The sequence below is a fragment of the Cyprinodon tularosa genome, unplaced genomic scaffold (genome assembly GCF_016077235.1).
Source record: "Cyprinodon tularosa strain WSP-4 unplaced genomic scaffold, ASM1607723v1 ctg129, whole genome shotgun sequence".
NCBI lineage: Eukaryota > Metazoa > Chordata > Actinopteri > Cyprinodontiformes > Cyprinodontidae > Cyprinodon > Cyprinodon tularosa.
Window position 1 is genome coordinate 1096860 of NW_024038103.1, and position 70191 is coordinate 1167050.

Consider the following 70191-nt stretch of genomic DNA (forward strand, 5'->3'; position numbering starts at 1 on the left):
TTCATTGCTTCGATCCTCATGGTAGCTCTTGGTTTTGATTTCTTGTTTTTTGTTCCTGGATTTGTGTTTCTTTTGCCATCTGCATCCCAATTCAATCTGCAAGAACACATCTCTGCATTTGGGTCCTCAACCAACCCCCTCCACCCAAACTTGACACTCAGATCTTCTAGTTCAAGCCTACTCTGTACCCCCAGAACTAGAACCAAACATTGAGAAGCATGCTCCATTTGTGTGGAACAAACTCCCAGAAGACTGTAAAAGTACTGAAAGCCTGAGTTCTTTTAAGCCAAAGTTAAAAATCTATTTTTTAGAGCTGCCTTTGACTGTTGAGGTTAATCGGTATTTTTTGTTGAAGGTTGTGATCCAACTGTTTTATTTTATTTTATACGTGCTTTTACCATGTTTTTTTGTCACTTTTATTCTTATTTTGTGGTCAAATACTTGTATTTGTTTTACAAATATGTTCGCCTTTATTTGTCCTCTATTTTATTGTCTAATTCATTTAAAGCACTTTGAATTATCCATATACTGAACTGTGTTACACAAATAATATTGCCTTTTTTCTTTTTTAAGAATGTAGAGTATTTAGCTCTGTCCTTTTTACTGTCAACTCTCCTCGGCCTCCTAAATAATGATAGATGTTTGAAGCTCTCTGTAATTATAACGAGGCCCTTGGCTCTTCAATGCTCTTTGACTGAACTGTCAGTTTTTGTTGCTTTTTAATCTCACTCCATTTTTAGATAATGGATTTACAAAGGTCTTTAATGGCTGGGATATTGTTTCGCTTATGTTCTGTAAAACATCCTGAGGCCTTAACAGAACAAATGTATTTATGCCAAGACTGCATTCAATAAAAGTGGACTATTTTTAATGATAAAGTGATTTCTGACTGCAGCTGGTGTTTCTGTTTTTTTTTTTTTTTTTTTTTTTTTTTTTTTAGGGCTGTCAGAGTAAAGGTAGCTGAATATTTTATTTTTATGTAAAGTTTGGAAACTTTAAATTATATTCTTTAACATGGCCATTTTGTATAGCTTTATATTGTGCTATCAAGAATAATAAGAAAAAAACTTTAAATATGCAAGTAATATAAATACTCTTGGAGGAAATTTTCTCAATTAAATTCCACAGGAGAAACGTTTTTGAACAACCAGTTTGAAATTTCCCATGTCTTATTTTAGCTAAATTTACCTTTCCTCTTTATATTTCTTTATTATTCTGTCATAGTATTCATCTTATTATTAAATATTATTTGTCTGTAGTAAAGTAGGGTGAATACTTTTTATTTCTCTGAAGGCTTTATTATTTAATCAATCTGCTGATCTATAACACTCTTATCAGCTTATTTTATATCTATTTTCACTGTGAATTCAGTTAAATGCATTAATAAATATTAACATTCATCATCTGTTTTTAAACCTTAGTTTAAATAAATTTGGCTTCTGTTGTGGCCGGTATGCAGAGCTGTAAATGTTTATGTCGTTATGAATAAAAAGAAGCACTTTTTTTTTGGGCAAAAATTCTGATGAAACATCCGTGTTGTGGCATGTAAACTACACAGTAGCTGACCAACCTTTATAGAGTGCAGGGTTTTTAAAGAACAGCTTTAAGAATTGGACAAGCAAAAAACAAAACTCAGCAAGAGTCAAATATTTTTGGTATTTTCAGGTTATTACCCTTGATTTAATGAAGTTGGCAAACAGTAGCTTGACATAATGGTGGAAATCCTCTTTTATTATTGGTGATGCAGGGAAACTGAACATCAGCCTTTGGTCCATAGGTACTTTTTAGTGTTCATAGTTTTAATAGACATAGCTGGCAGTGTAAAGGGACTGCATGGCTGCCTGACTAGCTGGGGTAGCAGGCTTGTACTCTCCTTTGGACGCCAGGCCATTGATCTGATGAGAGCAGAGGAGAGGAGAGAAGGACAAAGTCAAACATGAGTGTTAATGATCAGCCAATGCATGCGTCAAACGAGTGCTAGACAGAACAGACAAAACGTTTTAAGGAATCAATCATTTACAAAACAGTGTAAAATTGAGTAATTCAAGATAAGAAATATTTAAAGTCCATAACACCTGATTGATAAGTGGGAAGTGTGATGACTTCCTTTCTTGTCTGTTTGTAATGCTCACCCTGGCCCTGGAGCAGAAAGCATCCTGCGCAGCTTTCCTGTTGGCATCCTTGCCCAACCAGGCTGCTAGTGCAGAGGCCTGGAGTGCTCGACCATAAGAGAAGGTCAGCTTCCAGGGGCGGTGGAGGGGCACTTGGTTCATGGCGTTTAGGTTCAGGGAGGCCTCCTCCTCGCTCTGTCCTCCAGAGAGGAAGCAGATGCCTGGAAAGGTCATGAAAAAGATGCTAAAAAAAGCTGCATGTATGCTGGCATCTTAAAGGCACATTTCAGTTTTTAAACAAAAGGCTACAGATTATCTTTCTTTTTGACAACACATGTTGACTGGATTGGTTTCTTTAAAATCCATCTGTTTCACTGTTTTTGTTTGTTTGTGGTGGATGGCTTTTTACAGAGAATTATTCACACAGGAAATGGACACGGGATGGTGTGCATCACCAATAATCTTTCTGGGTGTCCAAAAAGCAGAACATAACCTGGTGGAGAGGTTTTTATACTGCCCCAATTTTATATCAAAAACATACTTTTACGCTCCAATTGCTTGTTTTATAGGAAAAGCCACGGAGGTGCACTTCCCCCTACCTATACAGTATCTACTATATAAAGTCATTGTTTCTCTGTAAATCCAAGGCAAACATGATCAAAACAAGTCAGGGTTATTTGATGGTATTCTAGAAGATAAAGTCCATCTCAGACTGTTTAAGCTCATCTAATCCTGCTTTATATTAAACTAAGAGCACTATCTGTTGCTTCTGACCTTTTACCAGAACCTCATTTGACAAAACCTTAAATACTGATTGCCTGTGGAAGAAGGAGGCAATTGAATCGGGCTTACCCGGCACAGCAGCAGGTACAGTGCGCCTCAGGGTGGTTACTGTTGCGATAGCAACATCCTCAGGGGTGTATTTCTTGGTGCAGGAGTGTCCAGCTGTGACCATGTTGGGCTTCAGCAGAGTGCCTTCCAGGTATACGTGGTGGTCATTCAGGGCTTTGTAGACAGCAGCCAGGACCTACAGATGAAATACATGAGTGTCCGTTGTTTTTGTGTAATTAGTAAAGTGATCATCGCTTATATAGTGAACTAACCTTCTCAGTGGCATACTGGCATCGCTGCAGGTCATGGTCACCATCAGGCAGGATTTCAGGCTCCACGATGGGCACCAGGCCATTCTGGAGAAGACAGGGGTAAAGAAAATTAGAGAAAGCAGGCTTCTCAATCTGCTGGGCATTACAGAAACTAAAATTGTGACACAAACCTGTTGGCATATGCTGGCGTATCTGGCAAGGACATTGGCGTTCTCAGCAATGGCAAGAGGCGACGGGCAGCCATGCGAGATCTTGAGCACACACCTCCACTTAGCGAAGTCACAGCCGTCCTTCTTGTACTGGGCACAGCGCTCCGAGAGGCCATCAAGACCTAAACAAGAAATCAGCAGTCTGTATTGTTTTGATGTTTTTTGTTTGTTTGTTTGTTGTTGTTTTGTAAAAATATGCAAAGAAGAAGAAATGTTTTTGTGGTTACCTTGAGTGGTGGTCTCTCCATCTGTTCCATTCAGACCTGCTGTTCCTTTGTCAACCTGAATTGATTAAATAAAATTTAGATCAATCTAAAAATATCAGCACTCTTTTATTAATGTAGATAATGAAGATCTCCTTACTTTGATGCCAACAACTATCCCCTTCTCCTTAACAACTTGGGGGAAGAGTTTACCACTGTCTGACTTCTGATACAGTGTCTCGTGGAAAAAGATGACCCCACCGATGCTGTTAGAAATGGAGGGGTCGGACGAAAAAAGGATCTCCCGGAAGGTGCGGCGGTTCTCCTCTGTGTTCTCCACATTGATTTTCTGCAGCCTCTTTGCCATGGTACCTTGAAAGAGTAGCATGGATTTTTAGTCAAAGGCCCATGACCCATAATGACAGAATAACAACCAACACCCGTGCTAACCTGTGGATTCATCTGCAGCCAGGATTCCCTTCCCTGGAGCCACGATTCTCTGAGCAATGTCAGAGAGCTCTTTCTTCTGCTCAGGAGTCAGGCCTGGGAACTGATGAGTCATCCTTGCAGAACAAAATTAGATGATTAAATGCAACATAAAACATTAAAATACAGGAGGAAAATGCTGCATATCCTAAACCTTAAGCAAATGTCTGCCATTACATTCGGCTTCTCCTGCACCACCTCCTCAGTTAAATATTTGGTTTGCATGGTTGAACTTTGGCCTTGAAAACAGATAACTTCTCCCTTTCAGATGTGCATCAAGAGTTCATAGTTCAGATTGCAACAAGTTTACCAAAGTTTTTCTGCCAAGGAATGCAACAAGAACAAGGCACTTGGGATTTTGATGAATATACTTGCAGTGCATTAAGTTTGGGCAAACAGGAAGTATTTGCACAAATTCTGTACTTTTTATACTTGCCATTGCTTTTTATGCACCATAATTTTAGGGGGGGAATCGATACAATTCCTATGGAAGGGGAAAATTGAACACATCTGTTTATCACAAACTGAGAGTTATTAATTACCAAAAAGTTCTGCTGTTTAGAGTCAATTACAACTTGTAAACATGTACCAAGTCCCATGCAAAAACACTCATGTGTAGCAAGTCTGCAGAAACCTGTCAAATTCTGTGCAATCAACAAAGGGTTTTATAAAAAAAAAAAAAAATCGAAATGCTACTTACTTGAGAGATTATTGTCAAACTGCGACGACAGTTGAAGTGACAAACGTCCGGCTGATCAGGATGGTGCAGAGGACTGAAAGTGGGTAAAGAGTTGTATTTATTCTTGTTGGAGATGATGGGGGAGGTGCTCATGAAGGCGGGTCGAGGGAGGAGGGTGTCACACTGCAAAAACAATTGGCCCCCGCCAGCCTTACAGAGGCGGGCCCATGATTAGGATCAGTGGACCTCATGGTTCATGACTTGCTCTGAGAGAGAGTGTGGAGAAAACATGAAAGGGGCCTTTGTGTGTGTGTAAAATCACACAATGTCTGCAAAAGAAATTTTGCATTTAAAGAAATGTGGAAATGGGAGAACTCTGCCACAGATGCTGTAATTCAGGTTTTTCTTCTTTGTTTGGAGGAAGTATGGGCAGTCAAAAGCAAAGAACTAATATCAATTATGTTGATAAAAGAATCAGGATAATCAAGGCCTACAAGTTAAATGTAACCTTTATCAATGCACAGAAAGCAGTTCAGGCATGCAGAGGTCCCACTTACATTCTGTTTCCTTATAGTCATCATTTCTGCAACATTTTATGAACATTTTAATTTATTTTCCTGGATAATTTTTGAAAATTGTATGGTTATTTTGATAATGTTGTTCTAACAAATAACCATTATTACATGTGACTATTTCTGCACACATAAGAGAGATGCTTGTTCTTTCACAGTTTCTGAAGCAGCTTTTTACCTACTAATGTGTCTTTTTAATGCTGTTTAACAAACATTGCATGCATATTTTTTGCCATTTTTTTAAATTAAACACTAAGATCTATTAGCATCTAAGCCCAGTAAATAGGTACCACTGCACCCTTGATGAGACAGCCCTTTCCCAACCTGGACTCTGCACCATGTGCAATGTCCATTCTCTTAATGCAGATTAGAACTCAGCCTTGAGTCTGAGATTTTATTTTCACATACTTTTGGAAAGTTCTGAAAACCTATCCAAAGAATGTCGCTTGTCCCAACGAGGTAAGATGGTAATTAAAAAAGATTGCAGGAAGATGATTGTTGGTTGGAAGGTTTTGTCAATTCATTTCACCAAAACCCTAAATGTTATGAAACTTCTTTTGGCATACACACAAAGGAGTAAGATAATGTGTATTTATGGTGGGAACTCATTGCGCCACTCAAAACAGCTTATGCCAAAGGGATGATTCAGGATCAACAATCAAATAACCAGAATATTGTGCTTTTCATCAGGCCAGCATATGTTAAAATATTTCAAAACTGTCAATGTATCCACAGGCAGTTATTTTAGGAATCCATACTGAGGCTTAAAATGCCTGCATTGTTGTCATGTGCTCTGATGGCCTGATCTTGAAGAGATCTAGACTTTGGTTAAACTTAAATTAACAAACAAAGCTTTAGATAAACTACTTATTGAGATAAAGATTGTTGTTTAAGTGTCTGATGAAAACTTGTGATTTCATTATGTTGTGAGTCGTCTTCCAACATACAGGGACTTTTGGCTAAAAATTAGTTTCTGAAACATAATAATACAAAAATTGCTTTACAGATCTACTTTTAGAAGTCATTGATGACATCTTTTTTAAGAAAAGCAAAAAAAAATTAGTGTTTTTTTAATCCTAATAAATATAAAATTGAGTGATTCATAGAGGTTTCTGCAGTTAAAATATTGGGATAAGATAAATTTGAATTTGACAGCAATGTGAAGGTTTACAAGCATGTCATTATCTTAGTTTTGAAAACTTTCTAATGCTTTCCAATTAAAAATTATTGTATGAATGTGTAAACAATTTGGCCCCTGACATCATCAGACAGTTCATATCCCACTCATGGCAGTGGGTTTCATCACATTAGGAGCTTCAAATGAAAATGTAAAAGTTTCCATGAGAAAAAAATCCTATGGACAGTCGGCCTTCTTTGTCCAGAAAGCCAAACTGTGGAACCTTTTGTCTTTTGAGCTTAAATAATACTTTGATTTGGGGGCTTTTAACAATTAACTGGAACGTATTTTAAAGACTCGGCAGGCCAGAGTCTTTAAAATAGACTCGGCAGGCCCAAAACGTGTAGTGAGGGTCTGCTGGGAACGTCTGGTGGAACCCTCGGTCAGGGACGTGTTCAACTCCCACCTCCGGGAGAGCTTCTCTCAGGTTCCGAGGGAGGTTGGAGATATGGAGTCCGAATGGGCTCTGTTCTCGGCCTCTATTGTCGATGCAGCTGCCCGTAGCTGTGGCCGTAAGGTTTGCAGTGCCTGTCGTGGTGGCAATCCCCGAACCCGGTGGTGGACACCGATAGTAAGGGATGCTGTCAAGCTGAAGAAGGAGTCCTATCGAGCTTGGCTGGCTTGTGGGACTCCTGAAGCAGCAAGCAGGTACCGTGAGGCCAAGCGTGTCACGGCCCGGGCGGTTGCAGAGGCAAAATCTCTGGCCTGGGAGGAGGTTGGAGAGGCCATGGAAAAAGACTATCGGTTGGCCTCAAAGCGATTCTGTCAAACCGTCCGGCGCCTCCAGAGGGGAAAGCAGTGCTTCGCTAACACTGTTTTCAGTGGGAGTGGGGAGCTGCTGACCTTGAAGGAGGATATTGTCGGGCGGTGGAAGGAATACTTTGAGGATCTCCTCAACCCGACGGACACGCCTTCCGTGGGGGAAGAAGAGACGGGATGCTTGGGGCTGGAATCGTTCATCACCCAGGCCGAAGTCACCGAGGTGGTCAAAAAACTCCACGGTGGCAGAGCTTCGGGGGTGGACGAGATCCGTCCTGAGTATCTTAGAGCTCTGGATGTTGTTGGGCTGTCATGGTTGACACGTCTATTCAGCATCGCGTGGAGGTCGGGGACAGTACCCCTGGATTGGCAGACTGGGGTGGTGGTTCCCCTCCACAAGAAGGGAGACCGGAGGATGTGTTCCAATTATCGGGGAATCACACTTCTCAGCCTCCCCGGAAAGGCCTATGCCAGGGTGCTGGAGAGGAGAGTCCGGCTGATTGTCGAACCTCGGCTGCAGGAGGAGCAGTGTGGTTTTCGTCCTGGCCGTGGAACAGTGGACCAGCTCTACACCCTCTGCAGGGTGCTTGAGGGTTCATGGGAGTTTGCCCAACCAGTCCATAAGTGTTTTGTGGACTTGTAGAAGGCATTCGACCGTGTCCCTCGTACTGCCCTGTGGGGGCTGCTCCAGGAGTATGGAGTCGGGGGCCCTTTATTAGGGGCCATCCGTTCTCTGTACAAGTGGAGCAGGAGTCTGGTTCGCATTGCCGGCACTAAGTCGGACCTGTTCCAAGTGCATGTTGGACTCCGACAGGGCTGCCCTCTGTCACCGGTCCTGTTCATAACTTTTATGGACAGGATTTCTAGGCGCAGCCAAGGACCGGAGGGGGTCTGGTTTTGGGAACAGCGGATCTCGTCCCTGCTTTTTGCGGATGACGTAGTTCTGCTGGCTCCCTCCTGCCAAGACCTACAGCATGCGCTGGGGCGGTTCGCAGCCGAGTGTGAAGCGGCCGGGATGAGAATCAGCTCCTCCAAGTCCGAGGCCATGGTTCTCGACCGGAAAAAGGTGACTTGTCCCCTTCAGGTTGGAGGAGAGTCCCTGCCTCAAGTGGAGGAGTTCAAGTATCTTGGGGTCCTGTTCACGAGTGAGGGAGGAATGGAGCGGGAGATCGATAGACGGATCGGTGCGGCTGCTGCAATAATGCGGACGCTGCACCGGTCTGTAGTGGTGAAGAGGGAGCTGAGCGAAAAGGCAAAGCTCTCAATTTACCGGTCGGTCTACGTTCCTACCCTCACCTATGGTCATGAAATTTGGATCATGACCGAAAGAACGAGATCCCGGATACAAGCGGCTGAAATGAGCTTTCTCCGCAGGGTGGCTGGGCTCTCCCTTAGAGATAGGGTGAGGAGCTCGGTCATTCGGGAGAGGCTCAGAGTAGAGCAGGTTCTCCTCCACATCGAGAGGAGTCAGTTGAGGTGGCTCGGACATCTTCTTCGGATGCCCCCTGGACGCCTCCCTCGGGAGGTGTTCCAGGCATGTCCCACCGGGAGGAGGCCCAGGGGACGACCCAGGACACGCTGGAGAGACTATGTCTCTCGGCTGGCCTGGGAGCGCCTAGGGCTTCCCCCAACAGAGCTGGAGGAGGTGTCTGCGGAGAGGGAAGTCTGGGAGTCTCTGCTTAGTCTGCTGCCCCCGCGACCCGGTTCCGGATAAAGCAGGAGACGACGACGAGTATTTTAAAGCTGGATCATTATTGCCAGCATGGTTGTTCCTGTTTGTACTGTTTTTAAATTAGTGACATTTTGTAAACGTGTTTCTTTTTTTTTAAGGGATAGACATTTAAAATAAGCTGGGTATGTACATGTTGTAGTGTTTAGATGTTTGTTGTACACCCTTGCCCCTATGAACTAAGGAATAAATAAACCTGTTAAGATATATTTAAAAATCTAAGCTTTATCAGAAATAAATACTAAGTAGTGAGTCAATATTAGTTTGACTTTTTCATGTCAAGAAGGAACTTCGGATTTTAGAAGTGTAAGATATGGAATACATTGTCCTGTGCAAACATCCTGTTAACAGAAGAGATCAGATGTGTAGTTACTTAGTAGGGTTATATAAAAAACATATTTCAGTAACAATTAAAAGAAATTAAACAGAAAAAGTAAATTGCAGTGGCATAGTACAAAAAATTTAACTAGGTATTAAAGGTATTGATGAAAATGGTTAATTAAAGTGATGAAATAATTATAAAAAAAAAGAATAACTAAATAGGGGAACTAAAGGGGAAAAGAAATCAATAAACTAAAGGGGTAAAATCACCATGTGAATAGATGCAGGTAAGGAAATTTGGACATCAACCCTCACAAACCCTGCGAGAAAGTGGGGGCTGGGTGGTGAGGGTACGGGAGCGAGAAATGCAAAAGTAACTGTAAAGGAAGAAAATATTCTAACATAGTTAACTTTGGAAAAAGGTTGGCTTTTCATTTTCTTCCCTCTCCAGGTCCACCCGGCGAGCTGCGTTTGGTAATATGAAAATCAGCAAGGCGTGTTGACATCACAGAATTACAGAGTTTAATCCAATATAAGACAATGCATAAACTTAGAAATAAGACAATGCACAAACCTACACCAGAAACTGCAGAACAACAGAGACATACATTCCATTACCTGACATAGGAGGAAAGAAAGCAAAGACGTACAAGACATCTTTGGAGAGTTTGCAAGAGCAAAATCTGATCTTTTTCTTCTATTTAGAAAGCTTTATCCTCTTGTATCTAATCCATTCAAAAAGGGCTGGCCCTCGGTCCTCCAACCAAAAGCCATCTCTGACACTGCTAGGGCTTCCCCTTATTTACTGCAAACATCTGGGGTCATTTGCTTCTTTGTTTTAACAAGAAAAGGCGGAAAGCTTGTCCTGGCATCTAGAATTCCTAGGGTCATAAAACACAAGATAAGCTCCCACAGACAGCTTGTGGAATGCGGGGGGCCTCACCATCCCTGGTTGTTTATTCTGGAAGACTTTTGACCTTCTGTAAACCAAGCAGAAATCTCTCCTGCAGGCTTAACTGTTATTCACCCCCCAGGAGATACTCATTCTATGGCCTGGTGGTCTAAATACTTACCCATTAGTAGTTTTAAATCATTAACACAGCCTTGTTCAAAATTAAGAAATATGTTCAAGTGAGAGTGTTTACACATGCCATAAGATTAACTGTATTAAAGTCTAAAAAATAATCATTTTTCTTTAACAGTAACGCAATAGTTACTTTTACTAGTAACTAGTTACTTTTATTGTGGAGTAACTCAGTTAGTAACTCAGTTACTTTTTGGGAGAAGTAACTAGTAACTATAACTAATTACTTTTTCAAAGTAACGTGCCCAACACTGCTGGCAGACCACGAAAATGAAAAAGCAATGTCCACTGTGTTTTCTCTTTGATTATGGCATAAAATGTGCAGTCTTAAAGAAGAAAATGCAATTAGGATGATTGATTACTAATTTCATTTATGAGTCAAATAATGCAACCACATTCTTAAAATGAAAAAGCATTTCTGGAAATGCTTTTTCATTTTCAAATTTTACATTTCAAATTGAATTTTGGTATGTATTTGCTGGGTTACATTTTCAAAAATAAGTCTCAAATGTCTTTTTCATTTTAATTAAGTAAAAGCATGAGCACTGTTAAAGAAGAAAATGAAAATGCAAACAGCATTATTGATTACTAATTTAATTTATGAGTCAAACAATACATCCACATTCTTAAAATGAAAAAGCATTTCTGAAAATGCTTTTTCATTTGAAATATGGTAACGATTTGCTTCCATAGACCAAACCTGTAGCTCTCTCATTGGAAGAACTCCCCCTTCTACTTACTTATACACTCCTCACTCCTCTCTCCACCTTCAAGGACAGTGGGAAATTAGAAACTCCTAACATTATAACTTATTTGTTCACTACGACATTTTTAGCAAATAATTGGACTGATGGAATCGTATCTCCACTCTTGAAGCTAAAAGGTGCTTGATTTATCTCCACAAAAATATATTCAAGAAAGAATAAGTCTAGATATGAATGAAAAAGTAGCTCCATTTTCATCAATAAAGAGCTCGATAGATTAAGATATAAAAAGGCGTGCCACAAATGAAATCCTCGCAGATAAAAAGTTTGTAAAATATGATAGCTGTAGGCATAGATATCCATAATAAAGGCCTTTATTATGGATATCTATGGCGGTAGGATCGGTAAATTTTTAGAACGCCCTCCGTTACTGTAGGTGGCGATAGAGCGCAGTTGATGGGTGAAATTTTACCGTTCCCGTGAAACGTTAGCACTTCCGTTTCCGTGAGGTAAGGATACGCAACATCAACATTTCCCTACTGATTCAATCTTTATTTGTTAATATTGAAACCAGTAAGGGGTTTATTATGAATTTATATTACAGAACATACTGCCACATAGCCGGAGCAAATGGTCAGTTTAGATTAAAAACTCTTAAAAGAGTTTGTTTGCATTGATCGTTAGCAGCAAGCTAACAAGCAGAGAGCATTTCAGTTTCTTTAGGATCTAAATGTTGAACAGCGTCATAAACAGCTACGTTTAAGTTTTCACCGCTATGGGGTGTTTGGTTTGAGAATATAAAGTGAAACCATATTTAAACATGTTTTATTTTGCAAGGAGTTAGAAGATGTCGGGACAGAAGCGCCCTGCTGATCCCAGCGGCCTCTGTTCATCTGGTGCTCCCCCAGAGAAGCGGAGGGAGCGGGAGGGAGAAGATGGAGGTGCCGGTGTGAGCGCCGGAGCTGGAGGGAGCACCGCGGTGGAGACGGTCATCAAACTCGGAGGAGTGTCCAACTCTGTGAGCTTCTCCTTTATCATCATCTGCTAATAACATCCGCCAGAAATGAATGGATATTTTATTTGGTCTCACATTTGAATGAAATGTTTTTTCAGGAGGAACAAGACATCAAAGCTCTCCAAGCTAAGAACCGAAAGCTGGGAGAATCTCTTGATCAAAGACAGGTACCATCATTCTTCTCTGAATGATGACAGTTCTGGACCCAGATAAAGAAAGCTGCACTGTGCTTGACTTACTGGCTCATTTGTTTGCAGGTGATTGAGGATGAGCTGCGAGAGCGTATTGAGAGACTGGAGACCCGGCAGGCCACCGATGATGCCAGTTTGCTGATCCTCAACAGATATTGGAACCAGGTTAGCAATCAGACAAAGAGCGTTAAAGGAATAGTACACCCAAAACATGATTAGCCTTCATTTTCTACTCACCCCCATGCTGAACAAAACTCTGGAGTACTTTTTTGATATCTCAAATGCATCTGGAGATCTGGGAGGCTTCTTGCTGTCTGCTGACATTCAAATAATGGAGGTCTATGGCGCCCGAGACAGAAAGGTCCACAAAAGTCCACAAAAACTTGTCAATATTCCTCCATACTGCTCGTCCAATGTAATCCAAGTGTCCTGAGTGGGTAGCATCCAGAATTTACTCGAAACTAAGTCATTTAGAACGTTTTAGAGCCTAAACAGTAGTGTATAGGATTTCCTAATAGCGCCCCCATGCGCGCTCACGATTCTACGGAAGCCGGCAGACCAAACCAGCGCATTCAGCTCGGCAAAGAACTCATGCTCTTCCTCAACACTGAAGTCCTCAGACATTCTTCTTTCGTTGTTTCTTTCTTTGCACAGGTAAACAGCACATTTCTTCTTCTACGCTTGCATTATCGGCAGACCAGACGCTGAATGCGCACTTTCTTCCGGTTTGGTCTGCCGGCTTCCGTAGAATCGTGAGCGCGCATGGGGGCGCTATTAGGAAATCCTATACACTACTGTTTATGCTCTAAAAACATTCTAAATGACTTCGTTTCGAGTAAATTCTGGATGCTACCCACTCAGGACACTTGGAATACATTGGACGAGCAGTATGGAGGAATATTGACACGTTTTTGTGGACTTTTATGGACCTTTCTGTCTCGGGCGCCATGGACCTCCATTATTTGAATGTCAGCAGACAGCAAGAAGCCTCCCAGATCTCCAGATGCATTTGAGATATCAAAAAAGTACTCCAGAGTGTTGTTCAGCATGGGGGTGAGTAGAAAATGAAGGCTAATCATGTTTTGGGTGTACTATTCCTTTAAGGAGCGGTGGCTTTTAATCACATTTACCTTAAAGTGAAAACGTGACACATTTTATCTCCTTACAGTTTGATGAAAACATCAGACTCCTTATCAGGCGCTATGATCAATCAAGCAGCGAACCAGAGAAATCCCCAACAGGTGAGGGACGGAGCCTGAAGCCAGAAACTCCAGAACCTGATGGAGACTCAAACCAGGAGCGGGCCAAAGACAGGGGTAATGATGTCATGGCACAGTGAAATAATTGCATAAACAATGAGCTAACAATTAGTTTTCTCATTCAGGACATCAAGGCGAGACCTCTAACTCCTTTTTGGCCACGTTGGCAAGCAGCACCAGTGAGGAGATGGAGGCTGAGCTCCAGGAGAGGGTGGAATCTAGTCAGAAGCAGGCCAGTCGTGTGGTGGAGATCTACAAGAACCTGAAGAGCATGTTGGACCAACTGAAAGAAGAGCTTGACTCTGGTTCTGGTGAGTGGAAAAGCATAGGAGTTTAAAAAATAACAAAGGCATTAATGCAAATGCAGCTTATTATGTGTGTTATTACAGAGGGAGGGCTGAAACAGGTGGCAACAAAGCTGTACTCCCTCCTAAGCAGGGAGAATGAGGTGCTTCAACAGCTGACCGAGGACCTCAAACAAAAACACTGTCACATGACCAACGAGGTAACCCTCTAATCAAGATGCTTACATCACTCGTATTCGTCTGCTCAGTACCTATTTCTGGATTTTCTTAACTTGTCAGTTCTGGTTTGACCGATTTTTGTAAACACATCAGAACTAAATTTTCCTTCGGTCCTTTGACAGTGCATATTATTATTTTGTTTTTTTTTTAGAATGAAAATATTCTTCTTTTTGTGTTGTGTGTGCTCTTTATTTGGGTTTATTTAACTGCAATTAAAATCTTTTTAAATATTTGAGCTTATCAACAAGAAGAGAAATGTTGATTCTTGTAACAAATTTCAAGAGGAATATTTCTATTTAACTATTTTCTGGAAAAGTATGGTTGGCATGTTATTAGAAGATATTAGAACAGACCTCTGGCAGGTAGGACTGATCTACTGCGTAGGTCAGGGGTCTGCAACCTGTGGCTGCCCAGCCACATGTTGCTCTTTGCATGCTGAACAACAGGTCTTAAAATGAGCTAAAGATGAAACAAAGGAGTAACTTTATGCACTATAAGAAATACCAGTCTTAGAAGCTTTCATGTTTTTTTATTGAGAACATCTGAATTTAATATGCACAAAAGTAAACAACATTAAAAGAACCACAAATATGTTTTTAAAGCTATTTTTTTTAGTTAGCTTGGAAACAGTTTTCTCATCTTTTTACGTCAAATGATATCCTATAGAACATCCATGCTTTGTTTTTATGAATGGCTTAGTTTTTTCTTATTTTAAAAGATAAAAAAAATCAAATGAACTTTTGGTTGTTTAGGATGACAAAAATAAGAGGTTTTGTTTTATTAAAAAGTAATGTAATATTTTGCGGTTCCAAACAACTCTTACTTAGCTAGACGGAGGGTTAAATGGCTCTTTCGATATGAATTGAGGCAGACCCTCGGCCTAGATCATAAATTCTAGTTCTCCGAGCCTCTCTAATTCCTCAGCATGCATTCTGGCTCAAATGAGCCAAATGAATATGTTTTTTATTTAATTTGTCCTTTGCAGTCCCGGTCTTTGGGGCGGGCAGCCAACAAAGCGGACCAGCGGGTCAGCGAGCTGCAGGCTCGGATTGAGGAACTTCAGTGGGATATGGAGAAGATCCGCCGTCGAGAAAACAGGCTAAATGCCCACCTGAGCGAAATATTGGAAAGAGTGAGAATGCGTTTATCAGTTTATCAGTAAATGTATGAACCTAGGGTGTTTCGGTTTATTAATATTACCTGAACTGTTCAGGTTAACAGCAAAGGCTACAAAGTATGTGGAGAGGCCAGCAGCGTGTGTGGAACCATCACTATAAACAAGAGAAAGGTTGGATTTCTTTTCTGCTTTAATCCCTTTTGTGTGTTGTGTAGTTTTCCAGCTTTCTTCATGTTGTTTTTTTTCTTTTGTTGTTGTTTTTTATAGTTTGAGGAAATGAACAGCGAGTTGGAGGAGAACACAGAGCTAGCAGAAAATCGCCTCATCGAGCTGCAGAAGCTCCAGCAGGACTTGCAAAATGTTCAGCAGGAAAACAACAGCATGAAGGTATTTCTATTCTATGTTTTCTGCATGTCAACAACACAATATCTCAATTTGTTTCTTGCTAGGTGACATTTTTATTTATTTAGCAAACTTTAACACTGGAACCTTTTTTTCCAGATTTATTTTTTTATATTTCACACATTATCCACAAACGTATAGGAATCTTATCTGCATTAGATGATAACAGCCTAACAGCAAGAAAGAAAGAAAAGAAAAAAACCTGGGATATACAGCAGTATTATTATTACTTTTGAGTAATGTAGATGTCGGCCAAACTTTTACTAGACCATTCTAACACAGGAATATGCTCTGATCTAAATAGTGTTATTTTATGTTGAACATTTGACAGGTTTTCTTTTAGTATTGCCCTGCTTGTAGCACCTTCCATCTTCACATAAACACTGACTGGCCGGATGCTTCCGCCATGTTTCACTGTAGAATTAAAAACTGTTAAAACAGATGATCAAAGCTTCATATATTGTTTTAACACTAAGCTCTTCTTGTAGCCTCACATTTTTATCACCACCCCATCAGCTGACTTTCTTGGTCTTCTTTAGATGTTTGTTTACTAATGTTTCCCGATAGATCTCACTGAAAAGCTTGTTTTCTATGGAATCTTTAATACACAAAGGATGGCTATCTTTGAGCATGATGTGCTTTTTGAGGAAGTTAGTTTAACTGGATTTTATTTATGAGAATTTTAGTATAATACGGAAAATGCATACCTCTCTTTTTAGATTTTGGATAAAAGTGTTAACTCCATGAATCCCTTCCTTGCAACTTTAGTGTTTTCTTGTTTTGGTCTAACACATTAAATTCGTAGATTTATAGTGCAGCCTGTTAAAAAGTAGTAAAATACTAAGGGTTTACATTTTTTCCAGGCACTGCTCCTTATTTTAAAGTCATCGTCTTTCTTTTTTATTCATTTGTTTTAAGACAGAGCTGCTGAATCGAGCTGAGGGTCTGGTCAAAGAGTCCGCAGAGTATCGCTGTCTACAGTCCCAGTTCTCTGTCCTCTACAACGAGTCTCTGACCCTCAAGGCCCAGTTGGATGAAACACGGGCTCGCCTCAACACTACCAGGACGGCGCGCCTCAGACAGCTGGAGCACATGGAGGTGCGTTGGGTTTGTTGGGTTTGTTGTACGGGAACGTCTGGGTTCAACCTGCGTCTAAACTTTTGTACTTGTTGTTTCTGTGTGCAGAACGACGAGGTGGCTCTGCAGAGGAAGGTCCGTACTGAAGTGTTCCAGCTGGAGGACACCTTGGCTCAGGTGAAGAAGGAGTACGAGATGCTGCGCATTGAATTCGAACAGACTCTAGCAGCTAATGAGCAAGCAGGTAATGAACAGAAAAAAAATAATTCAAGCCTCTTAACTGTCAACACTTCAATAATATGTTACGCTGTTAGCTGATCAATTAGTTCACAGTCCTGATTCAATTTTGTAAAATAAATCTAAAAAAACATAAAATATCCCATCCTGTTGCTGGATGATTTTTTTTTTTTATTATTCCTTTATGATAAAAATGTGATGTTGGATTTGAGGGATCACAGTGTGTAAAAGATGCTGAGTTGAGTTTAGTGTGCAGTTAATATAGGAAATGATTAGATCTGGTATAATTCAACGATAATGCTGCATTTATAATATCTGGTTTAAAGAGCAGGAGAAAAGACAATAAACATTTCAGGTTTGTTGTGATTTTACATGATCTGGAGTTTTTTATATTTTAATTCAATGAGAAAAGCTGAGTAGGATTGAATAGTTTATCTATCTCCTTTTAAATTGCTTCTTTTTTTAGGTCCCATTAATAGAGAGATGCGTCACCTTATAAGCACGCTGCAAACACACAACCAACAGCTGAAAGGAGAAGTGGTGAAGTACAAGTTGAGGTTGAGGGAGACCCAAGCTGAGCTCCACCAGGTTGGTCAGGATGAGACGAAGTGTGTGTGACGAAGGTGAGAAGCAATGAGATGAACAGCCAAACTGAAAGGCGTCTGCTTGGTGTGTAGATTCGTGCGTCGAAGGGCAGCATCATTCTCCAGTCGCAATCGAGCACAGAGATGGACGTGAAGGATGAGATGGCCTCTCCTTCAACCCCGGTTGTTTCTGGAGAACCTGTGGTCAAAACAGACCCGGACAACGGCTCGTCCACACCCAGCAGCGCCGGTAAATAATCTGGAGTATATCTGTAATCAAAATAATTCAATTCTATCTAAGGGTAGTGCTATAAACAGGTGTATTTTTATTTTTATTGTCTGTTTGTATCAACTTTGTCTTCTGAAGGAGTTTCAGTTAAAACGGAGCCCAGCTTTGAACTGGACACAAACATAAAAGAAGAGGAAAAAGACGAGAAAAAGGAGAAGGAAGAAAAGAAAGAAAAAGACATTATAAAGAAAGAGGAAAAAGAGCGGGAGAGAGAAAAGGAGAGGGAAAAGGAGAGAGATAGGCCGACCAGGAGCAGCGGCGGGATTAAGGAGGAGAGGGAGAGGCCCGGGGTCAGCAGCCAGCAGGATGAACCGACCGGAGATCGGCTCACCATGATCGGAGGCTCAAAGAGGAAAGAGATGGAGCAGCTGAAAATCGTCCGAGCGGAACTAAAGTATGTTCGGAAAAAAAAGTTTACCTTGGATCATATTTGACCCATTAGTAGTCTGATTTTGTTACAATCTAATGAATCAACATGTAGGGATGCTTTTCTAAATGCTCCTAGTAAATCAGTATATTAAATATGGCTTTAGAAAGGTTCTTCCTTTTTTTTTTTTTTAAGAAGGGTATTGACAATATTTTTCTGTAACTTCCTAGAAAAGCCCAAGAGTCTCAGAGAGAGATGAAACTTCTGTTGGACATGTACCGATCAGCACCCAAGGAGCAGAGAGACAAAGTTCAGCTGATGGCTGCTGAGAAAAAGACCAAGTCAGAGGTGATCAACTCTTCCTGAGAGCTACTAGTGGTTTCAATTCCTGGAAAAATGTCCCCAGTTTGGTCTGAATATTCCAGTGAACGATGTATCTGGTGTTTGGTTCAGGCAGAGGAACTCCGACAGAGGCTGCGGGAGCTGGAGGAGAGAGAGCGAAGGGAGGGCAAGAAGATGGCTGACGAAGAAGCTCTGAGAAAGATCCGTTCAGTAGAAGAACAGATAGACATCCTCAACAAGAAGCTGTCCATTGCCAAACAGGTCTGAGCTCCAGCAGATTGCAGAGTTTGACAAACATTCTGCTTGGTTGCCTTTTTTTTTTTTTTACTTATTTACTTGCTACAGGAGGAAGACGCGCTGCTGAGCGAGATGGACGTGACGGGCCAAGCCTTCGAGGACATGCAGGAACAAAATATTCGCCTCATGCAGCAGCTCAGAGAAAAGGACGACGCGAACTTCAAGCTGATGAGCGAGCGGATCAAGTCCAACCAGATCCACAAGCTTCTAAAGGAGGAAAAGGAAGAACTTGCTGACCAACTCCTTACCTTAAAAACACAGGTGCGGCAACAACTCAGAAATATTCCACAGGGAATGTCTTTACCTATAATTTAAAAAGTTATTTATTTATATTAATCAAACCCTTTAGAATCAGATAGTCAAGTCCTCATTGGTGCTAAAAAATCTTTATTTTGATTGCTTATGACACATTTGATTCATTCATCTTTTTAATTTAGTTATATTAGTGTTTGTTAATGTGATGTTATGGACTTATTAGTTTGGTTCTGGTTGACAGGTGGACGCACAGCTGCAGGTAGTTAGGAAGCTAGAGGAGAAGGAGCGCCTCCTGCAGGGGACTATAAGCACTGCAGAGAGAGAGCTGGGACTTCGTACACAAGCTTTGGACATGAACAAACGAAAGGTAACACACATTACAGCTTCTACCCAGATGCAGATGCATTCTAGTTAAACTCCCTTTGAGGTTGAATGGCGTCTGTCGGTGCTGCAGGCTCAGGAGTCTGCGCTGCTGTCTGAGGAGCTGCGGGCTCAGCTGGAGCAGGTTCAGCAGAAGCTGAAACTGGTCCGAGAGGAGGTGGTTGAGAACAGCATCTCCAGGGAGAAAGAGTCCTTCAATGCTCGCAGAGCACAGGTAACACACACATACACAAGCCAATAAAATAGAATGCAGAACAATATAAATTAAATAGTTTTTTGTAACACACAGTCTCATAGAGGCTAAACTATGGTCAACATCTCCAATTAAATAGATGAAAAAACTTCCAATATACTGATTATTGAAACTAAGACAAACTAAAAGGAATCAAACTATTAATTTTCTCTATATTTACTGTTTAAGACAAAAAATTAACTAGATTTTTTTAAGTTAAAGGCCAAAATTTAATTATTGATGGTCGGTATTTCAATACCCCCTTATATTAGATATTACACTATAGGTCTGAACTGTCGCAGTTTGAAAGTTTGTCTTTGTATTTACCAACATTTGATTTTAAAATATGTGAATATGCTGAAAACACAAGAATATTTGGGGAGAAATATAATATACTCAAGCATCTTAAGTTTATTCTATTTGTAAGGCATCTAAAATGTTTGCATTTAAAATTGACACCATTAGTATTTATTAAAGTAATGATAAAGAGAATTTGTTTTTTTAATAATTCCTATATCTGCCTCTGGTTCAGCTTTAAAATTACATATAATGCTCTAAATGGTCAAATAAGCTGCTTTGCTGCATCGGTATGTGATGAAATCACAGTTGGAAATCTGAGATTTTACCAACATTCTGAGGGGAACCAACACTGAATACTTAATTTAGAGTAGAAATATCCTTCATTTTAAACACAGTGGTAAAATTCAGGCGCTTACATCAGCAACTCGGAAGTTTATAACAGAAGAAAAAACGCTTTAAAACTGCATACTTAGATAAATAAAATATTCAGCTGATAACAAAATAAGTATTTATAACTGTGCATGAAAATCAGCAATAGGCTATTTTACAAAAGCAAAATGAAAAATGTTCAATTAGGGATGTAAAGTGTTCGATAATAGTGTCTAACAGCAAAAACAACATTTTATTTTTAGCACACATCTTCACTGGATGACTTCTCTGAATCTTGAAACCTTAATGAAGGCATTAGTTCAGATCATTTTAGAATAGAAATAAAGTGTTTTAGACACAAGATCCTTAAGTGTTGTGAAATGTTCTTAATGGATTCTGTGTTTTCAGCTCTTAATAAAACTAAATTGTTCTCCATTCTTAATGATCACTTCAAGGTCAGACAGCTTCACTTAATGTTGCAAAATTAATCGCCTAAACAGCAATTTCCTTAAGGCAGTGATTTTATGTTTCAGGAGGACATTTCCAAGCTTAGGAGAAAAATTGAGAAGGCAAAGAAACCAGCTGAGAAGATCAGCAATGGAGATGAGATCCTGAACGAGGAAATTAACGAGTACAAGGTATGTTCACCTGACATAAAAATAGAACACTTTCATTTTCAACAAGCTTTCACTAGAATAAACATTTAGCTTTGAAGTCAGCGTGTCTTGGTCATGATTCAAATTTTTTCAGGGACTGAACACCAGCATTATTTAGAAGACTTTTGCTCTGATCCCAACAGCAGTTACACCCCAATTTTTCTGTTTTTCCATAAATTAGTAGTTTGAGTAGTTTTATATAATAATGACTAATCTGAATGTTTTGTAAGTCTTGCTTATTTATGAGTAAGCTGTAAAAACATCTCACTAACAATGAAGCCTGCTCCACATATTTGCTTGCATTCATGTTAAACCACTCTAAACCTAAATCTGTCTATTGCTGAAAACATTTCCTCCTTTTCTTTTCCTCCAGGCTCGACTCACGTGCCCATGCTGCAACTCCCGGGTGAAGGACGCTGTCTTGACGAAATGCTTCCACGTCTTCTGCTTCGAGTGTGTCAAAACGCGCTACGACACTCGGCAGAGGAAGTGCCCCAAGTGCAACGCCGCATTTGGAGCGAATGACTTCCATCGCATTTACATCGGCTAAGTCTCTGCCTGAAGCGCTGGAATCACATGGTCCACCCTTTCATAGGAGGATTTCCGCTGTGCTCTAAATAGAAGACTTTATTAAAAGGTTGTTTTTTTTTTTACACAATGAAACATTCCCATCTAGTATCCACTACTACACTGATGTTCTCTGGTGCAGAAGGAATGATTTTATACTGAGTGATTGTTGCGTGTTTGTGTTTGCATATAAAAACAAGCTATGAAAACAATAGACAAAGCCCTGCAGTGAAAAAAAAAACATTTCTGTTAGTATTTCAGGTGTTTATATTAAGTGTTAATTGAAAATGTGATCGTTTTTGCTTTTTAATTACAAATTATCTTTTTTTGCTTCCAAATCCTGTCATATCTCATTAGTTGTGCTGTATTTGATGTTCAGTTAGTTATTAAACTGATATCAAATATGTCCCTGATTCCAGATTTGATCATTTCTATACAGTCTCCGCAGCGGACAGCGGATCAAAAGCTGTATGTTTGTGTTGATGTAGCTTCATACAAGCCAATTATTGGACTGATCCTATTTTAAACGTTCTGAATTAAATTGGGGAGGCATTGATAAGTGGTTTTCCATTGAAGGTATAATGAAGGATTTTCGCTAATATTAAAAAAGACCCACCCTCTCCACTTTAAAAAAAAGCACATACACAACACTACCGGCTCGCAAGAGGAACTTTTATTAAATGCATGCAACAGCGTTGACAATTAGGAGGATCACTTATTTTGATGATCCACTCGGAAAAGACACATCCTCCACTATACCTTTAAAGTGGATGTTAAACATGACATATTTTAACTAAAATGAAGTAAAACAGCTTAAAAAAATGAAATTTTACTATGGCTACAGCTCCTAAAATTTCCTTATTTGTCTTGTTAGTTTGACTGCATGAATTAGGCTACTCTTAACGTTACAGCACATCACAAAATATTGGAGCAAATACGAGTCAAATAAGGACAAATCTGACAACCATTAATATTGTATATTAACTTGATATTTGTTCTATGGCTGCAAAACTATTTCTGGTCAATAATGTTATAACCATTGAGAAACAGGGGCGGAGCAACATGGGGGGCCAGGGGTGGCCATGGCCACCATTAGCCAATCATTGGCCACCCCTACCATTTTTTTTCCCTCTCATACAGATGGTGGCAGCAGTAATACTCTCAAGTGGAATATTCAAAAAAAAAAATTTTTGTGGTTAATTATTCACATCAATAAACTAACATCAAAGATAAGTACAGAATTCATGCTCTTTTTAGAACAAAATTTTGTCTCATATGGGGTAAAGCGAAAATTACGTGTCTCTGCAAGTCATTGATTGAGCAGTCTTCAGTGAAATCAAAGATAAATAAAATTTTAATAAAAACTTATCAAATAATGTATGTAGATATTAGTGCTTGTAAATATCAATTTTATGCTGAATGTTTAGTGATTCAAGTAGGTAAGTAATTACAATGAGGATTGATTGACGCCCCAGAACTCAAAACTGAGTTTCATCCACTATCCCTTTTATCTAGAAATTACGGATGTTTAAGTATATGCGTCTATTTGTTAGCAAAGGCTGTAGGAAAGTATAGTTTGACTTTATTTAGAAAATATGGACGTTTTGCTTGTTAATTTTTCTGTTGGAACAGCGTAGATTGACCGTGAAGTTCTGGTGGCTATCCGCTTTCGGCCACCCCTGAGTGTACATTGGTTATTGCCTTGCCACCAATGGCGTAACTATCGGTAAGCAGAGACTGCAGTTGCTTAGGGGCCCCCGACCTCTTAGGGGCCCTGTCACTTGGCCCCCTATGCAATTTTGGACTAGGATGTCTCTCCTGCGGATGTAATGGTGTGTAAAATTTTTCTTAAACCCACCTGATACTAGATTGACTTACCAGGCTATATTTATACCCCAACACATTGCAGATTTCAACATGATGGTGGGCCGTTTAAACACGACACCAAAAGCAAAGCAGACAGTCGTACTTTTAATTACTATGTGAATATCTGTAGAGTTGATTAGACAGTTGGTAAAAAATACACTCCTATAATATGTTTCAAACCACAATAAAAATCTTAAAAGAACAATGTATTTGAGTATTTAATTTTTTACAATACGACATGGAATTATGGGTAATCCAGAGCGTAGATTAAAACCATAACCGTTATGTACAATGTGTTAGCAATGATGGATACCAAAAAGCGGTACTTAAGTGGATTCCAGAAAAGAAAAAGCAAAGAAGTGGGGGTCTTTTACTTTATTTGGGGCCCACCTAGATAGTGTTGTTTATGGGCCTATTGTTTCGCTACACCATTGCTGGCCACCCTTATGAGAAATTTCTGGCTACGCTTCTGTTGAGGAAGGATTTAAAGCCTGAAACTGAGCGATCATGATTGTGCTTTAAACCACAAGTCCCAGTGTGCAAATCTGTATTTATCCCTGCGCTGCAGGCTCTCTCCTCCCCCTCTTCCTTCTCCTCCCTAAAGATCCAGACCTGTTTTTCCAGTGGAAATAGTCGTTAGAAACGCTGGAAGGAAGGGAGTGGAGATCAGGGAAAGGATTTTTTTATTTATCCGTAAAGGGTTGGGCAACATAATCCATCGCAGTTTGGAGTTTACAGCAGGAAACAAAAGGAACCCTGAAGCCTCTCTGGAGCAGGAATAAGAAGCCTTAGGTTCATCGCGTCACTCCCGTTTTTTCTCGCAAATCTCCAACTAAAGGAAGCCTTTTCACGTATTTCCGCTCGGGTTTTTATGTATGAGCTGCTTCGTCCTGCCTCCACATCGTGTCTTTGAATCGTTGGAAGCCTTTTAACTCCAATTATTACCGCTGTTGATGCAGGATCGCTGTGGATTGATTTTATTTTTGCAGCGCCGCCAAAGATAATTGGCCGGATAACTGCGATCTGCCTGGTTTTGTGGTTTGAATGATCAGGACTGTTTTTTTCTGTCACTCTCATATTTCGTGACGCTTGAGATGCAGGTTTGAACCACAGATTGTTTTTAACTGAAGCTGTTTTAATCAAGCTTTTGATTTCCGTGCCCGCCTAAAGCTCCTCGACCCGCTGCAGCTTTACCTGTGCGCGCACATCTTGGCACGTGTCCTCTCGCTTTTTTCCCCCACCCTTCCCTTTTGTTCAGTGACAGAACCCTCATACCATGGCTCGGCTCTGGTTTTCTGTGTCTTTGCTGGCTATCGCTGTGTCGCTGTGCCGCGCCGGGGGCGCGCAGGCCCAGGCGGAGAGCCCGCCGGTGGTCACCCTGCGCACCGTCATCACGGGGACCTGCCAGGAGATCCAGCGCTACGCCGAGTCTCTGGTTGGAGCAGGAGTGATACGCTCTGCTTCTGAGGTACAGGAGATGCACCATGATTACACCAATTTTTCCTCTTTGCAAATGCTTTTCCTTTATTTAGTTTTTTTTTTTTTATTAATCTTAACTCTCATGTTCTATTCTTGATGAGAAACCTGATTATTAACTTCCAGCTGTCACTTTTTTCTCCTCAACCTTCCTTTCGCCATCCTCCCTCAACTTGTTAATCCTTCTCCTGATCCCTTCACCTTATTTATGACCCATTAAAATCCCCTTCATCCACTCGCAAACATTAACCCACCCCACATCATGACCCCACCTCCCCCGTGCTGTGCCCATCCTTCTCCTCAGAGTGCTCTACTGTATCTAGAATCAATGCTGGGTCAGGAGAACGTCCAAACCTTGGCTATGGTAAGAAAACAATCCGCCTTGGTATGGTTCTTACTTCGCAAGTGGCGCCACCAAGGGGTTGGTGGGCAATGGGCATCCCTGTGAATTTGTTGCCATTCATCTGGCAGCTATTTAGGCTTCATATATTTGCAAGGAGTTAAAGGGGAACACTGTTTTTTTTGTTTGTTTGTTTTTACATTGGGGCCTTGTATGTTTTTACATCATGTTCTACTCACCCATATGAGTTTTGTGTCATTCGGAGCTGTTCTGAAGATATTCCGTTAGGTTATATCCAAGTAACGTCTCACTATGGGCAACGACTTGAAGGCACAAACTAAACACTTTGTTTTAAAAAAATATAAATTTAAAAAATATAACCACAGATGTCTGGGGGACAGTGATTCGCATACATGTTATGAATGCTGATATGAAATGATAAATTATGAACAGTTTAGTTTGTGCCTTCAACTCGTTGCCCATAGGAAGACGTTACTTGGATATAAGCTAACGGAATATCTTCGGAACGGCTCCAAATGACACAAAACTCATATGGGTGAGTAGAACATGATGTAATAACGTAAAATCAAGTCCCAATGTAAAAAAAAAAAAAAACTGTGTTCCCTTTTAAGATAGAAAGGGGCCAAGACTAATAACTTATATGTATTTTTTTTAATCATCCACTTATATCACTCTTATCAGTATAATTATCTTAAACACAATATTTGGGGATGGAAAAAAACATGTTCTATAATATCTAAAATATTTTTGGTATAAAGGAATATGAAACCTAGTCTATGGTGCTCTATAATAGTGGCATTGTTTATCCATGGGAGCCTGAAATGTCTGCTGGTTGTGTCTGGTATAAATAATCTGCCAGGTCTGTGTGAAAAGTGGTATGAAGGGTTCAATGGAGAGAAGACAGAAAAATGTTCACCTGTGTGTTTATATAGAGATGAACCGCCCCGATACCTGGAGCAGACATCTGTGATTTAACATTGAAGATCCAATTCAGTGCACTTTACAGAAAACTGTTATTTCTTTCTTTTTTGTTGCTTATTTGTAAACAATTAACATAAAGTACATTTATATCTCTGTTAATTTTTTTAAACCTTTTTTAACAATATATATTCCGAGGCTAAAGCCTTTTCTCACATAGGGAGATCTATGGTTCATCCATTAAACAGCTGAATCGGTTCAGATCTCAGTTGATGCACACGGTCCAGGTATTGGTATCAGATTAGATCAGTAAAAAAGCTGCATCTGTGTTTATTGAGACTTTTTCTATTTGACCTAATTTCAAGTGCTGTCAAAGCACTCTACTTCTGCCAGGTTTATGGTTATTAATATTTGAAATTATGTAACTTCTCCTTAAGAAATGTCTCTGGGTTCTCTTTGGAGCTCCGGAGTTTGCCTACAGCTCACCTTATCCAACACCTGTAGCTGGAGTAGAAAATGACCTCTGTTGGGTCGCTTTAACTCATTTTCTGTCTTCACATACAAACCTGTAATCTTTCTCCATGCTGTTAGGTTTATAAATTTTTTTTTTTAATACTGCGGCTAAATAATAAATAGCTCACTGTGACTCAGTTGGCAGATTTCTGAATGTTAAAATTCCAGGTGTGCTCACAATCCCCAGCATTGGAAATTGCCTCCTTATGCAACACAAAAAAACTAAGCCAAACATTCCTCCAACTGAACATGGAAAATAAGGTTATTTTGGAATAAAAGCAAACACAACAATCCTGCAGGCGGCTCCGACTCGGCTTCAGTAAACTGTGACCATCAAAGGTTTGAAAGAGTATTCAATGCCTTTTTGTGCTCACATCAGCTTCAGTGAATTTTTTTGTACATTTATTTTGTCTCTTTTTTGTTATGAAACCTTTTGAGTTTGAACAATCATGCCTCTGATACATCCAGCCCACTAAAGCAGCCTATGACATTAAGAGACAGATGTTCAAACTCTCGCGCTGACACTCAGGACAGACCATGTGTTGCTGTGTAATACAGCAGGTGCAGATAAGCCCCCCTCCCTGTCCTTGGGATACCCCTAATCTTACAGTATAAGACTGTTATGCATCTAACTTTCAAGTTGTAGAGGAGAATAGGGTGGGGGTCCTTCCAGCTGTCTCTTCTATCAAGGGCTGCAGCTCTGCAGATCCTCTTGTTTTATGGGCCCATGCCAAAAGCTGCTGTAAATGTCATCTCAGCGTGATTAACAACTCTGTAGCTGCTTGCACCTTCATCTTCATTTTGCCCCTGCTTGATCAGAATGTTGTCTTGCTTCATTGCTGTTGTGTGCAAAAAAAAAAAAAATAATGTATAAAGCACCCAAAGAATCAAAGTGAAACGGGTCTCTTTCGTCCCTTCCCCTCCTTCACACAGTTCCTGCAGATGGGTATCCGGTTCTTGGCTGAAGGAGCTGCCAGCGGCCTGAATGTCATCGCCGTTTACGTCAGCGAGATCCTCAGAGTCACAGGATTTGATGGTAGGTACCAGGAGTGTTTGCAACTGAGACACTGGGCCTGTGTTTATTGACTTTGCTGCAATGTAGAAATTTCCATGCCTATTGAGTGTAGGTGAAAATATGCAGTGAGGCAGCCACACCTTCGTAGGTGTGATTGTTAACTCCTTCTGCCTCCACTTGAGCCAATAACTTTTATTCCTCATGACAAATTGCTCTAATCTGGATTTTCTGCCTTCACAGTTGTGCAGACACTTCCACGCTTCACCCCAGAGGGTGTGACCGCCGTAGCCCAGTGGGGTCTGGTGGGCCTCATCGCTTACTGGATTCTGACCATGCTTCTCCGTCTGCTAATTGGTGTTTTCAAGCAGCTTTTCTGGGTGGTGAAAACTGTCCTGGCCCTCTGGCTTTTTGGACTGATTGTGACTGACAAGCACGCCTCTGCAGAGACCACAGCCATTCGAGTTGGAGTTCTGGTGCTGGTGGTCGCCCTGCTGACTTTGTTCACCTCCAGCTCAGAGAAGGCTTCTAATTTGGAGGGCCGGGTGAACAAACTGGAAAACAGGCTGAGGGCAGTGGAGAGGAGGAAAGAGGATTAGAGATGGATAAAGGCGCTGTTGATGCTGGCAAAGAAAGTGGCAACACTTGATGATTTCTACATTTGTGACAACTTTGGGAAATAAAGTTATCTCTTGAGATTTTTAATTGAAAATGGTATTTTTTAAACATTCAGGCTAGAAACTACAAAAGAAAGTGTGATCATTCATTTAAACAATACTGTAAAGATAGTAGTCCATGTATCTTAGGTTCAAAACTGGAAACAAACAACAAATTAAATTAGGATAATGTATAATAATATATATATATATATATATATATATATATATATATATATATATATATATATATATATATATTTGAAATATATTTGTGACATTAAATTGACATCCTTAACAATAAGTTGAAATAATAATAAAAGCAAAACAGTACAAGTAAAGGGGACAAATTTGTACACAGCTTTATGAATGGTACTAAAAAAATTCCATATCTCTAAAACTTGCAGATTTATAGTTTAAGTTCTAACCTGCATTCAACAAAATGTTTCTGACAAGAAATAAGACAAGCTTCTTTGAAAGATAAAAGAGAACGATGGGGATAGTGTTACCACTACTATTTAGTAAAATATCCTTCATAATTAATATAGCTACAACACTTCAAGGTTGAAAGGACTACTTGCTATTACCCTGACTTTTACCTACGTCCATAGATTCAAGTCAGGACCTTTGATCAGGACTCTGGCTGGGATACGTTTTTTTATCTTAACATGTTTTGTAGGACAAAGCAAGTTGGCAAATTTGAAGTATTAAAGGTATAGTGGAGGATTTTTGAAAAGACCCGCCCTCTCCACATTCTAGAAAAAGACTGCATGCTCCTTAAAGGGAACGCCTATTAATTTAATGCGAGAGCATGCATGAGCCCATTGCTCCTTGTGCACGCTCTTTTTAAAAGTTGCTGTTTGCATCGCTCAATACAAGCTTACTTTCCAAAAGAAGATTTACAATTTTTCTACTATGTCAGACTCACCTCCTGTAGGTGAAAATGGGGACAAGCACATAGGATGGCCTTACTTAAACATATCACTAGAATGACTGAAAATCAGGAGGACCGCTTATTTTGATGATCACCTGGAAAAAGAATATTTGCCACTATATCCTTACGTTTCAACAAGTATGAATACTTTTGGACCTAAAGTTAAATCATGGTTTCATACATATTGTGTCTTTAAGCCTTCTTAAGCCTAGTTTGAATACTTAACTCTGACTTTTTGCAACCAAAAATAAAGATCAGTTGTCTTTTATGCACTCAGTCTAAGGAAATTAATTCACACACACAATAAAAAAAAATTGTGATGTGGTCACAAAGAAATGTTTTTCATTAGCTATGTGATAGCAGGTGGTAGGGTAGGAGATTTTGCAATGAAGCCCGTGTGATTTCTGTTCCCTCAGTTTCTATCACAGTAGTCTTTGTCTGCAAATATTTTCCAAAATGGTTAAAAGGGTACCACAAGGCATCCTTAGAAGAACTACAATACAAGCAAAAGTTGTAAAGAATTAGTGAACAACAAACTATTACAAAACCCAAAATATATGAAGGTGTGTACATAGATGTGTCACCCAGAGTACATGTAAATAAATCATGTATTTCTTTTCAATTGTGTGAGGTGGGCTATGCCTACACTTCATATAACACAAATGATTGTGGGAAACTGTAGCTCCGTCCTGAATGAAGGATCCTGCCTCCTATCATATCTCCTTCCTTACTGCCAGCACTAATCTTATCGCACTTATCATGGTGACCCCAGAGACGCTAGCACTTTTTCTTAAGTGTCCTTACCGATTTGCTCAATTTGGATCAAGCCTGAATCGGTCAGTAGGAATAGGAGCTGTTAGCTGGAGGTAGGAGCTACAATTTGCAAAATTTGGACTCAACCTTTGATTGAGGCACCGTCTCCTGTCTCCTAGAGAAAATGCAGGCAAGCTGGAAGCTTGTTATAGGAAAACATGCTGCTAGACAAAGGAAGGACTCTCTGCACACCAAACCAATTATATATATAAAAAAGGAAGGAAAGACATGTTTAATTGTGTAACACATATCTGAATGCTAAGTGCTTATCATGCAAAGTAAAACTAGGGCGGGAAAAAAGTACACTAGAGTAACTCAATGAGGATTGTAAAGAACAGCTGGACACACAACAATTAATGAGATTTCAAGGCTTGGCAATGCAGGTTTATTTACTGTTAATAGCACATTTTAGTGGTGATTTATGTGAAATTGCTGTACATGAAAAAAACATAAGGGGAAAACACAGGGAAAAGTACATTGCAGTGGAAGAGGTAATTAATTGATCAATGAACTTTAATAATTCAAGAGCATATAAAATCTAAGTTAATTATAAAAAAAAATAAGATTATAATTATTGATAGTAAAAGAAAGTTGGACTAAAAACTTAAATATTCTTTTTTTTATAGCACAGTCAAAGGTTATGTTTTAATCTGGATATAAAGAAACTCATTGTTACAGATTTCTGGGTGTTCATTCCAGATTAGTGGAGCATTAGAAATAAAAGCTGCCTCTCCATGTTACGTTCTGATTTTGGTGAAATAGAAATGAGCCAGACGACCAGAAAGATCTGGGAGGTTGATCCACTAACAACAAGTATGTATTTAGGTGGCACGCCAGTGATTTATAGACTATTGGAAATATTTTAAAGTCTATTCTATAAGATACTGGGAGCCAATATAATGGTTTTAGAAATGGAATAATATGCTCTACTTCCTTTGTTTTTGGTGAGGAAGTGGGCAGCAGCATTCTGGATCAGCTTTTTTCAGCAGACAGATCTGTGAAGATACTGCTGCAGTAATTAGTTCTATTAAAGATAAACACACATTTTGAGCTCCTGCTGAGACATTAGTTCTTTAGTCATGGAGATGTTTTTAGGTGATAGAAATCAGACTTTTCTGCCACCTTTATGTGCCTCTAGAGCATCACTACACCCAGACTTCAATCAGTAATCAGTGGTTTCTACCTATAATAATGGAAGATATGTGCTAACTTTTAAACGCTCTTATTTTGATCCTTAAATTATTACTTTAATTTTGTTTGTAATCAGCTGAGAACATTTTGGCTATCCATACATTGATTTCATCTATGTTTTAGTCAACAGTTGAATACAGCAGCCAGTCACACCATAGCTTTAAAAAATGGGGGACTTAAATACATTCCAGTAATATTTAAAATATGAGACAAGGAAAAGCAAAGATAAAAGATGAGCTAAAGGTTGATATAATGAAGACAAATCCGTATTTTGTTTCAGTGCTCTACAAGCTCCCATGTACAGCAGAAAGCAGACCAGCTCTACGTGCTATTTTTAGACTAAACAGTCATTCTTGAAACCTCAGGCTGCCAAGGAAATCTCAACAAAGTAGCACAAGGGAAGAAATGTACAAACGTTTGCTTTTCTTGTTTAACTGTCAGAGTAACACAGAGAGGAAACATGAACAAGTGATTGATTGCTGTGTGAGTAATAATTTCTATGGAATTCTAGAAATAACATACAGTTCTGTTGGTATTATTCACCACTAGAGTTACAGGTAATAATTTGCAGATGTTCCCTATGCCTTTAGGTTCATTTCTGCTGTTTATCAAAGGGTACCATCTAGCTCTCTTTAGCTGGCTGTGCAGATTTAAGGAATTAGGGACAAATTAGCTTTAACAGGTTATAGCGCAGAGAGTTAAAGGAAAGTATCATTATCTGGATGCGTATTTGCAGTCTGTTGAAATTAGACTTTTTTTGAGCAGGATGGTGATTTTTTTCTAATACTACTATCTTTATAGGATTTTGTAAAGCACAAACTCTCCATAACTCAGATTAGATTGTATTTTTAGTTAAAAGTCTTAGAAATTCACAGATAAATCTAATATGGCTATAATCTTAGAACCAAAGGGAGCTAAAGTACCATCAGTAATACTTTTACCACAAAATAAGAAGCTTAACAGTCCCTTAAAACCTAAGCTTTTTCTACATTTGTTTTCGATAGAACCACAGACTTTAATATGATTTCCCAAATATGAAAAGTGTTGCATGCATTTGTTTTTATTTACCTGTAAAAAAAAGAACCAAACAATAAAGGCCATATTTTATTTTGATTTACTTTAAAACTATTAAAACGCAGTATAGTCTGTAGTTGCAACATGACTAAATGTTGATATATTTAAGCAGTATCATCAATTTTTCAACCCCAAATATCCCGAGTGCACTAAGCTGGAGGGTAATGTAACTTACAAAATGTTCAGCAGTAATGTTCATGCTTATCATTTATTCCTAGTAACAAGAGTTTTAGAAAAAGGATTAAAAAAAAATTGAAGTTTCCTTTTTTTCTTAGTTTCAAAAAGGCATTGAATACTCTTTCAGGATTAATCACAGCCCAGCTTCCCCTTTTGATAAGATTCTTTTATGAAGCAGCTGGTTTGTCAGAAAAAAATTCAAATATTGGGATGATGTTTTGTATTTGCAGTGACGTAGGAAGGGTTTTCGAACCAGGAGAGAACCACAAGCTTGTTGTGCACAGAAAAGGCACAATGGATCTAATGCAAACTTCAAAAGGCTTTATTTAACCGTACAAATAGTGCACATACATGGAGACGATTGTTTTAGAGGTAACATATTTTGTACCATTGTAGCCCTAAGCAATCTAAAATAATAAAATAATTACAAGCTCCAAAAGATAAAGAGACTGCGTGTTTTAGTTTAAGAAGACACTCTTAATTAGAAATCTTACAAATACAAAAAAAGCCTCAAGTTTCTTTTGGACCTTTGAGAAAATGGTTATAGGACAGCTTTAACAAGAAGTGGATCAAAGGGATGTTGAAGTGTTAAAACACAAAAACATTTAAAATATGTATAAGGGGAATAAAATCACAATAATTAATTAGAAAGGGGACCTTTCAGAAGATTAATACTTAGACGTTTAATCAAATTTAAAACCAGTTTTGATATGTTTGTTTTTTTAAATGGAACAGCTGTGTCCATGTTTAACTGTCCATCTGTTAAAATAGTCCCACAGCATGATGCTTCTACCTCCATGCTGGTGGTTTCTATAACGTGCTTAGGTTTAGAATATTTATCTAGACGCCTCACATATTTTTCCTGTCATTGTGATTGTATATTTTCATCTCAATTCCCTGTCAAACAGTTCTCCAAAATCTAGTCCAAACAAAACCTACTTCAATATAGAATGAATGGCTTTCAGTGGTAACAAGTAATTAAATCAAGTTTTTGCAAAGAGTATTAAAATTATGAGTGGACAGCATAAATAAATCAAGGTTGGTCAAACTTAATTCAATTACCCATTACCAACTGAAGCAATTCTTTAAAGTTGGAAAAACATTTTCTTTTTAGAGTGATATTTAGCATCAAAAGGGGAATATTTGTTTTTTGCTTCACGATCCAGCTCAAATAAAGAGGGGATCATAATTATCATCAAAACTAAAAAAAAAGTAGATTTTTGTCCTAGTTCAGTGTATTTAAACTTCCGACAAGTACAGATTGAAATGATGTCATCAAAACTCATAAGCAGGATACATTTCATGTGAAAGGTACATTTGTAAGCCTTTGGCTGAAATCAAATTTCCCTAAGCTATCAGATCAACACTTTTTAGGAAGCATGTGGGAAACAGATTTAGAAGAAAAATCATTATATACAATAAGGTAATCATAACAAATTGAACATATTAACATTAACATCTGTTTGTTACTATAGCTGGAAAAAAGACATAATCTCCATATAAAAAATGTATTTTATTGGAATTTTATGACAAAATTTTATGTGTGATATCATGTAGCAAAATCAGTTCCAATATGGCTTCCATGTAAATAAATAATATTAAAATGTGCGTAAACTACTTTAATGACTTACAGTTAAATAGCCTACCAGTCTTGTTATAAGAATATGCTCAATTTGTTTCTCAATAAAAATGCAGACATAATAATTTAACATGTCCCACAAATGTAATAAAGCAAAGTTAACTTAAATGATTAAGAGATACACTGATCCACAGCGCATCATGTCGACATGCTATTTTTTTATATAGTCAAAAGCAAATAATGAACATTTTTCTTTTCATCTTTTTTTTTTCTTCCAATTTCTATAATGATGCTTTGTGGGTCTGTTTATATTGAAATCCAAACGACACTCATTTTAATTACATTGCTGTCTGGGATTCTGGTGTGATTTTTGCCAAATTGATAAACGGGTTAATGCAGAAATCCAGTCAAGCTTTATAATTAAATATTGATTAGAGAAAAAAAAAAAAACCGCAATATACCTTTCATGGCTTTGACTGATACATGTGAGCACATTACCCATATTTTGAACCTGGCTGCTCAAAGATTTAAGGACCAATTTCTATATTTTGATATTGGCTTTTAAGTGAGTTAATGGTTTGACAAGTTTTTTATCTACCGGTAATCAAACTTTAAGAAGAACATCCTCCCAGAAGCTTGAGGTCATAAATGCTATTTCTAGATGTTAAGACTCATCTTGTGACTCAGGGATACAGAGCCTTTTGTTTTTACTCTAAAACTCAGCTTTTGTCTCACTGTGATGACCAACTTGAGTGATATATTTCCCTTTTTAAACTTCTTTTTAAAACTAGAATTTTACTTCCAAATGAATTAACAGGCTCTCTTAACAATTGGTATTCTCATTTCTTTTACAGAACTTTTTAAAAATTGTTTTGTAGCTGTTCTTTCAGGTGTTTTATTTTTTATTTTTTTGCTTTCGAGTCTGTCGATTTTACATTTTATTTTCCTTCAAAATTGTCATATAACATTTTCCCTTTGGGTGTTTGAAGATTTCTGTAAACAAAGGTTTATTAATGATTTACAATCACAATAAAGAGCAATTTGGGGAGACCTATTAACATAAAAGTCATGTTTTTTGATTTAGTATTTCTAGCTGACTTGAAAATAAAATAAGATGGATTCATTAATTAACTTACTAATTCTAAAAAGTTCCCAAAATATAATTCATTCACACATATAAAAGACTCTGTAAAACCCAATGTGAAACCATTACTTTAATAGAACAAAAAGAAAAAATTCCAGTGCTTTAAACAGAATAAGAACACAAAATTAGACAAACATGGAGGACATTAAAATTGGACTATAAAATTTAACTGTACAAATAATCAAAACAATTCAAGCTTTTGTGTTCCAGCATCTTTTTTACCTGGAAAATATGACTTTTAAGGCTGTGAAGATTGTTCAACACTGGTACAGACACATAGGAAAACATTTAAATACAAATTTAGTCATATAATAAAATGTAGTTAAATAACAAGTTAGTTCCTTTTATACGTAATTTACACATAAATTACATTTACATTTTGCATTATTTATTAGAAGTGGTGCAAATACAAAGAGGAAAATTTTCCTTCTTTGGACCTCTAAGTGCATGGCTTAAAGAGCAAAGAGATAAAGTATTTCATTAGCACATTAAAAATATGTATGACGGAAAACAATAAATCAGAATAATTAATACATATAGGGTCAGAAGTCCATTTGCTTGAGGCTGGACCTTTCAAAGGATTGATGCTTACTTTTTTATCAAATCTAAATCCAGTGTTTATAATGTTTAATATATATATATATTTTTATTTTTTTTTTCCGGCCAAATGGAACAGTTACTTGGGTCCAAGTTTAACTGTAACTGTTGAGATGAGTGGAAGCTGAAGAAAGTAGAGCTCAGTTTTGCGAAATGGACATTCCACCATCACTAAAGTAGGTACACAGCACGATGCTTCTGCCCCCATGTTGGTTAGAACCCTTCACATATTTTCCTAGTTTTCTTGCTTCTTGTAATAGCATCCAGCTCAAATTTATCATTAGATAATCCATGTGTAGATTCATGTACAAATTGAATGTATTTAAAAACATTTGAGGGGAACTAATTGAAAGTAAAAACTCATAAGCAGGGAATAAATTAGTCATATTTAAAACAGTTTTAACATCAAAACCAAGGTTTTAAAAATGTTTAAAATGGTCATTGGCCAATGCATAGGTTGCACGATTTGAAGATCTTTGACCAGAGGTTTGTCTATTGAAACTACATTTCCTTTAAGTATCAGATAAAGATTTTAGCAAGCAAAGGGGAGCTACCTTAAAATTAAATCAGATAGAATACAACAATTTAATCATTGATTGATTATAGAGGGGACTGATTGCTTTGAATACATGCAGGGTTTGCAGAAAGCAGATTATTAAATATGACGTTAAAAGGTCACTTTCTGATAAGCTGATATGATTATATAGAGAAAGACAAGCAGAAGAATAGGACACTCCACAGTGAAACATCTAACCTGGATTAGTAAGTGTTAGTGTGCTCGAAATCCATAAAGATAAAACAACTGAATACAAATCCACATTTAGACAACTACGAGGCAGATTTACTTATTTTTAAGGCATGCTGCTCACCATTGGTTTATATTTCTGTAGTTTGAGAGGTAGTCATACTGCAGTTGGTCTTTGAGTTCGAAAAACAATAAAAGGCACCAGAATGCCAAAATGTACATGGCATTTAAACAAGCACTTAAAGGATGAGAGGCTTAATGTTCCTGCTACAACAAACAGCTCATTAAGTTCAACCTCAGTAAAGGTTGAACTTAATGAGAGGTTTCATTATTGCTCGACAGGCAACTGAAAACAACCGTTACAACCCGGTCTGTGCGTGTCATTCTGATGCAAACAGGTTGGGCTCCAAGTAACATCTTTAACGTGATAACTAAAAATCTTCGGATCACGTTAGAGATAACCCTAATGGAGACCATTATAGTAGAGATGTGTTAAAATAGAGAGAAACCACAAAGACTGAACCCTGAGGTAGAAATTACAAGTATGTGTTTCTTATGTCACTGAACAACACATTTGATTAAAATAAATGGATTTGATTGAAACATAAATTGAATCTTTGGTTTAATCATAGCCCCAGTGGCATTGAAAGCCTCTAATATTTGCAGTTTAGATGTTATAAATAAGAGTTAAGAAGATTACTGTAGTTCCAACCTTTTGAAGTTTAGGACACTGATAACTGTATGAGGTTTAAAACTATACACAACCTTTTGGAATGACACTCTGATGCATTTAGTTAAATTACGATTTTTTTTGTTGAACAACTTGAAATGCAACATTGACCCCAGACTGCTCTATAAAGAACCACATTAGAAGTGGTCAGTTTTAACTCAAAGACTAACACAACATTCATCCATTGAAATTATCACAATTTGTAATCTGCCTAAAATACTTTCATCAACTAGTGCGTATTTCTAATTCACTAAAAGCACTGATTCAGCAGCCATTTTAGGAGTTTCTCAGCTGAAGAACAGCAGAAGCCACCTTTGACCCAATACACACAACTACATGTCAGACTAATGCTTTAAAGGTGTACATGCTGTTAAAAAAAATCACATCTTTCAGAAGAAGCTGAGCATCTTAGTGGTGTAACCATCAAAGCGGAGCACGTCAGAGTCGATTTCCTTCATGTCAAATTGAGGCTTCTGATGTCCATCTGAACTGCCAGCTGGATGGGGAAAAAGGCAGATACATGTCTGAGTTTATTTAGACTCATATTTAAACACAAAATATCAAATAGTGACCATAACTTTCCAATAAGTCATTCACAACAGTTTAATTTATAGGCTCTGTGGTGCTGAGTTTTATTTTCTTTTAACTTCATCTGCTTCCCATATTTAGCTCTCTTCATCTCTGCAATAATGCAGCTTACATAAGCTTGCAATTTTGATTTCTGAATTGTAAAACACATTTTCTATAGTTTAAAGCATAGCCATAACCTTACAGCTTACATCAGAGACAATTATCATTTTACCAAGGCAGTCATTTGCAGCCTTTGTTGTTTAGAGGTAAAAATGTTCTAAGTTTCCCTCACTGAAAATTAAAATTTAACTATAATCATTACTTTACAACTTTCCTCTGTAGATGGGAGGAATAAATAAAGTACAAACCAGTGAGACTGCGTATCAATTAGAGGGCACAGAGACTTGGTTTGACTGCAGTGCAACAGATTCAGGGTCCATCTACATTTTAGATAAAACAGATTCCTATTAATCATATTTGACACTTCTAAATAGACATGCATTACCAATTAGCTCCAGCTGAGTATCTCACCTTGTCGTTTGCGGCAGGTTCTTCTTCATCGTCAACTTGTTCCCTTTTCTTCTTCATTTTACAGCAGCAGACACTTACCAAACAAGACATAATTGTGCAGCCAAGAGCAGCTAAACTCCAGATGGCGGATTTGGGAAGCAGGGCTAAGAAAAGGTAAAAACTCTGTTATACCACACGAATGTCTAAAACTTAGAGAATACTCTTGATTTAAACATTTTTTTCATCATGTTAAAATCATTTATTTATGCTCATTCTGCCCCTTTGCTGTTTAGTAGCCTTTTACTTTTGGTTGTTTAATACCAGAACTTAAAGACAGAAACGATTTCGTATACTGAAGGTCTTAAACACCTTTTTTGTTACACCTTTTAAAAAAAGATGGTTTACATGTTTGTTTTTTGTAGTTGTAGTCTACAGTAATATGTTAATAGTTAATGACTTTATTAAAATCTAAAACAGAAATTCACTTATTTTGTCATGATTTAAAGGCGTTAACTGATTAAAACAAAGACTGAAAACAAAATAGAACGGATGAACAAGTCGTTTACAGGTCATATTTAATGACGTTAAATTTGATTGGAGATAGAATTCCTAAAAATAACAATATACGATGATAAAAACACATAATAATAGAGTATAACTGGGGTTTGTTTTGGAAACAGGAAGCAATTACATGACAATGCAATATTAGGAAATGAGTGTACAAACTAGCGAAGGGGCAAAATGATCTGAAGTCTACTCAGGGTAACCAGATCACTACCGTTTGTCCAGGATTGTGTCACTTTTCAGACGTTTTTCAGTTTCACTCACTTTGATTGGTTTTTAACAGTTAAACCCACAGGGGAGAAGCCCTTTTTGATTTGTGGGACATGTTCAATAACTATGCAGATAAATAGCACTAAGGGCCCACAGATTACTGACTTTTTTTTAATCATCAGCCATGTCTCCTGTGGGGAAGCAGAAGTTCACCAGATTTATTGCATCACACTCTAACTAACCAAGAAATCCTGAGAGACAGCGTATTAGAATACGAGCTGCCTTTCTAATATGTTTGTTTCATGGAAACCAGAAAAAAAAATTCACCAAAAAAAAAACAGTAAAAATGTAAACACTAACCAGCTAAACTGTTTCTTCAAAGTCAAACTTAGGAGAAACTTTGGGTGGTAGCTTTTATTGGTAGCCGAAAACTCAAACCGTAAAAGAAGAGTAAGATAGGAAGATATTTATGAAGTTTTCAATAAGTTTTATCTCAGTGGCGAGCTGGCAGGGTCTTCAAGGCTTTTAGTAGACTAAGTAATAAATAATCTTAACTATTTTTAGCAAAAGAACTGAACTAATAGTCTTATAAATGTGTACAATGCAGTATGAGACTTATTGAGGCATTACTACTGCAAGCCAATCAGCAATTCTAATGTAACTCTAATGTAAGTCATTAGGCGAGTTTGTCGACTTCTGTATTATCTTCTCATTTTTTAAGCCTTAAACAAACTGTAACTTTAGGATCAATCATTATTTTTCTTTGTGGGCAGTGGTAGCTTAATTTATTAACCCTAAAGTGGGATTAGGATGTAGCACCCTCTTGTGGTTGATAGATGAAGCAAGTTGAAAAACTAAAAACTTAACTAGTGCTGCTGTATGTGTTTCCATCACAACTAAAACTGGACATGAGATTCAGCACCAACAGTATGTGTTTAATATTAGGGTTGCCTGTAAAATGCAGTTGTATGTTTGCACTGGCAGTTTTACCACAAACAGCATGCAAACCAAAGGTGAGGGTGTTTTTTTTTTTTCCTTGGGCACAAGAGGCCTACACCCACAACTATGCCATAGTTTGCATTGGTTGCATGACTTGAGGCACAGTGCTGCTGGGGGATGGGTAGGAAGTTGGGTTGAAGAGACCCATGTGTGAGAGCCACAGTATGCCTCCTTTACATTAGAGTTTAGTTAGAGTTTCAAATCGATTGAGTGTGACCTAGTTTCTTAGTGGTGCAAACATTTAGTGTCACAGCAGTGCTACGGGCTGTTCAAAGAAGAATTCTTTCCAGGACCGAGTGTCTTCAGTGATTAATGCTTATCTGACCTCGCCAATAAACCAAATTAATGCAGTAAATAATTTGGATTCCAGAAGTGAAAAGGGAGGAGGAGGTTGATAGTTGCTATAGATTTAGTAAATCTTATTTTAATAGATGCCATGTCATTCACTTTCTTTACTATAGTTACAAACATAATCTTATCTATTTTCTCCCAATACTTTTGGATCTTGCATGTGCAGATTTTTTCAATCTGTTTAGCTCTGATGACAATTCAGCTTCCCCCATGGGGTTGAATAACGTATAATCATGTTGATAATAGTTCAGTGGAATATACATTTTATGAAGGTTTTTGGCATAAAAGAGGATCGAGATCATCTCTTCATTCAGACACAGTGGAACATCTAATAAAAACAGAACAGATGGATCAAATCTAGAAGGTGTGAATGTTTGAAAGAGTAAAACAAGTTGGTTTAACTAAGGCCAAAGGTAAGAAGAAGCAAACAACGGACTTATCCATATGAGGGGGGTGTGACTCCAATGAAGGAAATCCCACAAAGCACTGAGGCAGTTTAAAGTCCCTAGGAGGCCCTCATTTATTGTTTAGACTTGTTAAGATTTTGTAGAATTCGGCTTTAAATAACAATTTATATGTTGGCCAAATTGTTAATTAATCATTTACAAGTCAATATGTTAAATGTGATTTAGATGCACTAACAGGAACATTGGTGCACATAAGAAAAGTAAGTTATAGACACAGTGCATAAAGCAAAAAGAGCAAAAACCAGTTTCAAAGAGCAGTTTGGATTCTCTATGCTGCTCCCTAACAGGTTTTGACTTGCTTAATCTTCTTCTTTTTTATACAGATTCTTCATTGTATAGCACAGTTAGTTTTGTTAGAAATGTTTGAATGTTATGATTGGAGGATCGTGTTACGGAGTACCTAAAATACAAAAGCATGAAAACATGCATTTGAAATTAATGTTCTTTGAAAATGAACAAATACAAATAGGCCTCAATGCACAGGTGATCGCTTCTCCTTAAACGTAAAACCACTTTTGAGTGAAACAAAAAAAATATATAAATCTGGTCACCCTAAGCACACTGTACGTCTATGTCGGGTACTCTCTGTATAAATCATGTGAGAGATGCAGGTTACTTACGCTTCTGTTCCACAAACATCACCAGGGCGGTGTCGTTATTATTATCTCTCACCTGAAACTGTCCAACGCATGACCCATAGAAGGTCTTTTCGAGCCCACATGGCTCCAAAAGTTTAAATCCTTTACATTTTGATTCATTGGAGTACTGCAGCTGTCCATGACGAACTATCTCTACCTGCGGTCCGCTCTCTGGCAAGAAGTAAATGTTGCAAATGCCAGGATCCAGGTCAGAGGTGAGAGAAATACCGTCAAAATACTGCAGGTTCAAATTCTTTCTCTTTGCTGGGGGGGCAATAAAAGGAGAAAAAATATTAATTCACATTTTTATTGACTTTAAGTTTTTCTATCTAACTATTTGCAACAGATTTTTTAACAACTTACATGTCACTCTTTTTAACAAATTTTCAGTTGACAGAATTAAGGAGGCTGAATATAAATGTCCATCATATGTTTTGATTTTTTTGGCTCTGAAAACCTGCCATTTTTCTCCTGCCAAAATTGCATTTCTGACTTTACGCTTTACAATCAAATCAAATCATTTCAAACTAAATTCAGATTTAAGGTTTTCATGTGCACGGGGGAGGGGCAGAGTAACCAAAACCTTTGCTCAATTTAGAGTAGCAGTTATGTACATGCCCTCCTCAGGTCGATCAACTTAAGAGTTTGTTCACAAGTGATGATGGAGCGAAGGATCGACAGAATGAAGGTTGTGGTCACTGCTGTAATGCAGATGTTGCACCAGTATGTTGTGGTGAATAGAGAGCTGAGCCAAAATGAAAAGTCCTCAATTTGCCTGTCTGTCAATGTTTCTTCCCTCATCTACTTTCATGAAATCTAGTAAATTACCAAACGAATTAGATCCTGGATACACGTAAGCTTTCTCCACAGGATGGCAGGGCACTACCTAGAGATAGGGGGGAAAGCTCAGCCATCTAGGAGAGGCTCAGAGTAAAACTGCTCTTCCACATCAAGTAGTCAGCTACGGTGGCTCAGATAACCCCTGGGTGCCTCCCTCGGGAGTTGTTCCAGGCATGGCTAAAAAACCAGGCCTAGGGTCTGGCCCAAGGCGTACTGGAAGTACCATGTAGCTCTGCTGGCCTAGGAAGACCCCTGACTTCCTTCAGAGGAAAGAAGAAGAGGGAAGTCTTGGGGTAGACAAGAGCATAAAGAGGAAACATTTAGAAGAAGTCACTGATGGTGCTGAATGTCTCAAGTTTATATCTGAGCTATTAAAAGCAGCTCTAAAACTTTTATCTGTAAAGTTATTTCAGGATTATCCCATAGCCATTTAAAAGAGCTCAAAGACAGAGTCTTTATCCACAACTTTCCTGTTATTACTTTCAAAGCGATCATCACAGCAAGACTTAGTACTTTAACATCCTCACCTACTACCTCAACTCTTCTGTTTGACTTTGGTTGATTCCTTTCGTCCTTCATAACGTACAGGCCACTATCTCTCTGGGTCAAGTCGTAAATAATGAAGTTATTGCCCTCTGTTCTCCGTCTGTCATCAAAATTGGCCTGAGGAGCATCCCGACTCCACAGGATCATCTGATTGGAGCCGGAATTAGGAGTGAACTCGATGTAGTAGATCCACCCATCTAGCTTTGTGCTGAATATGTTTCCATAGTCCTTCTTCCAATAAAATTCAAAAGAGAAGCCTGCAGAAAAGGGCAAACGTTTACATTTTTAGTTATTGTTACAGTCAATTCAGAGTTTTCTAAGTAGTTGTCTGCAATTTCTTTTATTATTTTTCCTGTAGGTATTGCATAATCTTGTACATGTTTTCTATTTAGAGATGATGTTGATAATGCTATTATTATAAATACGTTACATGTATACATGTGTATATATATGTTTTATATAATAATATAATAATACTTATCAGAAAATAGAAAAGAGTAACTTAATTTGAAAGGGGTAGATACTTTATTTGTTGCTGTATAAAATGGTTTCAATTGAAATACTTTATTTTTTTTTAACCTCGTTTTAAGCTTTGATTCTGTGTTTTTTATTTCACATTTATGTCGGCTTCAGAAGTTACTGAATGTAAATAAATTATAAAATTAATTAAATATTTTAATTTTTCTCCTCATTCGGTTTTGTAATTTATACATTTTAAGACATTCATTTTGCCTGAAACCATCACTGTGAATGTTGAGTTTTTGAATCTGTCCAAATGATGACAAACATCAAATGCATTAAAAGCATTACACCATAAATTCAAGGTAAAAGTTGCGACTCTTTTGGTTACTGTTTGCGTCGTTTTAGCTTCTCAATCTTCTTGAAAATGAATTAAACTGAACTGAATGCTACTCATTTTACATTGCTAAGTTTTGAGAACAATTTTATGGAGGACCAATCCTGCCATAATTAAAAATAAATACATAAATAAATAAATGATACCTGTTCAATTGTATAGAGTTACACAGTACATGCTCCTCTCCTTTCGGAGAGTAGGGTCTTCTATAAATTACAGCTTCAAGAGTTTGGAGTCTGGAGTTTGTCAATATTTATGATACAAAGGGAAACAACCAATATTATTAAGAATGTGTGTGTGTGTGTGTGTGTGTGTGTGTGTGTGTGTATATATATATATATATATATATATATATATATATATATATATATATATATATATATATATATATATATATATATACATATACATATATACACCTTTTCCATATTTGTAATAACAGGAAAGGCTTCTATCAGTGCTTTAGCCTTCTAAAGAAACATCACTTTAAAGACACTGATTTTTTTGGCATAATAAAAAGCATGGAGGAAATAAATAGGGTAAAACAATGCAAAGAAAGAGTAAACCAGACAGAAATATTATAAACTGCACAAAAATAAATACTTAAAGAAATTAATAATTAATAAATAAAGTTGAAGATTATACCGGACAATAAATAACTAAGCTAATAATTACAAAGGCGAAAAAAACAAAGAAGCTAAATAAAAGAGATATATACATTTATGTCTCACTGTATAATATTATTTCTATCTACAATTATTGTATTTTAAGGAGAGAATTAATTGTATCCCTTTTTTTTTTTTTTTGGAGCATTTATTTATGTCTTTATTTATTTCTAATTATGGCATGATTAGTCCTCCCTACATTTTTGTTTCTATGCATAACCCGAAAATGATCATGTAATTTCAGGAGTCACAAGACGGGGGCGCTATCTTACCGTTTAGATTTCATGTCCATTTAAAAAATGTGCCATAATAACCATAAATTATATAATTGTTTAAGTTTCCAGTGTGATGAGACTTCTTAGAAACTCAAAAACAGATTGCTATTAAAGAAAGCACAAATATAAATATTGTTTTTATTTTCACAAAGCGGGGTAAAAAGATTGAAATACTGTATTTAACGAAGTTAAAATTATTTATGCACCATATTAAGTTTTGAATCGTGATAGAAGCCTCACAAAATCGGGTCAGTTATTTGAAATCAATCAAGATAAAAACTTGATAACTCACCGACACAGAAACAGGCGCTTAACCACAGCAGCAAATGCATCATGTACCGTGACTTTCAGTTGGTGTTTAACGCTGTAAAATCACTGTAACAGGCTAATAATATAAGCATTTAGTCAAGGTAGCGCAGACATCACATCGTACTAAACCACCAGAAGGTGGGGATCAGTCTCAAAGGGGCGTCTGCTCCTTTGATTCTGCTGTTGCGTTTAGTTGCGTGCATGGAATTTACAGACTCAAAAAAGACAAACAGATGGAAAACATAAACAGATCCTTTCAAGGCCATTTCAGACTAAGAACACTAAAAATAGCATTTGAAAGTCTATTAGATCATTCTTCTTTTAGTAAAAAAAAAATTCATAAAAAAGTAACATAAGGAAATGGTCGGAAAATATATTCAGTAATCTCAGTAGTCTTGAAAAGAGTTATTTTCAAAAGAATGCACATGTTTTTTGTGTTGCCTGCAAAGCTTTTAGAATCACAAAATGATCACAATAGACTCATAACTGTCCTCTTTATACTTAATAGCCTGATCAATTTCCTTCTTGTCTACTATTGACTTGTATTGTACTGTTATGTCTCTTCGACCCCCCCAAAAAATATTTTGATATCCTAAGCAGAAAATAAAACTGGGAAACTTATTATTTTCATCCGATGTTGCCTAGAGGATTCAAACATCATTAAGGTTTTACTCTGCAAAAACGATCTGGAAATAAGTAAAAGATTCTTTAATTAAGTATATTTACCTTAATCTGAGAAGGTCAACAATATGATTTGCCAATGGAATGAGTATTTTTACACTCAATTAGGTAGATAATTAGGAAATATGTACTTGAAACAAATGAATGCAACTTATTTTTCTTATTTTAAATGTAAATTGTCTTGGTCCATCAAATGTCTCTCCTACCTCCTCAATTCAAGAACAAATGCAATTGTTTTAAAAAAAATTAGATTTACATTTTTTGCAGTGCACAATTAGGTAACAAAAAATATAAAAATAGTTATTAAGGAATTGTAATGGAGTATATTGGGGAGTGGGTGGCTTAGTGGTTAGAGCAGTTTCCTTGTGCTTTCCTGCTTCTATCCCCACAGCCTCACTCTGGGTCCCTGAGCAAGACCCTTAAACCCCAGATGCTCCTGAGGTGTCGCACAGTGGCAGCCCACTGCTCCCTAAGGGGATGGGTTTAGATGCAGAAGGGAATTTCTCCATTGTGAGATCAATACAGTTCAAAAAGTTAAGTTATTTTATTTATTATTTTACGTATTATAAGACCATATCAATCTCTTTACACTTTTTTTTAACAAGTTTGTTTGTCTTGTGTAGCTCGATACTTTACCACTACATAAACTGTAACATTTTACATTAAGATTCAAACGGACATTTTTATGATTTCTAAATGTTTGTTGATGCAAGCCAAAGTTCTTCAGCAGGGTGTGTTACTGAAATCATTTATATTTTTTAAAACAATTATTTAGTCCAATACATTGGTCATTATAGGATTATAATTGTTGTTACAGGGTGAATGAACAGGTCTACTATTTAATAAAATAAATCGGAACATTTAATCCAGTTTTTCTTAAAGTTTTCTGCAATTCATTCAAACTAGTTGTTAGAATCAAAAACAAATCTGTCTCTTGCCAACAGCACTTAAATGGAAATGTAATCCTCCTGCAAGTTACTTGTTTTGCTCACTAATTAATCACAGAGCATGTTGATTTGTCTCATTTAAAGATCAGAAAATCTAGATCAATGGATGAGATGCAAATCCTTAAACTCACTATATTGAATACATTTCTAGAAATATAACCCTTATTTTTGACATATAAAAACCTGTAACTGTACAAGACCACAATAACCAAACAGCTTAACACTTCAAATAGAAATACAAGCAATCTTTGTATTCTTGCCTTTACTAAATATGTCACATTTGTATCCTTTTGGTTCTCTTTAAATTCACATAACATCATTCAATGTTACATATGATATGTTACATAAAGCTTTAAAGGTGACATGTTTTGGATATTATTTAGTAAAGCATTTTGTTTCTCTATAAACCAAATAAGGAACAAACAAAAACACAACAGAGCTATATACTATCTCAAAAAAGAAGCTTGCAGTACTCAAACACATGGGTATATAAATCAATAGAGTACTGCAACAAATGGTAAAAAATGTAAGGTAAAAAAATACAATCTATAGGTACAATTGTATAAATATACTTAAACAAATTAATATCTAATGCACTTATTAAAATAGTGATTTGTAATCATTGCAACTCGTTGAAGCTCACACCATACTTTTATCTGCAACAGTTTTGAACATCCAGAGCTTTTGGACTTAAGATCCACCTTTAAGATCCATGGTAAAACCTCTCCAAGTCTGTTCCTTCGGTTTCCACATAAGGCTTTAGGTAAATCTAGTGGTGATGTATTGTGTTTGTGACAATGCTATTACTATCAGGGAAAAATAGCCTGCTTCTAAACAAAGCCATGAATAAATTGGGTTATACAGAACTTTGAATCACTTGGCTCAGCTTCAAGATGTTAGAAATTACATCTTGTGTTGCATTAGAATCAGACTCAGATTCATAGATTGTAGTAGAAGTACGATAATCTGGAATTGGAACCTGGAGCAAGTGGTGAGAGAGAAACAAATAAAAAGAGAAATTCATAAGAGTTAAAGAAAAAAACTACCTTTTAAGGTTTTTAAAAACCTGTGAATGTTTACCTGATGAACCAGAGGATACATGTTGGTATTAGGCTGTGAAGCATGCACAGTATCAGGCTGCAGGGAAAAAGATATCTAATTTAGAAAAATCGGGCAAAAAGTAGGGTGATGATAAAAGAAATAAAAAAAAAATGAAAAACAAAACAGAACAGTTGTGTCAAACAGATAAAATAACAGTTGAATGCATATTTCTCCATACAAAAATGTACTTATACGTCTTTTTCCTGAGATTTCCACTTGATATTGACATTCTTGATGTTTCATATAAGGAAAATACCTAAACATATTACAGCAAAATCTGTATCTATAGCAACAAGGGACCAAAGGGAATAAATTAATAAAATAAAACAGGTTCTCAAATGCTACAGATAGGAAATAAAGGAAATAACCAAGGAAACTGTTACAATTTATCGTTATTCAGGAAACAGTCCTGTTTACTTATGGCACAAGGAAATATTTCTAATCAAGGTATGCAGAAAGAACTGCATCACTATGGGTTTAAAAAAATCTCTTTAAAGACTCTCACGGTCTTGTGAAACATGATGCCAACATGATGCCTTGATTTACGTATTTCTAAACATTTGGATGTTCCATTGAGCTCCAGTGGTGTCAAAACCCAGCAGTGAAGAAATAAACTAACCACCAAAAATTGAGCACACAAGTTTTATTACAGGAGTCAGCTGAATCATCAGAAAAGGGCCCATCATAAAGAGCTTTAGAAAACAGGGGTTTAGCTGTTTTTCTATAAAAACAATATGCAAAGCACTCAGACACCACATGCTCTATAAATATTTCCTTTACAATGCTTCACTGCTGGAAAAATAAAAATATAAAAATATAAAGTGATCTTAATTAAGCATCCACCTTATACTTACATTGGGAGAAACAGAAGCCTGCTCGCTAGGTTTTGATTTATCTTTTTTGCTGCAGAAACTCCAACAAAGGCCACAAACCGCCAGAAGGACCAACGGAACAACAATATAAGCAACTAGGGGATTAGGTCCTATTAGAAAATATATAGGAAGGAAAGTTATGGTTAAATCATCTGTAAACTTTTAAATGTAAATCAGAAATGCTGTTTTACTCACCAGAGTCAACATCCAGCTTAACAGACATTGCCAGGTTGCCTTGTTGATCATGGAAGTTAAAAGTTCCAAAGTCTTCTGCTTCCACTGATTTAATTTCAATGCTTTTACTCTGAATAGTAATTCTCCCCTTGAATCATGTGCCTTCCAAAACTAGTTGACTTTTGATCATCACCCTCTGTTGTTTATTTTTTGAGCTGAACACCACATCCCAAGGTCCTCCGCGCTCAGGAAATTTAATGAAGAGGCTCTCATTTACTTTCACTTTATAATCCTGGGTTTCTTCTATGTTTGGTAGATTAGACATAGATATATATTTAATTTCTACAAGAAAATAGATGGAAAATTCCACATGCAGCTTAAAACAGATTTAAAAATGTACCTTTTATAGATAGCTTTATCTTTAGCTCAACAGTCATGTCTTTACGAGTAAAGAAGTAGACTCCTCCAGCTGCCTGAGTGACATCGACCATTGTCCAGACATTGTTCTTTATATTTCCTCGTCTTTTATTAATGGTCTGACCTTGTGCACGATCCCACAGAAATTCATCGTTTCCATTCCAATCCTTGAAATACAGATACTGAGCTCTTTCAGGAACATTATGCTGAAAATTGTCCATATACTTTATTGTAAAACATTCTGAAATTAAACAATAAAATAAAAAGAAATCAACAAAACAACATTTTTAAATCAAATAGTTTTAACTTTGATTCAAAGATAGTTATTTAAGTGTTATATTAGGTAGGATAGTTTAACAAATAGTAAAGTTTCTGAACTCCACCCTTCAACTCAACATAAATAAATACAAAAGCAGGGAAAAAACATATTAGAAATTCCAGCTTGTTTTATGGTAAATAAAAATGTCCAAATTCTGAGGCCAATGATTAAAATAAATTCTCTTAAGCATTTGAATCCTTTTTAGTGGGAAATATAACAAAATTTATGAGCCATATACCAAATCAGAAAAAATGAAATACAAATATTAAAATCATATGGTGATAAAGGTGCAAGTAGATGTATCACAAAATCAAATCTCCTCAAAGTAGTTTTTGTTAGGAATCCAGTCTGTGTGGGTTGTGTTTTGGTGTTTCTCTCTCCCTCCACCACCAGGTGGTGCCCTGTCCTCGTTGGTCCTCCTGCACACCTGCGGCTGGTTGGCTCATCACTGGGGAGTATTTTAGCGGCAGACTGTCAATACCTCTCCGCCAGAGTGTTTGCCAGTTTTGGGTACTCTAGCCGAGCTGAGTTTAGCTGAGTCTAACTGAGTCTTTGTTTCTCTGAGTTCTAACGTTGTTTTTGTCCTTTGCCTTTCGGCAGGAAGTCATCCTGCATACTGGATTATTGGCGTTCTCCCCCCTGGAAGGGTTTGTTTGAGCTTCACACTGAGCAGAGGATTTATCTCCATGCGCCCCGTTCAAGTACTCCTGGAAATCTAAGTGGCAGTCCACTCCATTGCTCCTCAGGAACCAACCAAAGCAAAACCTGTCCGCCCCCCAACGAGCCACTCTATCTCTGGATAAACCCACACCAACTGGATACTGGGCAGAACCCTTTCTCCGCAAATGTGAGTCCAGTTTACCTCTGTTTTTGCAAGACGTCGTTCAAAGTTCCCACGGACCCTGAACTAACCTCTGCGAACTTCCTCTCTTACTTCCAGTCCCGGTTCACCAGCCCTCTGAGTTCACCTGAATCCAACCCATTTGGACTCCTAATAAACCTGTTAAACTTTTACTCTGGTTTCTCTGAGTGGTTTCCTGCATGTGGGTCAGATCTCTTTAAAACATCATGACAGTTTTGTTTGCATGTTAAAAGCTGGTTGATAGTAATTGAAATTTTAGTAAAGAGACATTTATTTTGTTGCATAGTTTGTAAGAGAATATTAATCAAATCATAAACAAAACATTAAATTCTACTTGTTTTCTAACAGCTTTTCTGGTTTTGGGGTAATTATAAGAAAGATGAAACATAAAGTCAATCACATTGCATATTCAGTTATTTATCATGAGAGTAGTTCTTACCTATTACTTTTACCTCATACTGGTTTACAAGCCCTCTGAGAGATATAAATTGATATTTTCCTTCATCTTCTTTTTGGAGTCCTATAAGATGTACTTTGTTGGACAAAACTGTGATACGTGGGTTTGTAGCCTGAAACACAAGTGAGATATTATACAGACATGCTAGATTCTATCAGAACATTTTGTTCATAATATGAATTAAAGCAGGAATATATAGAGCTACACATTAAATAACAGATTTCTATACATATGTCATAAAATACAGAAAATACTTCACATCATGATAAAGATGTGTTTTTTTTCTTTTATTCAAAGACAAAGCAGTAAGTACTCTGACTGCACTACTTGTACTATCAAAATGGAGGTGAAGATGAACAATCTAAGCAGCATGCCATAGAGGTGTCACCATCCCATTGCACTTTGGTAAAATGTGGAATAAAATCTGATATTTAGAGACAGGGCAGTTTAAGAAATGGTGACAAAACCCCCAGATTTAGATCCTAACAAACACAGCTAAATATCTGCAAAAATAGGTTCTAGATAGAACATGTACTATGAAATATCACAATCAATTCTCACAAGCTCTTGTTTTTTTTTAAAGCAGTTTTTCTCTTACTATATGTTGAAAATCAGCTTATCTATAGTAGAACAGAGAAGATAAAATGACAAAATTAAAAGTTGATTAACACAACAATTTGAATTCATTTTATTGCATTTTCAGAAGTTAGAAATGTAATAACATGCATTTCTAAAACTGAAGTTAATATTACTGAAAAAAAAAAAAAGTTATTACCTTGCCTTTTATCATTAAAATCCTTGATTGTCCATAACTCGGCAAGAAAACCAGTTGCCCTGTTTTTAACACATTTCTTCCAGTTTGTAATTCAGTATTTGCGCCTTTGCAAAGTTCTATATATAAAGCATCTATATGAAACAGAAAACAGTTTGAATTAGAAGCACTAAAAAGTGACAGCAGAGAAAAAATATGGAGCCTACAATATGAAACAGTGATCAATATGCAGATTCATCAACATCCTGGAGATAAGTGCTAAAGGCCATAGGGACATGTAATAGGAAGCTGAAATTAATCTACTAACATTTGTAGGATGGCCGTTCTTCCTACTGAGCCCCAGTCATTCAGGATTAGTGCAAACAATGACTTTTTAGACCAAACGACCAAATTGAGTTCAATCAATTTAATAATTTCATCATTAATTCAATTATGTTCAACACTTATTATCCAGATTTGAAAAGGAGCAGAAAGAAGGCAAATCGTGTAGAAATCTCCCCCTTTCTCCGTAGTTCCGAAATAAGTTGTCGTGGCCATATAAGTTAAATTAACAATAAAGTTGTTATGGTTCTCCTTTTTTGTATTTCTGTTTGAGTGTTTTTAAGTGTTTTCTTGTTCATTGGTTTCTTTTCCATTTTTTTTTTTAATGCAGTCTGTATTTCTAGAGTTACTCCCTGTTGCCCCCTTGTACCTGTTTCCTTTCCCCTTGGCTTCTTTCTAGTTAGTTAAATTCAAACCTGCTCCATATCAGCTCATTAGTCTATTCTTTGTTCTGTTCCCCAATACATACACCATCTCTGCAGTTCCATATTCTGCTTTCTTGTTGTTTTGTTGCTCTTTTGTTACTTGCCCCCCCATGTGTGTTTTACCCTGATGTCTCCTGTTTTTTGGGGGAATTTTGTTCTTGAACTTTTGTTTCTGTACCCCTTTTTTCATCAAGTCAGCTCAGCTCCTCAATTCTGCATTTGTGTCCTCAACCAACCTCCACCAAACGTTGACAGAAATTAAAAACTATTCATTTATTATTCACTCAGCTGTGTATAAGATACTATAATATTTTCTTTGTAAAATCGTTTGAACACATTTTTTGGTTGGGCATTTTTTACCACCTCGTCTAAGTTGTTGCATAATTTTACTTCATGCACTGAAACACATATTTGCATTAAGATAGTGCACACACGTTTACTTTTGAAATCCTGCTTCCTCCAGTCATTTCTATGACTTGTAAATTATTTGGCAGTAATCTCTCAATAGCTCTAAACATAACATAAACATAACAAGTCTATTAGAAGATATGAGTAACAAAGAGTCTTAGTATGCTTTCTAATATACATGTTGTACAAAATTCTCATAAAATCCTTATTCTCACATTTGGTCCCACACTAAGTCAGAGTGGGCATAAATAAATAGCATTGAAGAAATAAATAGGGTAAAAAAATACAAAGGAAGAATAAAACAGACAAAAATATTTTAACATGCACATAAATAAATACTTAAAAAATAAGTAATTAATAAATAAAGCTGAAGAATATAACGAGCAATAAATAAATAAGGTAATTACAAGAGATATATACATTTATGTCTCACTGTATAATTTAATTTCTACCTATATTTAATTGTTCTTTGTCTTTTGGGGGGCAATTAATTGCATGCTTATTTTTTTATTGAGCATTTATTTATTTCTGTATTCATTTTTAAATATGGTAGACCAGGTCCTCCATACACAAAGCCTCAAAACTACAAAATTTATGTACCTATACAAGAAATAATGTTTTGTTTTTATAAAGCATTTTTCAATTTGAATTTATAGCCCCCCACCCCCCCCACCCACCCCCCTGGAGAAAACTTCACCAGCCGCCACTGTGCAGTTCTGAAGACCATCCCCCAAAGATTAAGCCCTCCTGACTGACTCCTTGAATACTTTCAGAGATCCTATTCTGTTTTGTTTTTTCTAGCCTCGTACCTCTCAGGATTTTTTTGAAGCTCTACTGGATTCTGCTCTAGAACAGACCTTCTTCCAACTGCAACTATCCTCAAACGCCACGTGTAAACTGGTGCATTAACTGGCTGGCAGCTGATGAGTCCTTTACTGACATCTCTGTAAGACTCCACTCTCCTCTGTGCTCCTCAGACTATCATCATCAACCTCAGTCTCAACCACCTCGGATTTAATTACTGTTATGGAAAGCTATGTGTTTACATCTTGAAGGATGAAAAGAGAGTGCTCAGGACAAACTCTTTAATACTTATAACTTTTATAACACTTCATAATATAAATGTATTAAATAACCATGAGACAAGACAATAGATTTTGATAGAAATTGAAATCTTACTCAGATCAGAGAAGTTGCTTTGAGTTAAAGAAGGCAACTGCTTACCAACCGGGCTCACATCTCTTTAAGTGGCCACGATTAACAGTTAGAGAAGCCTTTTATACAACTCCAGTTTGCCACATCATCACATCATACATATTTGCAGACGAGGAAACATCCATGGCTCCAGCCATATCAAAATATTACACTTTGTTATTAGATCAAGGACAAGGCTCTCATTCCATTCCCAAATCTTTGCCACAAACTTAATAAAGATGATAACCATATAGCCGGACGGATGAACTTTCCAAACTACTTGGGGAAGCTTTAGACACACAACAGGCAGGTGATATTAGGGTCTAAAAGACTCACACATTATTGATAATAATAATCCTAACATTAGTCACTCAGTGAGCTCCTGGATCCCATCAGAAACCTCCCTGTTGGATTCACCTCAGACTCCTAGTAAAACCTCTCAACTCTCTCCCTCAAATAAGCAGAATCTCAATCTTTCCATGTTTAGCCAGATTCTAACTACCTTTCCTTTGCAGAGTTCCTGCCGCTTCTGTTCCCTTGGCCGTATCAACAACTCTGTCATTTCATAGTTGTCATTTGTAGATGAATCTCAAATTGCTCTGCTCCTCAGTGTTCAGAATAGGGGTCAGAGAACTACCTAAAACCCTGATAAGTCATCTATGTTGCAGTAAGATTTCAATTTATTATTTAGGTTTTACATACACCTTTAAATACTACATTTTGTACAGATAACTGTTTTACTCACCACAGGAATGAACAAAAAGCACCAAAACCAACAGCAACATGGCCTGTGAAATAAGAACAAAAGGAGAGACATTGAGAAGGAATCATTTCAGGTAAAAGGAAGCCATTGGATTTTTAAGCAAAGTCTTACGTTATAAGCAGTGGCTCAACACAGCACAAGAAGGTTTTGTTCTTTTCTGCAGTGGTTGCAAACGGAGAAATAAGATCAACTCCTGAGATCATTACCCCCAGAAAGGGCCTCATTTCCAGCAAATGTGCAGATCTCTAAAAAAAATGTTTCTGTGGAACTAGTGGGTGGGACTGTATGTTATAGCTTTGAACTATGGAAGAAGGACATGCAAGAAAAGCATACATACAAAATCAACATCTAGAATGCATTTATAAGCCCAATACAATTGAAAATAGTTTTTGTGTCACATTTGTGTTACCGTAATTATAGGGTTAGTATCATGTAACAACCTTTGTAGATAAGGTGAGTATGAACATGTGATTTACATTCTGTAGTGATAGCCCTGATTGCTTCCAGCCTCCAATAGCCAAAATAGACAAAGGCATAGAAAAAATATCATCCATTTATTCTTTCATTGTACTAACAAACAAGACTCAAAATTCAGAAAAAAATTGGCCCAAAAGAAGATATCAACTAAGACAAATCTAACCAAGGATAACAAACCAGAACTGATATCTCACAATGAACACAGGGGTATCTAAACATGTAGACTAGCCTACAAACAACACGGAAGGGAGGGACAAATTACAGACAAACAAAAAAACTATGCAACAAAGTCAAACCTACAAATAATAACTACAGCATAAATATGAAACAAAGACATTCAAGTACAAAAATGCATTTTAGAACAGTGTAGCTTTGAGTGTTTGACAGATTCTCCTGAGTCAAGTCCCCCAGTGTCAGCTGCTTGTTGGGTTGACACGCGCTTATATACTGTATATAATACAGTGTTTCTCTGGTACAATCTCCCTTACATACAACAGTGTATATAAGGGAGATTGTACCAGAGAAACTCTGTATCTTAAGAACTAAGTACACAAGTACTCAGGAATTGCAGATAACATGATGGAGACAGTTTGGTGAACTATGATTTTTATTTTGTTATTGGTAAACTGAACCCAGAGGGGATCAGAAGGAACACCAGGCATGGAGAGCATCCAACAGGAAAGCCAGGGAACACACAGAATTGATCTGCATTTGCATATTGTCCATCATTTCTTTGAGAAATCCCTTATAATTATCATGTAAGGTGAAAGGGATCACCAATGGTTCCCTCAGCTAATCATTCTTATCTGGATCCAGGTGATCAGATGAAGGATTTCCACTGCTCTTATGCAACCTTCTATTGGATATGGAAGCCTGGAGATGACTTGAGGAAGGGAAAGTCTCTTTTAATTTTTTGATGTCATACCCACTTGCTGCCTCCATCGTCTTGTAGTAGGGTTTCCTAATAAAAAAAAAAAAAATAATAAAAATAAGCATTGAAGATGGTAGGAAACAGTGTAATAAGACAAGCCCATAGCAGGTATGGTCTCAGCTGCCAAACAAAAAAGATTATGGTTGTTATCGGCATGATAGCAATTAAAGGTTTGAAAAATATATTAGTGGTGGGCATAGATACATTTTTTGAATCTAGATTATCTCACTGTAATCTTGGAATTAATCTAGATTAATCTAGATTAAAATGGCTAATTTGAAATGGCTTCTTGAATCAGAATCATAATTTTTTTTTCTTGCAGTGCAACCATTTACAGAACAGAGAAAAATAAGATTGTAAGTAGAAAATAGATATAAGAAGAAGAATATGAAATATATTCTTTTATAGTTTTATAGAATATAAAATAAGACAAGGATAAAAATAAAATAAAGTTAAGATGTATTATTGTGGTTGATAAGTGTTCATTCAGATAAACATGGATTCTGAACTGTAGGCCGACATAATAGGTCTGTTGGGATCCAGAGGCTTGCCCTCCAGAGGGCGCCGATGATCCCTTCCTGTTTATTTCTTTTTCTGTTGGGGTCTGGGGTGCTGTCTACTTTCCTCCACCAGAGAGCTCCTGGATCTCCTGAACCTGGAGCTGCCTTCACCAGCTGATTCTCATCTGCTCATCAGGGGACCAGTACTTATGTGGGTTGTGGACAACACCTCGACGCCAGAGTGTTAGTTAGCCACGGTACAGCAAACCCTGAGCCTACCAGCCTGTCTGATTCTCTTACTCCCCTGAAACCAGAACCTTGAACTTAACCAGTTTTGTCTTCTCCGCTTCTTAGGAAGAAATCTGACTGAACCCAACCCTGGAGAACCAAGCCTCTGCCCCTCAGCCTGACGTCTGCCTCTGAACCCTCCTGGTTCCCTCCTGCTGCCAGCTCAGCTCAAGTCTCAGCCTTCAGCCTGCCGTCTGTCTCTAACCTTCCTGGTTCCCCCCTTCGGCCTGCTCAGTTCAAGCCTCAGACCTCAGCCTGCCGTCTGCTACTGAACTCACATCTGGAGATCATCAAGCCTCAGCCAAGCCCAACCGCCTTCGAGCACTCAGTCTGTCACCAACCTCTGGATCCTCCTTGGATTATTCCCCTCGGCTGCTCTGCTCAGCTTCAGGTCAGCAATCCAGCCGAGACCAGCCCTGGACCTGAATACATCCTGACCTGCTTTGTTCTAACCATAAATAAATCAATTGAACTTTTTCCCTGCCTCCTGAGTGTGTTCTGCATATGGGCTAGAATCTTCACCCATCATGACAAGGTCATAATGTGTTTCATTCAGTCCAAGCTTGATTTTCTTTTTACCCCGCTCACTGAATGACTGCATGACTCAGGCAGTTGTAATTTTCTGTGAGGCTGGATTAGAGGCAACGGCTCCTGGGTAATGTCTAGATAGGGAAAACATCAATGTTCAATTCCTAGTTTTGTGTTAAGGGGGTTGTTTATGTTGGCAGTCTGTTCATGCGAAGCTAACATTATGCTCTGGAGGTTGCAGTTGTAATGGCACCATTGGAAGAATGTTTCACCAGGTGGATATAAAGGAACAAGCATATCATGGTTGTTTGTATTGCAAATATAATGAGCTTCGCAGCAATATTATGGTGAAGTCATCATTATAGACCCAGCTCCTAACAAAACTTTAAGAATAGTAATACGGCAATTTTTGTTTATCGCCAGATGGGAGTCTACTTCTAATTAAGAAGTCTAAGTATACTTCATTTAATCAGGAATAATATTTTATCGAGGGAAACAGCTGCCCTGGGTATGAATGGAGAAGGGGGGGGGGGGGGTGCTGCTGTTAGTTGTTCATTTCAAATTGTACAGTTTTAGCGCAATAAAATTATATCAAATCACATTTTGTAAGGTGCATGGTATGTTACTGAAATCATTTATATTGTTTAAAACAATTATTTAGTCCAATACCTTGGTCATTAGAAGATTATAATTGTTTCAGAGTGAATGAACATGTCTCCAGATTTTCTTAAAGTTTTCTGCAATTCATTCCAACTAATTGTTAAGATCAAAAACAACTCTGTCTCTTTCCAAAACCAGTTACCTCAGTGTAACCGACAATAAAACGGAAATGTAATCATCCTGCAAGTTATTTATTTTTGCTCACTAATTAATCACTGAGCATCTTAATTGGTCTTGTGCAAAGATCAGCAAACTAGATCGCTGGATGAGATGCGAATCAATCAGTTCTTCAACTTGAACCTAATTGTTGTTTCCCACTAAGTACTAAATTAATTTCTTGTTTGAAATATATCCCTTATTATTGGCATATGAGAATCTATAGCTGTTAAATCAAAGAAATCCCAAAATATGCAGTCAAAAGGGCAACATCTTAATTACCTGCTTAGGTTTAAATGCCTTCTTTGTGTTACTTGTAGTCTAAAAGATTAAGGTTTCATTCTTCAGGAGAGTCCACAAATAGGTAGAGTTGGTCAAAAATAACAAGTCATTTAAGAAAGTTTTATATTGAGAACTGTTAAGAAGTACAAAACCACAATAATCAAACAGCTTAGCACTTCAAATAAAATACAAGCAATCTTTCTAATCTTGCCTTTACTAAATATGTCACATTTTTATCTTTCAATTCATGTTACATCAGTCAATGTTACATTTAAATGTTACAAAAAGATGTAAAGGTAAAATGTTTTGAAAATTATTAAGTAAAGCAGATGTTTTTGTCTATAAACCAAATAAGAAACAAACCAAAACACAGTAGAGCTATATAACATCACAAAGAAAAGTGGCTTGCATTGCTTGAACACATGGGTATATAAATGGGTATATGAATAAGAAAAGATAAAAAGGTAAGGTAAAACAACCGTCAAACAAAATAATAGCAACAATCCCTCTTAAAAAGCTAAAGATCCATGAGAAATTAATAATACATTCTGTATTCATCTATATACATGTCTGAGAAAAGTTCATAATAATCTTCAGAAGTGTCTACAGGTACAATTGCATAAATATACTTAAACAAATTAATATCTAATGCACTTATTACAGTAGGCATTTCTAATCATTTTGACTCCTTGGAGCTCATCACCATACTCTTATCTGCAACAATTTTGAATGCCTAGAGCTTCTGGACTTCAGGTCCACCTTTAAGATCCATGTTAAAACCTCTCCAAGCCTGTTCCTTGGGTTTCCACATAAGGCTTTAGGTAGATCTAGTGATGAGGTATTGTGTTTGTAACCCTGCACTTTTTCAAACGTCCATTTGGGTCCTCTATGTTTTACTGTCTAAAAACAATTTTACATTACAGTACACAGACATTCGTTGAGCAATATGGCCAAGCGAAAAACCACAGCTCTAGCGGAAGCATGCTTTCCTGAGTTTAGACCGCACACAAGCCCACTGTCTACTGTTGTGTGATTGGCTGTCATTGCTTTCCCTCCTAAAAGAAGCTCAGTTTACAAACATCTGATGCGCCACTGAATCGGGTCTGTGACTGGATGGTCACACACGCTGAAGTTAGTTATATTTAAAAAAAAACTGCGGCCCCCCCACCCCCGCCCACACACACACTTCTGAAAACAACATTCAACTAATCTCTTGATAAAGCTTGCAACAAAATTGGGTTATTCAGAACTTTAAATCCCTTTTTTCTATGTTTTTGCATGATCAGTCAGTGGCTCAGCATCCAGAGGTGAAAACTACATCTTGTAGTGCATAGACGTAGAAGTTTCTGGAGGCGGAACCTGCAGCAAGTGGTGGGAAAGAAAAATTAGTAAGAGTTAAAGCAAAAAAAGCCAATACTACCTCTAAAGTGTTTTAAAAACCTGTAAATGTTTACCTGATGGAGCAGGGGATACATGTTGGTATCAGGCGGTGAAGCATGCACAGTGTTAGGCTGCAGGGAAAAAGATATCTAATGTAAAAAAAATCAGACCAAAAGTAGGGTGGCGATAAAAAAAAAAAAGAAAAAAAAAAAAAAAAAAAAAAAGAAAAGTTATTTTAAACAGGTAAAATAACAATTGAATGCATTTTTTTGTACGAAAATGTACTTTTACATCTTCTTCCTGAGAATTCCACTTTTTATTGGCAATTTCTAAACAAGGAAAAGACCTAAACAAATTAGAACAAAAACTGTATGTATAGCAACAAGGGACCAAAGGGAATAAATGAATAAAATAAAATAGGTTCCTAAAAGGCACAGATAGGAAATAAAGGAAACAACCAAGGAAATGGTTCAGATCTGTTGGTATTAAGGATTTACTCATGGCACAAGGAAATATTTCTAATCAATTTATGCAGAAAGAACTGCATCACAATGGTTTTTAAAAAATCTCTTTAAAGACTCATGGTCTTGTGAAATGTGATGCCTTTGATTTAAGACATGTTTCTAAAAATGTGGACGTTCCATTGAGCTCCAGTGGGGTCAAAACCCAGCAGTGAAGAAATAAACTAACCACCAAAAATTAAGCACACAGGTTTTCTAACAGGACTCAGTTGGAATCATCAGAAAAGGACCCATCATAAAGAGCGTTTTGTGAATAGACTTGCCTTGCTTTTCCATTATTATACAACTGATCTTGCCCATAAGCATTTTAGTTATCCTCAAGGACATATTACCAAAAAAAATTGCTGTCAAATTATATTATATTTTAGATATAACCTAGGTTTGTGTAAAGCAAGTGTCAACTCCTGAAATTATAGTGGGAAAGGGTGTTGGTTAATATTTGTTGGGATTTTTGTTTCTTGCACAGATATAAAGTGATCTTAATTAAGCATCCACCTTATACTTACATCGGGAGAGACAGAAGCTTCCTCGCTAGGTTTTGATTTACCTTTTTTTGCAGCAGAACCACCACCCACACAAACCACCAGAAGGACCAACGGAACAACAATATAAGCAGCTAGGTGATTAGATCCTATTAAAAATATATAGGAAGGAAAGTTATGGTTAAATCCTCTGTAAACTTTTAAATATAAATCAGAAATGCTGTTTTACTCACCAGAGTCAACATCCAGCTTAACAGACATTGCCAGGTTGCCTTGTTGGTCATAGAAGTTAAACGTTCCAGAATCTTCTGCTGTCACTGATTTAATTTCAATGCTATTATTCTGAATAGTAATTCTCCCCTCGAATCCAGTGCCTTCCAAAACTAGTTGATTTTTGATCATCACCCTCTGTTGTTTATTTTTTGACTTGAACACCACATCCCAAGGTCCTCCACGCTCAGGAAATTTAATGAAGAGGCTCTCATTCACTTTCAGTTTATAATCCTGGGTTTCTTCTGTGTTTGGTAGATTAGACATAGATGTATATTTAATTTCTACAAGATAATAGATAGAAAATTCCACATGCAGCTTAAAACAGATTTAAAAATGTACCTTTTATAGATAGCTTTATCGTTAGCTCAACTTTTTTGTCTTCACGAACAAACAAGTAGAATCCTTCGTCTGCCTTAGTGAGATTGACCATTTTCCAGACATTGTTCTTCACAATCACTCTTTTATCAGTGTTTTGACTTTTTGTACGATCCCAGAGTTTTTCCAGTTTTTCAGTCGAACCCTTAAAATACAGGTACTGAGCTCTTTCAGGAACCCCAAGGGAAACACTCTCCATATACTTCTTTGTAATACATTCTGAAATAACACAATAAAACAAAAAGTGAATTTATGTGTAAATCCTGTTGATTGAGAGAATATGATTTTTTTAACATTTTAAATGAAATAATTTTAACTTTCATTTAAAGAGGATTATTTAAGTGTTAAATTAGCTAGAATATCTTAACACATAGTAAAGCGTCTGAACTCCACCCATCAACCCAACATAAATAAATACAAAAGCAGGGAAAAAGTGAAATTGTATGAGCTGTACAATGAATCGTTTCCTTAAGATATTAGAAATACCAGCTTGTTTTGTGACAAATAAAAATGTCCAAATTCTGAGGCCAATGATTAAATTCAATTCTCTTAAGCATTCAATCCCTTTTTAGTGGGAAAGATAACCAAATTTATTAGACATTTACAGTATCAGAAAAAATTAATTAAAACATTAAAATTATCTGGTGAAAAAAGTGCAAGTAGATGTATTATAGTTTGTAAGAAAATAGTTTGCATAGTTTGTAAGAAAATATCAATCAAATCATAAACAATATATTCATAAATTCTACTTTTTTTCTAACAACTTTTCTGGTTGTAAGGGTAATTATAAGAAAGATGAAACACAAAGTCAATCACATTGCATGTTCAGTTATTTATCATGAGAGTAGTTCTTACCTATTACTTTTACCTCATACTGGTTTACAAGCCCTCTGAGAGATGTAAATTGATATTTTCCTTCATCTTCTTTTTGCAATCCTTTAAGAAGTACTTTGCTGTACGAAACTGTGATACGTGGGTCTGTAGCCTGAAAAATGTTAAACACAAGTGAAATATTATACAGACATGCTAGATTCTAGAACAATTATTTCATAATATAAATAACAGCAGGAGCTACACATTAAATGTACAGAAAATTTTAAATATCACTATAAAGATTTTTTTTTTAATTTACTCAAACAAAAAGTAGTAAGTACTCCAACTGAACCACTTGTACCATCAAGATGGAGGTGAAGAGAAATAATCTAAGCGGGATGCCATAGAGACAGTCCTACAACCTAAGCTGTGGTAAGATGTGGAATAAAATCAGAATTTTAGTGAAAGAACAGTTTTCCATCCTAAGTAGTTTACATAAACACAGCTAAATATCTGCAAAAATAGTTTCTAGATAGAACATCTACTATGAAATATCACAATTAATTCTCACAAGCTCTTGTTTTTTTTTTTTCTCAGAAATTGATTCAGGCTCTCGTATAACAAAACAACACAATATAAGTTTGAAATGTAAGAAAAAACAAAACTATAAACAGTTTTTGTCTAGCTCTATGATGAAAATCAGCTTATCTATAGTGAAACAGAGAAGATAAAATAACAAAGCTAAAAGTTAGATAACACAACAATTTTATTTCCTTTTTTTTAATGAAGAGAAGTTTTAAATTTAAAAATCTTCTTTTCTAAAACCGAACATAACATCGCTGAAAAAAACAAAAATATATTACCTTGCCTTTATACATTAACGTTTTTCTTTGTCCTTCAGTTGAAATGAAAATCAGATTCCCTTCTTTTGTCACATTTCTTCCACCTTCCAATTGAATAGTTCCGCCTTTGCAACTTGATTTTTCAAGTGTAGTGCCTACATTGAACAGAAAACGGTTTAAATAACAAGCACTAAATTCACAACAGAGAAAAAATATGTAGCCTATAAAATGACGCATACATCAATATGCAGATTAATCAACAACCTGGAGATAAGTGGTAAGGGCCACAGGGACATGTAACAGGAAGCTGAAATTGATCTACTAACATTTGTAGGATGGCCATTCTTCCTAATTAGCCCCAGTCATTCAGGATTAGTGCAAACAATGATTTTTTTAGACCAAACGACCAAATTGAGTTCAATCAATTTAACAATTGCATCATTAATTAAATTCTGTTCAACACATAGTATCCAGAATTGAAAAGGAGCAGAAAGAAGACAAATCTTGTAGACCCCCCCCCCCCCCCCCCCCCCCCCTTTCATTAGTTCCAAAAAAAGTTGTCGTCTCTCAGGGTCCGTTTCAAGAAGCAGGTTTAACAAAGTCACTACAGTAAGTTCACTATGTAGTCCCCGCTCTATATAGTGATTGGGGGATTTTCGGGGTTAGGGCTGATGTTTGGGTACAGTTAGTTTGTATGAGCTATGAGAACAGTAGGTTTTAAACAGTGCATGCACGAAGAGAAATTAGCTCATGCATGCTCTCATACGTGCATATTTTTAAAAGTGGAGAAGATGGATCTTTTAAAAAAATTTTGAAAATTCATAAAAAATTAAGTTAAAAACAACATAAAATTATCCTTATTATTCACTCAGCTGTGTATGAGGTACAATAATGTTTTCCTTGTAAAGTCATCTGAATAGATTTTTGGTTCTGCATTTTTTAAAACCTCATCTAAGTTGTTCAATAATTTTACTTAATGCACTGAAATGCATATTTTCTTTAAGGGAGTACACACAGGTTTACTTTTGAAATCATACTTCCTCCAGTTATTTCTATGACTTGAATTTAGGACCAAGAACTTTTTCGTAAATTATTTAGCAGTAATCTCTCACTAGCTCTAAACATAACTACCGTAATAGCATTTTTGAATTAGCCAAGTCTATTAGAAGATATGAGTCGACAAAGAGTTTTTTTAGTATGCTTTCTAATTTACATGTATAAAATTCTCATAGCTTTCTTTTGTGTCACAAACAGTGGTTTGATGTTAGCTTCATATCTGTTGCCCCATATGTCTATACAATTAGTGAAACTTGGGAAAAGAAAAGAGGAATATAGCATCCAGAGTTTTATCAGCTCTAAAATGTTTTTTACTTTGTTTAAAAGTCCAATACTATTACATTTTTTGTTTTTTTGTTTGTCTCACAATTTAATGGAGTTTAAGTTAAGTTTGTCCAAAACCACCCTTAAGAATTTAACTTGATTTACTGGCTTTACTTCATTGTCATCTATGGTAAATGTGATAAAATCTTCAATTTATCCGTTACTAGAAATAATTAATTTGTTATGTGCCAATTTATTGATAGTTTATTAAAACTAAACTGCTCATTAGTGTATAACTATAAATTAATGACCTAATTCAGTCAGGACTTAGAATATGTCCTTTAATTTAAGACTCTGGAGACCCCTAGTAATCAGCTGCCTTTGGTCAGAATATAAGGCTATGTTTACACTGCAGACAAATGTGGCCCAAATCTGATTTTTTTATTTTTTTTTCCCCTGAAGGGACTCAGGTGAGATTCTTTCCTGACTGCGTGAACAGGCCAAGTCACATGAAATATGACTTTTTCAAATCCAACCTGGGTTTCTATGTGGTTTTAAATCCGATACAGCTCAGATCTTTTGGAATCTGACTTTAAGAAGTGACTCATATTGGAATTAATAAGATGTCATACTGTACTGACAGCGCAGAACAAAACAAATAATAAAAAAAAAAAACATGGACAGAATAGACATAGTGTACAGTGGAAGCACAAGATTTTGGAATAATTAAGTATTTGGGTGAATACAAACATCTAATACCGTTACAGGTCAGTTGACTATGAAACTTCACACAAAAATTTCTCCTAGGAGATGTCGCTAACACTGCTCCATAGAAAGCCATAAATAGTTGTTTCGATCTTTTTTTCCCTCTGTCTCCTTTCAAGCATTGTCTGCTGTATCATCCGGCTACTTGCAATGCTTAACAGCATTTCATTACTTACTCAGTGAGCTCCTGGATCCCATCAGAAACCTCCCCGGTGGATTCACCTCAACATCCTAGTAAAACCTCTCAGCTCTCTCTCTAAAACAAGTAGAATCCCAAGCTTTCCATATTCAGCCAGATTCTAATTACCTTTCCTTTGTAGAGTTCCTGCCGCTCCTGTTCCCTTGGCCGTATCAACAACTCTGTCACTAACCCATAGTTATCATTTGTAGATAAATCTCATAAAATTGCTCTGTTCCTCAGTGTTCAGAATAGGGGTCAGACAACTACCTAAAACCACGATAAGTCAACTATGTTGCAGAAAGTTTTCAATTTAATATTTCATTTTTTACACTTTTGGAATTATAAAAAAATATTTTTCAGTAAACTTTTTAATCCTTAATTCACTTTATTACATACACCGTTAAACACTACATCTCGTAAAGACTATTGTTTTACTCACAGGAAGGAACACAAAGCATCAAAATCAACAGCAACATGTCCTGTGAAATAAGAAGAAAAGGAGAGGCATTGAGAAGGTACCATGTCAGTGAAAAGCAATCCCTTGGCTTGTTGAGAAAAGCCTACCTTAAATCCAGTGGCTCAACACAGCACAAGAATGTTGTTGCGTTTTCTGCAGCCGTTGCAAACTGAAGGGTGAGAACAACACCTGAGCTTTTTAAATGCTTTTACGTGCCCAAAGGCCTCACTTTCAAGGAAGTCTACTGAAATGTACAAAAACGTTTCTTTGGAACTATTGGGCAGGACTGGTGGGCGTGAATGTAGCATTTTAGAGAAGAAGGACATGGAGGGAAAGCAACATATATATATATATATGTATATATATATATATATATATATATATATATATATATATATATATATATATATATATATATATATATATATATATATATATATATATACATAATCAACATTAACAATGCAAAAATAAGGTACATTTACCAAGATTTTCTTTATTCATCATATAAAGAAGTACATACAATAAAAACTTTTCTGCATCACATTTGTGTTAGCATTAGGGTTAGTATCGTGTGACATCCTTTGTAGAAAAGATGGGTGAACATGCGCTTCACATTCTGCGGTGGTAGACCTTATTGCTTTCAGCCCACAATAGCCACATGCAAGAAAAACATATACACACTCACGCATCTCCCACCCCTCCCACACACATATATGTAGCCCCTGGTTAAAAAAAAAAAAACATTTACCCCAGTCCTTTTTCCGCTCTCACCTTCTTCGTCCCTCCGTAGCCTACAGACTAATAAAAGCTTAGTCTGTAAAAGATTACCGGTACACACATGTAAATAACTATGTAATATGTAAATTATAATGTAACTAATCACCCAGATTACAGATTAGAAATAAACAATCAGAAAACACTGATACAAGACTCTCACGGGTATCACAGGTGTATATATATATATATATATTTATATATATATATATATACATACACTACCGTTCAAAAGTTTGGGGTCACATAAAAAACTTACCTTCCTTTGAGCAGATTGAGTTTCTGGGGCATCATATTTGTGGGGTCAATTAAACACTCAAAATGGCCAGAAAAAGAGAACTTTCATTTTAAACTCGACAGTCTATTCTTGTTCTTAGAAATGAAGGCTAATACATGCAAGAAATTGCTAAGAAATTGAAGATTTCCTACAACGGTGTGTACTACTCCCTTCAGAGGACAGCACAAACAGGCTACTGCGGGTACTATTTAATGAAGATACCAGTTGGGGACCTGTGAGTCGTCTGTTTCTCAAACTAGAGACTCTAATGTGCTTATCTTCTTGCTCAGTTGTGCAATGCGGCCTCCCACTTCTTTTTCTACTCTGGTTAGAGCCTGTTTGCCTACAACATTTTAATGTGACCCCAAACTTTTGAACGGTAGTGTATATATATATATATATATATATATATATATATATATATATATATATATATATATATATATATATATATATATATATATATATATATATATAAGGGCTGCAACAACGAATCGATAAAAATTGACTTTTAAAAGCGTTGGCAACAAATTTCATCATCGATTAGTTGTGTCGCGCGATTAATGCGTCATCCGCCGCCGTCGTCATTGCCGTGGGGCGCCTCCCCCATCCCAACCCCGCTCCCGCAGGAGTCCCTCTCAGCGCTGCAGTCAGAGGATGTTTACCCTCAGCGTCCAGACTGCAAATGTAGCGCGCATGCGCCGGGATTGACGGCGCAAATTGATCACAATAATTAAAATAGCCTGCACTTTGTAAATCGAAAAACGTCGTAACAGGCAACTTTTTGTAAAAACAAATTAACATGGCGCGGAAGCACCACTGTTATGACGCAGCACCTGAAAAGGAAACACGTTGGAGCCTTCAATGGCAGTGAAGAGCATATCCATAATAAAGGCTAGGGCTCTGTTCGAAAACCTAGGACGCATCCTTAGAAGACCGGATTCGAAGGCCGATTACGTCATAGCGTGGCGCCGAGGTCTGGTCGGATTCCAAGAGTCCTCGTTATGCGGCCTTAAAATGCGTCCTTCTTTTTGCCCGATTTGAAGGACGGATCTGATGTATCCTCGGTATTCTTGGATATCCCAGGATTCATTGCGAGACCAGGCAAGCTGTGATCAGAGGAAAGGTTACTTGGCGCCGAACAGTGGTGAAAATTGGAAGTTCAGTTTAATATAATACAAGTCATTTAATAGTTCCGTCTGAGATTAATGAAAAATAGTTGTTTTAATGGTTATTGAGTCAGATATGTGGCGGTAATGTTTGATTTATCTAAAGGTTTTAATCTGTTACTGTGTAAATGGGTTTGGCTGGAATTAAAGGACAGATTCTAATATATCTGCAGGGTGGGGACTATAAATCTGATAGGATTTTTATCTTTTTATTGCTGTTTTGCACAATATGCTTAACTACGTATTTTTTGTTGTTGAATATTAGAGATTTTGCAGATATATTTTTTTATAAATACATTGTTTAGATTTACTTATATCTTTCTACCCCTTTTATAGAATAGAATAGAATAGAATAGAAAATCCCTTTATTGTCCCACAATGGACAAATTTACAGCAGCAGAAAGATTATTGAAAATGGTCACACAAATGTAGACCTTAGAAAAATGTATAAGAATAACATAATAGGGAAGAGTTAAAATATAAACAATAAAATACTGTATAGTGTTTTAACAATATAAAACTGGGGAATAAATAACCAATATGCAGCTATGGACATTTTTACAGTCATGGATATTTGAAAATAGCAGCAACATCAGAGACGTGCAGAATGACAGCAGCAGGTTATTTAACTGACTAAGGTTTCTATCATTACATTTGATTTTATTTGTTCCTGCTCCCGGCTGTTGGAACATTTATTCCATTCTGGATTCTTGTGAGTGTAGTCTTTGTTCACTTCACAATAAAAAAGAAATAAATAAACAGTTTTGAAAACTTCTGTATTCATTCTTTTCCTGCTTTGTGTGTCAAAGTTTACAGTTGCTAAGCAACAGAGCATACGGCGGTAAAACCCGCCGAAGGGTAGACCTGGTCGAATTCAAAGCCTAAACTCTTCCGGTCTCCTTATTTTCAAGGACTTCGAAGGATCCAGTCTAGGTAGACCGCGTCCTTGGAGGACACGTCATAGGTTTTCGAACAGAGCCTAGATGTCTCGTCCGCGCTGCTGGCCCATGGGGGTCGACGTCCGCACGTGGCGGCCATCTTGCCACAGGCAGCTCGCTCATTCGTAACATTGGCTCTGTTCGAAAACCTAGGACGTCTCACGTTCAGACCTTGGCCTTGGTTTCCCAGCTCTAGTCCAGAGCTGCTTGGAGGTTCTCTGAGGATCTGTAGGGTTTGGCTCTGAGGGTCGGTTCGGCAGGTTAGCTCTTCCTGAGCTTTCACAGAGGAGGCACGGGTTTTCTGGAAACACAGAGACAGAGGTTAGAATCCAACCTGGATTCAAAGTCATAGAGATACAACAAAGATCTAGGCTTTAACGCTGACCAACTGGAACAACGCTGCGGCGTTGAGGCAAGGTCTGAAGACAGCTTATATAGTGGATCCTCTGATGATGGTAATGAGCAGCAGCTGTGCAGGAGGCTCTGCTCAGGAGGATCCACGGCGGACTCTGCTGGAGAAAGATGGTACTACTCCAGCTCCCAACAATTCCCCAGTTTTATATTGTTAAAACACTTTACAGTATTTTATTGTTTATATTTTAACTCTTCCCTATTATGTTATTCTTATACATTTTTCTAAGGTCCACATTTGTGTGACCATTTTCAATAATCTTTCTGCTGCTGTAAATTTGCCCATTGTGGGAAAATATAGAGATTTTCTATTCTATTCTATAAAAGGGGTAGAAAGATATAAGTAAATCTAAACAATATGTGTATAAAAATATATTTGCAAAATCTCTAATATTCAACAACAAAAAATAGGAAGTTAAGCATATTGTGCAAAATAGCAATAAAAAGATAAAAATCCTATCAGATTTATAGTCCCCACCCTGCAAATATAT

At 37.1% G+C, this 70191-nt stretch overlaps 5 protein-coding genes and 1 long non-coding RNA gene across 13 annotated transcripts; 2 read left to right on the plus strand and 4 right to left on the minus strand.

Moving 5' to 3' along the window:
- Window positions 1–1647: 1647 nt before the first annotated feature.
- Window positions 1648–4967, minus strand: aldob (aldolase b, fructose-bisphosphate). Its single transcript, XM_038276931.1, has 9 exons — window positions 4813–4967; window positions 4077–4189; window positions 3787–3998; window positions 3651–3705; window positions 3385–3545; window positions 3215–3298; window positions 2964–3138; window positions 2133–2332; window positions 1648–1895 (listed from the first exon to the last, which is right to left on the minus strand). Exons 2-9 carry the CDS (start codon window positions 4186–4188, stop codon window positions 1800–1802), a joined length of 1095 nt encoding a protein of 364 aa, XP_038132859.1. The 5' UTR covers window position 4189; window positions 4813–4967; the 3' UTR covers window positions 1648–1799.
- Window positions 4968–11641: 6674 nt separating this feature from the next.
- On the plus strand, window positions 11642–22004 carry rnf20 (ring finger protein 20, E3 ubiquitin protein ligase). Of its 2 annotated transcripts, XM_038276932.1 has the most exons (22): window positions 11642–11710; window positions 11975–12155; window positions 12251–12319; window positions 12410–12508; window positions 13512–13659; window positions 13728–13913; window positions 13992–14107; window positions 15112–15258; window positions 15340–15414; window positions 15511–15630; window positions 16564–16743; window positions 16831–16966; window positions 17426–17547; window positions 17637–17793; window positions 17911–18226; window positions 18430–18547; window positions 18653–18802; window positions 18887–19099; window positions 19335–19460; window positions 19548–19688; window positions 20909–21013; window positions 21405–21581. In XM_038276932.1, the coding sequence occupies exons 2-22, from the start codon at window positions 11985–11987 to the stop codon at window positions 21579–21581; spliced, it is 3072 nt and encodes a 1023-aa protein (XP_038132860.1). In that variant the 5' UTR covers window positions 11642–11710; window positions 11975–11984. The 2 variants fall into 2 exon arrangements, with proteins under 2 accessions (XP_038132860.1, XP_038132861.1); XM_038276933.1 differs by lacking the exon at window positions 11642–11710 and having other exon boundaries at window positions 11985–12155; window positions 21405–22004.
- Window positions 22005–24041: 2037 nt separating this feature from the next.
- On the plus strand, window positions 24042–28449 carry LOC119777924. 2 transcript variants are annotated; one of them, XM_038276934.1, is made up of 4 exons: window positions 24042–24932; window positions 25245–25304; window positions 27666–27768; window positions 27988–28449. In XM_038276934.1, the coding sequence occupies exons 1-4, from the start codon at window positions 24741–24743 to the stop codon at window positions 28341–28343; spliced, it is 711 nt and encodes a 236-aa protein (XP_038132862.1). In that variant the 5' UTR covers window positions 24042–24740; the 3' UTR covers window positions 28344–28449. The 2 variants fall into 2 exon arrangements, with proteins under 2 accessions (XP_038132862.1, XP_038132863.1); XM_038276935.1 differs by lacking the exon at window positions 25245–25304 and having other exon boundaries at window positions 24045–24932.
- A 7434-nt stretch (window positions 28450–35883) lies between these two features.
- On the minus strand, window positions 35884–45294 carry LOC119777925. Its single transcript, XM_038276936.1, has 6 exons — window positions 45168–45294; window positions 43061–43336; window positions 41676–41957; window positions 38486–38628; window positions 38323–38394; window positions 35884–37880 (listed from the first exon to the last, which is right to left on the minus strand). The coding sequence occupies exons 1-5, from the start codon at window positions 45208–45210 to the stop codon at window positions 38338–38340; spliced, it is 801 nt and encodes a 266-aa protein (XP_038132864.1). The 5' UTR covers window positions 45211–45294; the 3' UTR covers window positions 35884–37880; window positions 38323–38337.
- Window positions 45295–47042: 1748 nt separating this feature from the next.
- Window positions 47043–55164, minus strand: LOC119777926. 6 transcript variants are annotated; one of them, XR_005279997.1, is made up of 9 exons: window positions 55009–55164; window positions 54880–54922; window positions 51790–51920; window positions 50997–51126; window positions 49360–49543; window positions 48981–49262; window positions 48768–48895; window positions 47893–47949; window positions 47043–47791 (listed from the first exon to the last, which is right to left on the minus strand). It is a non-coding gene; the product is annotated as an uncharacterized LOC119777926 (long non-coding RNA). The 6 variants fall into 6 exon arrangements; XR_005280000.1 differs by having other exon boundaries at window positions 49360–49617; window positions 51790–51848; window positions 55009–55163; XR_005279996.1 differs by having other exon boundaries at window positions 49360–49617; window positions 51790–51905; window positions 55009–55163.
- A 3751-nt stretch (window positions 55165–58915) lies between these two features.
- On the minus strand, window positions 58916–66362 carry LOC119777927. Its single transcript, XM_038276938.1, has 9 exons — window positions 66236–66362; window positions 66111–66150; window positions 63427–63560; window positions 62606–62735; window positions 61715–61969; window positions 61336–61617; window positions 61127–61251; window positions 60174–60230; window positions 58916–60078 (listed from the first exon to the last, which is right to left on the minus strand). The coding sequence occupies exons 2-9, from the start codon at window positions 66145–66147 to the stop codon at window positions 60034–60036; spliced, it is 1065 nt and encodes a 354-aa protein (XP_038132866.1). The 5' UTR covers window positions 66148–66150; window positions 66236–66362; the 3' UTR covers window positions 58916–60033.
- Between the last annotated feature and the right edge of the window lie 3829 nt (window positions 66363–70191).

Excerpts from the sequence above, each read along its gene's own strand:
- aldob (XM_038276931.1), bottom strand. The coding sequence starts at position 4,188 with ATGACTCATCAGTTCCCAGGCCTGACTCCTGAGCAGAAGAAAGAGCTC. Across the intron at positions 3,999-4,076 it reads GGCTGCAGATGAATCCACAG|GTACCATGGCAAAGAGGCTG; the intron begins GTTAGCACGGGT and ends TACTCTTTCAAG. Across the intron at positions 1,896-2,132 it reads CTTTCTGCTCCAGGGCCAGG|ATCAATGGCCTGGCGTCCAA; the intron begins GTGAGCATTACA and ends TGCTCTCATCAG.
- rnf20 (XM_038276932.1), top strand. The coding sequence starts at position 11,985 with ATGTCGGGACAGAAGCGCCCTGCTGATCCCAGCGGCCTCTGTTCATCT. Across the intron at positions 13,660-13,727 it reads GGAGCGGGCCAAAGACAGGG|GACATCAAGGCGAGACCTCT; the intron begins GTAATGATGTCA and ends TTTCTCATTCAG. Across the intron at positions 13,914-13,991 it reads AGAGCTTGACTCTGGTTCTG|AGGGAGGGCTGAAACAGGTG; the intron begins GTGAGTGGAAAA and ends GTGTTATTACAG.
- LOC119777924 (XM_038276934.1), top strand. The coding sequence starts at position 24,741 with ATGGCTCGGCTCTGGTTTTCTGTGTCTTTGCTGGCTATCGCTGTGTCG. Across the intron at positions 24,933-25,244 it reads TGATACGCTCTGCTTCTGAG|AGTGCTCTACTGTATCTAGA; the intron begins GTACAGGAGATG and ends CCTTCTCCTCAG. Across the intron at positions 25,305-27,665 it reads ACGTCCAAACCTTGGCTATG|TTCCTGCAGATGGGTATCCG; the intron begins GTAAGAAAACAA and ends TCCTTCACACAG.
- LOC119777925 (XM_038276936.1), bottom strand. The coding sequence starts at position 45,210 with ATGATGCATTTGCTGCTGTGGTTAAGCGCCTGTTTCTGTGTCG. Across the intron at positions 43,337-45,167 it reads AAGCGCCTGTTTCTGTGTCG|GCTTCTCTTTTGAATTTTAT; the intron begins GTGAGTTATCAA and ends CCTTTTCTGCAG. Across the intron at positions 38,395-38,485 it reads AACCTGCCGCAAACGACAAG|ATGGACCCTGAATCTGTTGC; the intron begins GTGAGATACTCA and ends TCTAAAATGTAG.
- LOC119777927 (XM_038276938.1), bottom strand. The coding sequence starts at position 66,147 with ATGTTGCTGTTGATTTTGATGCTTTGTGTTCCTTCCT. Across the intron at positions 63,561-66,110 it reads GATGCTTTGTGTTCCTTCCT|GCACTACACTTGAAAAATCA; the intron begins GTGAGTAAAACA and ends TGTTCAATGTAG. Across the intron at positions 62,736-63,426 it reads CGTTAATGTATAAAGGCAAG|GCTACAGACCCACGTATCAC; the intron begins GTAATATATTTT and ends AACATTTTTCAG.